The following is a 61,153-nucleotide window of genomic DNA, read 5'->3' on the forward strand; positions in this document are numbered from 1 at the left end:
CAGGTGCGGCTTATAGTCCGGAAATTACGGTACTGCAATATACCTAACCACTTTTAATCCACAGGGCCCATATCTGTTCATTTCTTGATCCATTGATTCCAAATCAAAACCTTTCCTTTTACATTTTTTTTTAATTTTTTTTTTATTATTATTGTTGAGTTCCGTTATTTTAATTCATCTAGGTTGTGTAATACATTTCAAAGAACTGCTTTGGGAGAAGAAATCTTGAGCTTTGATTTTTAACATGCTGTTCCAACATAGGAGTGTTTCAACTGAATTGCAACTCGCATGTAACACTATTTACAGTTTAAATGTTTCATTTAATATATGATGGCTTTACACTGTTTTTGCTGGGTGTTTTTCATATCGGTATTTTTCCAGATGAAAAATAAAGATATATTTTTTTTTTTCAATGAGCAGTGAACAAGCAAAAAGACAAAGGCAGATTGATCCAGGAAAACAGGCACTGATGTGTATAGACAGTCACATTTCATGTACAGTACAAAATATTGTTTAAAGTAAACCATTTTTCTTTCCTGTCGCTGCAGTTCTAAAAGAATTGGGCTCTAAAATGATGTTACAAATGCAAACTCTGAAAAGGGACTGGAAGCAAGACCTGGAAGTGATAGAAAATGACAAACTAAAGAAGATACTTCAAATCCTTGAAAAGCAAATTCACATAACCACTGTGGTTCAATGTGTTTTTCAGGTATCCTTGGACCATCTCTTACACTTCTTCCCACTGTTTGCATCTCCATACCAGTGTTTGTTTCACTCTCAAGTAAAGTTTTGTTCCCAAGCTTTTTTTTTTTTTTTTTTTTTACTTAATGGCTCTACAGCAGCATCTCTCTACAACAGGACTCTTCCAGTACTTCTCCAAAGGGGCCAGATCAGAAAACATTTAAGAGTTGAAGGGCCACAAGCTTATTACAATGTCATTTTTTTAAAATACATTTAAAGAGTTAAATTAACATTTTGCAAGCATCTATAATATCTGTGCCATAATGTGTTTACATTACCGTAACGGGCAAGTGAGTTTCTGTGTAAAAAGAAACTGCACTTTGCTCCTAATCTCATACTACAGTAGCTGCTTAAGACAGCTGAGAGTCTACGGGCCACATCTGACCCACGGGCTGCCAGTTTAGGAGCTCTGCTCTATAGCATTGTTCAGCAATACTGATTTATAGCCGCAATTTATCAGATGGAAAATATTTCCTTTTTTATTATGCTTCAGCTCTGTAATGCTTTAGAAAAAAGGGTAGGTGAGATTAATGTAAAAAGGCATCATGGGACAAAGTGAATGGTGGATTTAACAGAAGAAGCTGTAAAAATGAAACTGACATAGTAGACAAAAGTGTTGACAATAGAAATATTACACTGGGGACTGATTTGCTTGTCTGGACTAACATGATTATTTTGGAATTGTCTTGCTGGAAATAGGATTTCTAGCCACTAATGTTGGATAAAGAGGGCATTTGTGTGGGAAATGTAAACGTTGACTTGTTAAAATCTTGCTTATATATTTCTTTATTTTGCAGAGCCTTATTCTTGGCAGCCGTGTTAACTGGGCAGAAGATCCAAAGCTGAAAGACATTGTGCTAAAACTAGAGCAGAATGCAGCATCATTATAACAATGTTGTACATACAACTTTTTATTTATGTATATATATTTAGTTTCATTTTTAACACAATATACCTTGTTTCATGGTATTTTGAAGGCTTTTTTTTTTTTTTTTTTTTTTAAATCCCTCACCTTCTTGAGGTTTACATGTTTGTTCTAATACAAAAATATCTGCTGGCAGAAAAGAAAATACATGCCAACCTATTTCATGGCTGTGTGGCTTTTAACTAAAACTGGCATTCGGTAAATAATATCTAATTAAATCTGCTGTAGCCTACCTAAGAATTCTGGAATACACTTCTATACACTGTTATGTTGTAGCAGTTATCAGTAATTCTGTGTTTTTGGTTTTACTTCTGCTGATATTAGATCCCAACCTTCATTTGTATTTTTTTCCTGTGATAAGTAGGCAGTTGGGGGTTGAGGAAGAATGCGATAGTTGGGTACTGGGAGCATGAGGGAAGAAGTGGATGGATGGGGGGGGGGGGGGGTGTAGGAGGAAGCAGCCTCCCACCTTAGGGTATGGGTAGGGTGATAGGGCCCTTAGGGACTAGAGCGGGACACTGGGGGCTGGTACCTTGTCTGTTCTGCATCCTGTTCCTTGTGTGGTGCTCTCTTACGGCCTAGTGTGCAAGTGCAACACAACTCCAATCTGAGAGAGGGGTTGAAACTGGGTGTCGCACATAGAAACGGAGTTGAAACAGGTCTGGAAAGGAAATTGAGTATATCCCTCCCTTCTTCCACCTCCCCTCCCCCCTTTGAAGGAAATAATCTGACATTTCTCAATGTTTATATTTTATTTAAGCAAAGCACACAATTGTCCAGTGTTGCCTCTGTGTGATAAGGACAAGCAGCCTGTTTTAGCCAAATACTCTTCCCCAAAGTGTGCTTTTTCTTTCGTTTGTATCCAGTGTCTACAGTTACTACCTTAAACATGTATTTGGTATCTCAGAAGGTATAGTCAAGATAAGATTTGCTTCTGTGGAGCTGTATTTCCATTCTGTCTTTTTCCTCCAGCCTTCTTGACCTCTGTTGCCTTCTAGCCTCATAATGAACATATTTTTGTGCAGGAATGCAGCACACCCGGTCAAACTCAATATCTGTTATGGGGGTTCCAAAGTCCAACACCCTGCAAGGGGACAGTCGCAGGGAAAACATTGTGACCTCATCTCCATGTCCCTTATTTCCCCTTACACACACTCACACATCCTTTTTGGTAGCTGGATTTGTGAAGATGGCTGTTAATGGGTAAATTCTACTCCCTTCCCTTGTGCTGAATCTGAAATTTATTAACATAATGGAAATTAACGGCAGTGTCCAGCTGTGTATCATCCTGTGCTGACATAACTCCTGTCCTGCCTTCTGCTCGGCTACTGCTGTTTGTGTCTAATCCTTCCTCCTTAACGGATTATAGGAGGTAGTGCCTGGCTCCCATACGCCTCTCTGCCTCCTATATTGCAAGTCTGCCTAGAGCTTAAATATTGTGTTGCCTGGTTACCAGGCTTGCAAAACAGAGTCATTCATTTCCCCCCTCCTTCCGATTGTGCCGTGGAAGCAAAGGATTATGGTGGTTAGGGCCTTTCTCCAACTCAGAGGAAAGCAGGCCCAGCTTTGAGCCTTGAGTCTCAATCTTGTGTTGCTTCATTGTGTCTCCCAATCCTAGATCTTAAAGCTTGTGTTTCTTAGCAATCAGGCCACAGTTTACAAGCCTGGGAGTGCAGAGGTGTCTTAGTACAGAATGGGCTATTTTAATTACAACCATCTTGCCACTGCTATTTGGCTGCAGCAGCTGCCGCTGCCGGCCACTTCTACGATAAGATAAGTTTTAGAGCAGGGGGTTCATTTTAAGGGGTTTAGCGGTTACGGTATTGGTTAACTTTAGGGGTTTTAGTGGTATGTATTTATATAGCCCATCTATGTACATAGCGCTTCAGTCGTAATACACGTGACCATAATATAACGCATAATGGGAATAAGCACTTGAGACAAAAGTAACTAAGAAAAATTAGCCTCTGCCACAAAGAGCTTACAATCGAAGTGGTAAGTAGGAAAAACATACAGAGATGGTAGGAGGGTGTTCTGGTAAATGCATTTGGGATGTATAGTATCAGCCATATGCTTTGTTAAAGAGGTGTGCTTTAAGATGGGCCTTAAAGGTGGCTAAAGAAAGGGTGTTACTGGGATATTGAGTTGAACGGCATTCAAGAGGTTTGGGGTAGTGATTGATGTGTGTTAGGCGGGAGAGGGCTTTAGATACTGAAGGGGATGATGAGAGATCCTTGAGCAGCAAGCTGGAGTCGGGGACGGTGTATAGCGAGAAATTAGGGCTTGGATGTAAGGCACAGCAGATGAGTGGAAACAAAAGAAAACAGCGCACAACGCCAAATAGTGAAGCAAATTCAACAATATATTATAGAATTAAAAAGGGGGTAATATATCTGCGTACATGAAAAAAGTTGGTAAAAGGCATGTAGTGTGTATCACACTGTTTACCACTCGGCAGCTGTTAACTGTAGAATCGGGTGCTTGCTTCCCTCTGCTGATGCAGCTCAGTTGATTCTGGGGCAGGACGTCAGTCTTTCACTCCCAAGGGGATTTCCCTTCATGCAGCCAGGTTCAGCAGCTGGTATTGGGGCTCGGTGAAATCGCTCCTGTACCTCGGCAGGTGTATCCTCTGCACAGAGGTTGAAACGCAGCTTGCTGGGGTGCCCTCAGCGTGCCACGATGCCGCTCCGTCGCGGGACGCTGTGTAATGACGTCACTGTCTACACAGCAGTGGTGGATTCAATAGGGAAGTTTGAAGAGTCTTACAAAGTCTCTCACAAGTGTCCAAAACAGCACACAGGATGAAATAAAAACAGGACAGGCCAATACATAGACAAAGACCAATGTAAGCAGATATAAGGCAATAGAATGTTACATCCAACTAGTTTCGTAGAATTAACTACTTCCCTGAAGTTGGATGTAACATTCTATTGCCTGCTGCAGACGCCATTATCCCCAACACGGTTATGTGGCACTTATTATTTAATGTATAATTATCTCACTGTGGGAGTTGTGGTTTAATTTTTTTATCACTAAATTGATGGTATAGTCACTGCACTGTATATATTTATACATTTAAACTTTATAGGTAGTTAGGTAGTAGCGCACAGTTTTGTTTTTTGTTTTTACAGCAGATGAGTATAGCCTTAAAAGTGAGAAGAATTGTAGGTGTAAAACTGGGCTTATTAGGATGCCAGGAGAGGGATTTCAGCAGGAGAGATGCTGTTCTGGATTTAGGAGAAAGTAGTGAAGTGTCTGTAGCAGCACTGTTTAGGATAGATTGTAGGGGAGGCAGTAAGGCCGGACAGAAGGTTACAATAATTGAGATGGGAGAGAATGAGGACCTGCGTTAAGAGTTTTAGCAGAAGAGTGACAAAGTAAAGGGCGTATCGTTGCAATGTTAGGGTAAGGGATTAACTTGAGAGATTTTAGTGGTTAGAGTAGGGGGTAGCGTTACTATTAGGGGTTTTAAGAGTAAGGGCTAAGGTTAGGGACTTTGTGGCAAAGCAGCCGATGGCTTAGTGTCCCTGCAGCGAAGTAATTTGCGGCTGGCGAAATGGCTGTGACCAGATGTCCTGGGCGGTCTTAGTATATGTGCTCCACCATCAGTTGCTCCCATAACCTGTCAATGTAGATTGAGACCTTGGCATCAATTTAGAGTCTGGGCTTGCTTTGCTATGGCAACAAATAATCAACAACACCTGCAGGGTGAAAGCAGGAAAGCACTCAGGAGTTCCATTGACAGCACCATGCTGCTCTGCGTATAAAACATCAACACACTGCGCTTGGCATGCCCTCTTCCTGCCCGCATAGGTCTTAATAATTTGTGTTATGTTCTCACTCAGCCCTGCTCCCTTCAATGCTGGACAGGCTAAACCCAAAAGGGTAAAACATACAGGACACCTGCAAGCTTATTGAACCCCCAAAATAACCACAACATATATATAAGCATATAAGTCACAGAGGAGTGCTACTGAGCATGGCAATATATATATGTAAAACCAGAGACAAAACATAAAACACAGACAGCTCAGTGCACATCCAGTGAAACCTATACACGGTATAGTGCCTAAATATATATGTATAGATATCTATAGCATCTCCCACTCTCAGGGGAACTTGCTTGCTTGCAGTATGATTGTGACAAATCTAATACATAGTGCTTTTATTTATTTATAAAATATTTTACCAGGAAGTAATACATTGAGAGTTACCTCTCGTTTTCAAGTATGTCCTGGGCACAGAGTTAAGACAAATAATACATGGTTACAAATACAGTTACATAAATGAACAGGGTATACATTATATACAAGACATTGCATGCAGAGTTAAAGAAAATATATATTATGGGCGTATGAAACAGTTGCAGACCAGATTAAAATGTCAGACCGCTTTAGTTTTGAAAGAACTTAAACTGGTGGTGGATGTGAGAGCCTCTGGTAGGTTGTTCCAGTTTTGGGGTGCTCGGTAAGAGAAGGAGGTACGGCCGGATACTTTGTTGAGCCTTGGGACCATGAACAGTCTTTTGAAGTCTGATCTCACGTGATAAGTGCTGCATGTGGTAGGGGTGAGGAGCTTGTTCAGATAGCTGGTAATGTACAGGTTAATAAAAGCTTCAATCAGACTTAGAACTATGCAACTAATTTTGACAGATTTATTATAAATCATTCTTCCTGGTAATGCACAGGTTATTAAGAATTTATATTAGTGTTAGGGACCCTTGAGATGTGGTCTGCCGTGTAGTGGCTCAGGGGCTTACAACACTTTGGCCAAAATGTTAAACTAAAAGACCATTTTATTTAATAGATATCTATACATATATATTTAGGCACTGTAGCGTGTATAGGTTTCACTGGATGTGCACTGAGCTCTGTCTGTTTTATGTTCTGTCTCTGGTTTTAAATAAAACCAAAAGGGCAAACGAGTGAAATTACTCTTATTTATATATTATGATAATGTTTCCTGGCTGGTGAGGGGTTAAGTGATGCTCTGGCAGAGGAGGTATTCGGTGTCATTTTCACTCTGTTACCGTCTCCAATCCCCCCTTAATACATGTTAGTTAATCCCCCCTTAATACATGTCAGTCTGTAGCAGGGCAGAGACAAAGTAGATTACAGAACCCCTGCACTGCAGAGGGACAGCTCCCTGGCCTGAACCTCTTTACTCTGCTTAGTGCCTAATCTCTTTTGCATCATGCTGTCCACAACACTGCCTCCTGTTCCTTATGTTGCGCTCTCATTGTGGCGCCCACGCTGATGTATTCTAGTTTGGTTGCATTGCCCACCCAGTGCAGTGACATTTTGCTCCCTAGATCTGGGTTCAAATTTAACCAGGCATGCAAGTGCAAGGAGAGATCTCAGGGATGTCTGTCTCGCCTTTAGCTGCCCCCTGTGAGAGTTGACCAGGAGACCATGAGAAGATCAAAATAAGGTGTCACGGTGAAACTGAGTCGATTGTTATGTATCCTAATTCCCATTGCCAAAAAGCTCTTTGGTGTGTTTTAATTATTCAGGAGTGTGTGTTTTCATTTTACTTTAGCTTGAACATATCCTAAGTAGTAGAACTGTACATGTAGCAACTACATTATCATTCTTTTGGAGCACAGGGCATGCATCTGCAGGATCCCTCGTCTGACTGTCCTGGATGAGACTAAACCAACAGCTTTGGTTTCTAATAAACAATTATTCACATAAAAGTCCAAATAGAATTTTCTAAATAGAAACATATATATATTATTTTTTTATGATGTGGTCTACCCTCCTCTGTTACAAAGGACTGGGAGATATCACATTCTTTATGCAATAGGATTTCTTACAAAACCCTCTGACAGAAAATGATGTAACACCTTTGGCGTCTGAGGCTTGCAATACATTGCAACGCAATGCCTTCAGGCACCAAAGGGCAACATAAATGCCATACAATTAAAACACAAAGGATAACGTCCATATGTGCAAGTATTACGTCCTTAGTAGTTCAAGTGGCTAGCTACTGTTGTTATAGGTTGACAATGACCAGCTGGCAACTTTGGCGGCCAAAGGGTTAATAAATCAATATGTTCTACATTGGTAATGTTTATTTTGTTTATTTTTGTAATCTGTTGTAGATTGGCTAGTCTTATATTGCCTATGTATATAGTGGTCATGATATACATATATAAATAGTAAGCCAGCCATAACGCCAACCGCGGGTAGGTGAAACAAATTGGCCATATTTTTGGGCAGTAGTCCAATATCTCTAGACATCAGAGTTTATAAATGAATGAGTATTTTGGCATTAACTACTTATTTGCATGCTTAGTTGCATTCACTGCGTTACAAATAACAGTCACAAATCGCTGTAGTAAAAGAAACCCTTATCACTGCTAATAGCTTTAGTGAATAGATCGATAAATACAATTGGCGTTAAACATAGATTAGATAACGGCACTTTTTTAATGTATGAATCTCTAGTGAATGATTATTCACATGGCTCCAAAGATGAAGCATATAGGAATAATAATTATATACATTAACAATCCACTTTTCGTTGCTCCTTATAAAGTTTAGAAGTTACCAGCATTTCATCCACACTTTTTTAGTTGACATGCTGTTGCTTTGTAAAGAAGATTGGTTGTCACTGTATTGAAGTGCTTTCTTTTTGTATGTATGTACTGTATTTATAGCTTTTATTTATATAGTGCCATTAATGTACATAGCGCTTCACCGCAGTAGTACACGTGATATAATATAGATAACAAATAATGGGAAGAAGTGCTTCAGAGATAAAAGCGCGAGAGATTACTTTAGACACAAAAGAGGTAGAGAGAAGACATCCTTGAGCAGAACGCAAGAGTCTGGATGGTGTAGAGCGTGAAATTAGGACTGAGATGTAAGGAGGAGCAGAAGAGTGTTAAGCTTTAAAAGTGAGGAGAATTCAGTGTGTGATACAGGATTTTGATAGGAAGCTTTAAATACCAAAACACCTGCTTTGGTAGAGACGTGCCATTATCACTAGAGGTGTCCTTAGTGCCACAGTTTCACTTAAAAAATGTGCTGTCTGTAAATAGTGCCTTTTTCTTCAATGTCATCTCATATTCAAGTGATGGAAAATCCCTAGCCAGAATCCACAAGGTGGCACACCAAGACCTTAGCAATGTCACACAACACATTTTGATAACATCCTGTGTCATTCGCCAGAAAAATAGCCCAATGACCTGTCTTGGGCTCACCGCATGGTACACAGCAACAAGTTGGTCACAGCTGCCACTTTAACCCATTTATTACCACATGGACTACTGTTACATGCATTAGTAACTGGAAATTAGAATACCTTTCACTTTAGAGGAGTTAAAAGTTTATCGCCATCAACCAGTAGAAGCGTTACCATTGTGTAGGTGCAGAACCTATAAGACTTGAGAACTGTCCCTTTCAAGCGTGTTGTAGAATCCTTTTCACTTACTAGATAAGATTAAAGTAGTATTCTGTACTGATCGAGAATATACTTATTTATTTACATTGTTTAGTCCAGGGAATCTCCCAATAAACAACTGCTATCTCACCATTGGGAGACCCCCAGATCAGGAAATATTCTTTGACGTATTGACATTTTGGGAAACGTAAAATGGTCAGTAGAAAAGGAAATTGCCATTAACCAATAAGGTTATGCGCATGAGCGACCTGCAAACGCTGTTCGCAGATGCACAGTCGGCATATTGGTCACCCTAGAGAGCAGTCCCCCAAGAGCATGGGCCCACGGGCTTTGCCCGGGCTATAGCTACGCCCCTGGCACGGGCTTATTTAATTTGATCCAATTGTTTCCGGGGGACCCGATTGAACCAGGTGGTGGGCCGTGTTTGGCCTGCTGGGCCTTGTTTGGGAATCCCCGCTTTAGGTTAACCAAGAAGTGAGCTTTCACGGTGCGCTCTCACTTCTTACAAACTATTCCCACTTTTATCCTGATTCTTTATCCCCAAATCAAATTGTGAAACATTTCAGCAGTTAGTACAGGAATCCCCCACCTAAAGGGATACATTTTATAAGATATCTTTTGAAATGTCCCAATTGTAATACCTCAGCGCTTCCTCTACAAATGTGGAATTGCTTTCAGCTGAGTATGAACCCATAACTAAAGCAATATAGCACATTCCTGTAGTATATTTTATGCTATTTGCAATTAGTTTTGTTGACACATTTTCAGCGCAATACTTAAAGGTTGCAATGTTTCATAACAGCAGGGAACGTGTTATGGCTTTCACTTTCATTGCAACACCGCCACCCCATGCCAATGAATGGTACTGTACCAGTAACATGGTCATTTATTGAAACCAAGAGCCGCCCTGAGAGGCCAGTGGCTGTGACGTCACAAACCCAGCACCGCCCACGGGCCAAGCTCAAGGTCGATCTGTGACGTTTCGCGTCACGTGCTGTGCTAGCTGGGGGCTTGCGCGCCTCCGGATGTGGAAACAAGTCACGGGGTCGACATGGGAAGCAAAATGGCGGCGGCCAGCAGGGTCGTTCAGGTGAGAGAGAGTAAAAGAGGCTCCTGCTCGGATACGGCGCATGTGTGCGGGAGGAGGCTGAGGTGTGAGCCGTACATGGCCGCTACCTCTTGGGGGTCGTAGCGCCAAGCTGTGCGTGCGTGCGCCGGTCCCCTGCCTGCGCGCCGGTCCCCTGCCTGCGCGCCGGTCCCCTGCCTGCGCGCCGGTCCCCTGCCTGCGCGCCGGTCCCCTGCCTGCGCCAAGTCACCGTGGTAGAGAACAGGGGAAACGAAGGATGCATGCACAACCACAACCATGCACAACCACTCCTCTGCCTGTATTTACCCCCCCCCCTGTTCCTGTATTTACTCCCCCCCCCCCTGTTCTTGTATTTACTCCCCCCCCCCTGTTCCTGTATTTACTCCCCCCCCCCTTGTTCCTGGATTTACGCCCCCCTTCCTGTATTTACTCCCCCACACCCTTCTGTATTTACGCCCCCCCCCCCCGTTCCTGTATTTACTCCCCCCCCCTGTTCCTGGATTTACGCCCCCTTCCTGTATTTACTCCCCCACACCCTGTTTCTGCATTTACTCCCCCACACCCTGTTTCTGCATTTACTCCCCCACACCATGTTTCTGCATTTACTCCCCCACACCCTGTTTCTGCATTTACTTCCCCCACACCCTGTTTCTGCATTTACTTCCCCCGCGCCCTGTTTCTGCATTTACTTCCCCCACGCCCTGTTTCTGCATTTACTTCTCCCCCCCTTATTTCTGCATTTACTTCTCCCCCCCCTGTTTCTGCATTTACATTCTCCCCCCTTTTTCTGCATTTACATTATCCCCCCCTGTTTCTGCATTTACATTATCCCCCCCGTTTCTGCATTTACATTATCCCCCCCTCTGTTTCTGCATTTACTTTCTATCCCCCCCTCTGTTTCTGCATTTACTTTCTCTCCCCCCCTCTGTTTCTGCATTTACTTTCTCCCCCCCTCTGTTTCTGCATTTACTTTCTCTCCCCCCTCTGTTTCTGCATTTACTTTCTCCCCCCCTCTATTTCTGCATTTACTTTCTCCCCCCCCCCCCTCTGTTTCTGCATTTACTTTCTCTCCCCCCCTCTGTTTCTGCATTTACTTTCTCTCCCCCCCTCTGTTTCTGCATTTACTTTCTCTGCCCCCCTCTGTTTCTGCATTTACTTTCTTCTGCCCCCTCTGTTTCTGCATTTACTTTCTCCCCCCCTCTGTTTCTGCATTCACTTTCTCCCCCCCTCTGTTTCTGCATTCACTTTCTCCCCCCTCTGTTTCTGCATTCACTTTCTCCCCCCCCCCCCTGTTTCTGCATTCACTTTCTCCCCCCCCCCCTGTTTCTGCATTTACTTTCTCCCCCCCCCTGTTTCTGCATTTACTTCCCCCCCCCTGTTTCTGCATTTACTTTCTCCCCCCCCCCTGTTTCTGCATTTACTTTCTCCCCCCCCCCTGTTTCTGCATTTACTTTCTCCCCCCCGTTTCTGCATTTACTTTCCCCCCCCCCTGTTTCTGCATTTACTTTCTTCCCCCCCCTGTTTCTGCATTTACTTTCTTCCCCCCCCCTGTTTCTGCATTTACTTTCTTCCCCCCCCCCCTGTTTCTGCATTTACTTTCTTCCCCCCCCCTGTTTCTGCATTTACTTTCTTCCCCCCCCCCTGTTTCTGCATTTACTTTCTTCCCCCCCCCCTGTTTCTGCATTTACTTTCTTCCCCCCCCCCTGTTTCTGCATTTACTTTCTCCCCCCCCCCCTGTTTCTGCATTTACTTTCTCCCCCCCCCCCTGTTTCTGCATTTACTTTCTTCCCCCCCCCCCTGTTTCTGCATTTACTTTCTTCCCCCCCCCCCCTGTTTCTGCATTTACTTTCTTCCCCCCCTGTTTCTGCATTTACTTTCTTCCCCCCCTGTTTCTGCATTTACTTTCTCCCCCCCCCTGTTTCTGCATTTACTTTCTCTGCCCCCCCTCCCCCCCCCCCCAGTTTCTGCATTTACTTTCCCCCTGCTTGATCTGAAATTCTCCCAACTTGCTACTTGGATTTTGAGCTCTTTGGGGCAGGGTTTCCTTTTGAAAAATACCTCTCTCCCTTAAAACTTAAGAGTCTTTTGGAGCAGAGCAGCACTATTTTCAGGGGCGACAAAATGGCTTTTTAAATCTCTGCTGTCACATGGGCCAATAGGAAGCCTTAGCCGAAGCCTTAGCCCATCATGGCCCCGCCCCCGCACTTCCCTACAGACTGCCGAGTTGCGACAGTAGTCTCTGTACGTGCCGCTGGGAGGACTGGGGCTGTAGAATGATCGCATTGGATCTGTCACAACCAGCTGCATGTAGAATTTGTAGTGACAACTGCTCTCCAATGCTTGATCACAGAAATAATGGAGAAAAGGACTCAGGCTAATAAGACATAACATCCTCTGTGGGGCCAAAGGATCCCTGAAGTAGGGGCAAGCAATAAACCCCCATGACACCTCCAATTGGGATGGTCCCCCTCAAAGTGTTGAAAAGTACTTACATATTGCAGTGGTCCTTTAGATTTCAGGTAGACGTGCAGCCAAGTTGATATGGATAGCTGTAGGGAAAAGAAGAAAACTGGTGTATAGTCCAATAAAGTGGGTCCCAGGATAACAAAAATAGATTATTTATTGATGTGAAAACATCCAACAAACGGAGGAGAGCAACCTCCTAAGCGTTTCGAACAGTAGTTCTTTGTCAAGGAGTGCTCACTTGGAAAGTGGGGAGGGGCAAGCTTAAACCCTGGGAGAGAGGGGCCACTGACCTCCAAAACAGCTGAGATCAGCTGGACAAAGTTAATAAACGCACAGATGCCCAGCAAGCACTAAGGAACTCAAAAGATTACCACATAATATATATGTATATAAGTGTCAATTGAAGTGCTAGTGGGTGTGGCTAAATGTATACAGCAAAAAACAAAGAAGCCCAAAGCTACATCTAATATGACAAAAATACACAGTGAAATACCTATATATCTCTTGAAAAGGGTAATTTAGTTAAATTCATTGGCCAAAGCGTTTTTATTAACTTTAACTTCTATTAACTTTGCCCAGCTGGTCTCCGCTGTTTTAGGTCAGTGGCCCCACAAAAAGCGTCAGAGGCCTGTGTGTTTAGTGTTATCTCCAGGCACTATGCCTGAATAAATATCTTTGCATTTTTTAACCCGCCTCCAGTCTGGTTTATTTTTGCAGTGCTTACCCTTTCTTTCTCTACATATACATAGGGGGGTTTATAACAGTAATACACGTGACATAATGGAGAGAGGGTGCTATTAGGATATTGGGGGGGAAGGATATTCCAGAAGTGTGGGGCAGTGAGTGAGAGGTTTTAGGTGGAAGAGGGCTTTTGATACAAAAGCGGTTAGCAGAAGATATCCTTGAGAAGAACTCAAGAGGCGGGCAACTGTATAGTGAGAAACTAGGGCTAAGATGCAAGGAGGGACAGAAGAGTGTATAACCTTAAAACTGAGGAGAATTTTGTAAGTAATGTAGGATTTAATGGGAAGCCAGGAGATGGATTTCAGCAGAAGAGGCGCTGAGACAGATTTAGGAGAGCGTAAAGTGATTCTAGCAGCAGCGTTTAGAATAGATTGCAGGGGAGGCAGGAAGGCCGGACAGCAGGAGGTTACAATAGTTGAGACTGGAGATGAGGGCCTGTTTTTGTTTTTTCAGTAGAGCGACCGAGGAAAGGGCGTATCTTAGCAATGCTACGGAGAAATAATCAACAGGTTTTAACAACATTGTGAATCTCAGGGAGGAGTCATGTGATAGGTAGGCAGCGTGCTTGTGATAGTAGGTGTGTGATTGTGCTGCCAACTGTAATGGAGAATGGAGCCGGGGGGCCAGGCTCGGGAGGAAGTATGAGGAGCTCCGTCTTTGGTATGTTAAGTTTGAGCCGACGGTTTACATGCTTACTGATTTAGGTAGCTGTTTTTTTATATTTTCAGCACCGCCAAATATCTACAGATATTCCTTGTGTCCTCTGTCCCTGTATACAGATATATAATCTCTTATAAATGTAATTTGCCAGCTGCAAGATACCATAGATGGGCATAGGATGCTCCCCACAACATCACTAACACATGCCAGTTTCAGCTTTCTGAAATGGCTTTTTCACATTCAGTAGTTAAGATAATAGAATAAAGAGAAGAGCCCTGAAAATAATCCTCTAGGACCTGGTCATAGGTGTTAAGCGACGGAGGCCATAGTTAGACCAACATCTTAGTGAGATCTAATGGGTTTCAGTTTATGGAAAGTGGTTATACCACACACGATGGGTTATAGCACACAATCGTACACATGATGGTAACTCTGCTCCCAGGTGGCTACATGCATTAAAAATCTGCAATAAAAACTAGATTTCAACATTCTCATGTAACATAATGGTGAGCATGATGGTGACGGTTTGAAGGGTAATGCTGCACTCCCCAAGGGAAAAAATGATATAAATACCGGTGCTCCTGGTTCAGGAATCTCTGCTAGGTACTCCCAATATCATGTATGAAAGGAAAACACCTGGGCACTGCAGATTTCTGCATAGAAAATTTATTAGTCAATAGTTGACGTTTGCTTTTGAGAAAGGCCTTTGAGGCCGAAACGTCAACTATTGGCTAATAAATTTTCTATGCAGAAATCCGCAGTGCCCAGGTTTTTTCCTTTCGAGCATGATGGTGATACATTTAGTTGTCAACATAAGTATTTGGGTGTCAGGCACTCATTATGATTTTGTCAGCAAAGACTTTTCATTTTAACCTTGATAAAGGTACATTGGGTAATGTAAGAAAGTTGTGCATTAATTACAGTGGCAAAATATGCCCGTCTGGTTTGTAGTTCTCGGCTGTCAAACGATAATTAACCTGAGTGGGTCATGCACTTGGCATATTGGGCAGGTTAATGGTCCCCGTGTTATCTCTGCAATGAATCTTGGTACATTGTTAAGTGTGGCAGTTAGGCATGTTTTAGGCATGGGTTTATTTCTCCATAAAAAAAGTTTGTTTACATAAATAGCTGTTTAAAAAAAAAAATACTATTTATAAATACATTCCGTGATGTCTAGATCTTTATAAATTCTGTCTGATCTTATACCTTCACTTTGCTATTTTAGGTTGTGAAGCCGCATATGCCAGGAATGAGATTCCCTGATAGAAAAAACAGCCCTAAGCCTGATGGTGAGTCAACAATTAAAGCTGCAGTTCAAGCTGCCGTTTTAAAAAAAAAAAAAAAAATTATATTTTTTCCCATTAAATATGTGCATCAATACAATCTGCACACTGACAAGTGATTAATTAAGCTGCAGATCGATCCGTTCTTCTGTAATCAATCGCTTTGCTCAGGGTTATTTAATTCAGTTCTTGCATTCTGGACAATGTAGTCCTGGAATATGATTGACTGGGCAGTTACTAGATACAATTGGTTAACTGCTAGAGAGATGGTGGGGGTCAAGAGCCAGAGCCTATCAGAAGGGGAAGGGGCTGCACTTTAAAAATGCTAATAACACACAAAGTGGCCAAGCAAGGTCACTGAAAGTCCCTCATAATTGCACTCATTCCAATATATTTATCAAAAAGTGCCAGTAAATTAACTGGTACCAGTAGTAATGTAATAGTATGCAAACCAATAGGAAAAAATAGCCATAGAGCTAATCTAAAGCTAGACGAACAATCATGACAACTTTAATACAAAATAAAACACGGCGAAATGCATAAAATTACAACTAAAGTACACAAAAAACTTAAAGTCCCCTGATGGGCGCACAAGGAGCAGTAGGGTGATATTCAAAGGTTAATAGGACCTATATTAGTATCCTCATGAAATGTATGGAAATGGGTCCAGTTTATATTAACCTGACTGTGTGGCTACACCTTACTAATATGCAGAAAAAAAGCGCTGTACGTAGTAGGGAAGTCCCTCTTGTAAGGAGAGCTAGACACACTGAGTGTATAACTCTGCTAAAGCATAACTGTAGTATATCGTACTATGATTGTAGTTATTCCTCTGAGTGAAGACCAGCAGAGCGTCACTGTGTCTGGTATCACTGGTAAACAGGTATAGACTTATAAATAAGTGTGCAGAGGTAATGCAGCATAAACAAGAACAAGCAGGAAGAATACGACCTGGTAGATGTTGCTGCAACAACGGCTGAGTAGTTACAGCCCTGTATGCATAGCCATGTGTGTAGCTTTCCTAAGATTCTCCCAGTAGTGGGAGCTGCAAAAACGCTCCGTCGTCGCCCACGTGACCGTCAGCGTGATGACGTCACTATAACCCAGTTCTTTGGACTTTAAAAATGCTTCCTACATTAGAAACATTAAAAATGTCTTTAAAACGTGTTTTTTTTTTTTTTTTAAATGCTACAAGTATTTTCTCATAATACAGAACTGATTTATTAAAAAACAAACATGTATGAAGGAACTTCCGGTGACGTCACCCGGTATGGACGGCTGCTAGAGGAGCTCCTGAAACCCGCGGGTTATACAGCGACAAAACCCCCACTTAAACTTCAAATTTATGGACGAAAATAGTCCTATCAGATAGACAAACAGAAGGGGAATGTCAAAAACAAAAAAAACGAATAACCAGGCTGTTACCAAATTTTTCTCACCGTCTCAGCGAGGGAAAGCAAGCGCTATGAATCCCCAAGATGGCGGCGGACCGCATGGCGCTACCTCCCAACCGGGGAAAAAGACCCAGCCGAGAGAGAGCCCCCCTACAAGCCCAGAACAGGCAATAACCAGGGCATATTTGGAAGACCTGATGGCGGGAATGGCTGCCACCCTCAAAACCTCCTTCCAAACGGAATTGCGGTCTGCGGTGAGCGACATAAGGAAGGAAATCTCAGGGCTAACGGAAAAGACCACTACCCTAGAGAACAAGCTATCCGAATCCCTACAAAGACAGGGAGAAGCGGAAGAAGAGATCAGCCGCCTGGGTGAAGAGATCTCCCTCCTCAAAGAGGGTATGGAAGAACAAGAAAACCGTGACCGAAGACAAAACATCCGTGTGAGAAATGTTCCAGAGTCAATCACACAAGAACAGATTAGGCCTTACCTTCTGGAGTTCTTCAATCTGGTCTGCGGGGAGATGGAGGAAAAGGAGATGGAAATGGACAGAGCCCATCGTGCGCTAGGACCCAAGTCTGACGACCCAAAACGCAGAAGGGACATTATAATAAAAATGCATAAATATACCTCAAAAGAAAGAATTATTTCAGCATGCCGGGACATGGGAGAAATAACTTTTCAAAATGAGACACTACAAGTGTTCAACGACTTGTCAAAAGCAACAAGAGACCGCAGACGGGAGCTAAAGCCACTGACTAACCTGCTCCGGGAGAAGGGAATACAGTACAGATGGGGCTTTCCGTTCAAAATCTCGGTGAACAGAAACGGAAAGTTCCTGTCCCTGAAATACCCCGCGGACATGGCCCCATTTGCAAAGGCCTTGGGCCTAACCCCTCCTCAGGCATGGCTATCGGGCAACCTACCATCTGAAGACACCGCAGGAGACCCGCCCCGGACATCGGAGAGGATTGCGGCCCAGCACTCCAAAGACAAGTAAGTAACAGCCGCCACCGCACCCAAACAACACCCCCCTTCACGATCCCGAGAGAGAGAGGAGACCCACAACTACACTGAGGGATATCCCATCGGGCCGGAGCTGTACCTGAAGAGAAGCCGCTGACCTCCCGATCAAGACGACACTGAAGACCGCTGCCCACGTTGGAACACGTGTCATCTGTTCCCGCGATGGCACCGAGGCGAATCCCGCCAGCCGAGTCGAAATCCTGGTCTACACTCAACCCGACCGGATGGAGCGGGATCGTGGTTTCCCTGTTGCCGGTTCGCAATGAGGGTCTAGTTCCAGACCTTGTTCTGCCATGCCCCGATCCCCAGTCTTTCAGACGAGGCTGCAGGGGTGTTCGTTCCACCCCCCTCTTCAGCCGGTGGTCCCGATCTCACGGGATGTTTTTTTTTTAGCCCATGAGGGGGGAGGGGGGTGCGACTCATCAGCGGGCAATCAGCGGAACCTGAACCAGCGGAAACGCATTGACGCAAGAGACGGAGGACAACTGCAACCCTGAGGACCCAGTTCAGCCGACTTGTTTCAAAGGACACACAAACACAAGTTAAGGTTTTGTGCCCTGGAGGCCGTGAGTAGCATAATAAAAAAGGTTATACCATAGAAAGTACCCCGCGGCACCCCCCTCCACCCGTAGCAACCCCAACCCAAGCACATAGCCCCCCGCCCTTCCCCCCCCCCCCCTCCTCCCCACCCTCCCCCCTCCACTCCACCACACGTCCCCCCCCTTCCCCCCGCATCCCCCCTCTCACCCCCCCCCCACCCTGGTTTCCTTTCCCACTCCCCCCCCCCAGCCCCCACCCTCCCCCCCACTCCCAAAACCCAGGTCCACAGTACATGAGAATGATACACATAAACCCACGACCCACAACCGAAAAGTATATATAATGTGTGGAATGCCCCTATGCCTCTCCTTATACTTCCCCCTCTCTAGAACGACATTCAGAGGAAGTAAAAGTACATAGAAAAGCTATGAATACCCTCGCTGATCTCTAAACAGCACATAGCATACTGATGGGACAGAGTGATACAATAGATGTAACACACAAAAATGTGAAATGCCTGTACTGCATGAAATGTCCCGTCAACCTCCCCCCCTCCCTCCCCCCTCCCTTCCCCCCCCCCCCCTCCCTCCCCCCTCCCTTCCCCCCCCCCCCCTCGACGCTAGATAAAGTTGAAAAATATACATAATGTATGATGTGCACCTATGCCTCCCCTAATAGACCTGAGCTGACTCTCAGACAGTGTACAAGATTCCCATTACATAGAGTGGTATGAGAGTTACAACATATAAAAATGTGAAATGCCTGTACTGCCTGAAATGTTCCATTAACCTCCCCCCCCTCCCCTCCCTATCCCCTTCCCTTCCCTACCCCCTTCCCCTCACTACCCCCTCCTCCCCCCATTTTCCCCCTCTCCTTTTCCCCCCCCCTCTCTTCCCCCCCCATCCCCCCCTCTCCTTTCCCCCCCCTCCCTCCCCTCCCATTCCCCCTCCTCCTTTCCCCCCCCCCCCCTCTCTCCCCCCCTCCCTTCCCCCCCTCCCCTCTCCCCCCCCCTCCCCTCTCCCCCCCCCTCCTCTCCCCCCCACTCCCCCCCCTCCCTCCTCCCCCCCACTCCCCCCCCTCCCTCCTCCCCACGGGTGCTATACAAAAGTTGAAAAAATATATGCAAGAAGAGATATGTACCTATGACCTTCCTTGGAACAGAACCTAGAGGAAGCAAAGGTCCATAGGAAAATTGAATGTGCCTAGGCTGACTGCCAGATAGTGTATAGCATACCTATTGTACAGAGCGATACAACTGACGCAGCATATAAAAATGTGAAATGCCCACACTGTTGGAAAGGAACCGCAAACCCTCCCCCCACCCCCACATCCACCCTCCCACCCCTCCCGCCCCTCCCCTCACCCCTCCTGCCCCCCCCTCCCCCCTAGCCCCCCACCCGCCCCCCTCCCCCCCACCCGCCCCCCTCCCCCCTAGCCCCTCCCCCACCCACCCCCTCCCCCCCTGTAATATATAAAAGTTGTGAATTAAACGCAATGTGGTTTATGCACCTATGCCTTTCTTTGGAATAGAACCCAGGGGACGCAAAGATTTATAAGAAAACAAAAGGTGCCTTGACTGATTCCCAGATAATATAATGCATACTAATAGCAAAAAGTGGTATAATGGATGCAACATACAAAAATGTGAAAAGCCTATATTGTTGGAAAGGTTCTGTCAACCCCCCCCCATCCCAACCCACCCCCCCACTATCCCACCACCCCCCCCCCCCCACCCACCCACCCCTCCACCCCACCACCCCCCACCCCCCCCATCCACTACCCCTCCACCCACCACCTCCCCCCCACCAACCGCCCCAACCCCCACCCCCCCTCCACCCCCCCACCCTCCACTCCCCCAACCCCTCCCTCACCCCCTACCCCATCCCCCCCCCCCCCACCCCCTTCCCACTCAGACGAAGCAAACTGACAAAAGAAAGTTGAAACTGCTTGGGTGGAAAATCAAAATGTGCAAAGTGAGGCTGTGGTGTAATACTAAGCAACAGATGTTGTATAAAAATGCAAAATGTTTAAACTGCCTGAATCACACCCTCACCTCCCCTATCTTCCCTCACCCGTGGATTGAGAATTTACATAAAAAAGGGGTTAAGTAATTTCTATAGAGGGTTTGGACCCCTCAGACGTCCAACGGTGGACTGACCCGGAACCACCCCAGAAGGGCTCTTATAGCCCAAATGCCGGCTGTTCTTAAAGCTGGCAAAAGTTTGTTGAGACCTTTTCAAGGCCTCGTTACAATCTATTTCTATCAGCTGACCCTGTCCCAGCTGATCTTCGCCCTACCCCCGTTGACCCTCCCCCACGCCGCCCCTCCTCAGCTTAAAATAGCCATCTTAGCCAAAAAAAACTCACAACTCCCACACCTACAGAGATATAAACTAGACTCAGACTTACTGAATCAGGGCCCCTCAGATGGGAAAGATGAGGCCTTACGACACCCTCTAAAAAAGAACCCAAATGGCTAGCCAAACCACAATTAAATTCACCTCTCTCAATGTGAAGGGCCTCCAGAATAACCGTAAAAGGAGGCTAGCACTCCAAGATATGAAAAGATCAGGGGGGGACATCATATTTCTACAGGAGACCCACTTCACATCACAAGACCCCCCAAATTTATTCAAAAAAGTGTTCCCAATGTGTTTTTTCGCATCATTTACTAGCAAAAAAAGGGGCGTAGCTGTCCTGATCAGACAGGGCACCCCATTCAATCACATCAAAACAACTGCGGACCCAGAGGGTAGATTCCTAGTGGTATATGGCTCCTTAGCGGGCTCAGCGATCGCTCTTATCAATGTATATGCCCCAAACGAGAACCAGACCGAATTCCTAAAGAAAGTACTCGAGGGCATAGACCCGGGATATCTATCATCGATGATAGTGGGAGGGGACCTAAACATGGTCCTCAACCCTACCGAGGACAGATCGACCACAATGGGTCCCCCCCGCACAACCCCCTCCCAGATCACAGGGAAAAGGTTTAGGGGAATCTTGAGCGAGTTTTCACTGGTGGACATCTGGAGAACCCAACACCAGGGCCAGAGAGACTATACTTTCTACTCAGCACCTCACCAGACCTACTCTCGAATAGACCACTTTCTGGCCACAAAAAATGTGGTGGCGGCAACAACTGACTCCGACATAGGACCGATCACATGGTCTGATCATGCCCCAATTACCATAACCTTGACAACACCCTTTGAAAAGACAATAAATTACTCATGGAGGCTAAATGACTCACTACTCAACCATCCTGAGATAGAAAGAGAGATTAGATCTGCCATTCGAGACTACTTTTTTTTTAACTCAGGATCCGTCTCCTCTCCAGCAATCCTGTGGGAAGCCCATAAGGCAACCATTAGAGGGAAATTCATCTCCATCGCATCCCACAGGAAAAAAGCCCGCCAAAAACTAATAAAGGAGCTCACGGATGATATCAAAATAATAGAACAAACTCATAAAGCTAACCCCTCAAAAAAAATCTATAAAACATTGACAACAGCTAGAGCAAAACTTAGACAAATCCAGCTGGAGGATGTTGAGAAAGCCCTTAAATGGACCAACCAACAATATTATGATAAAGGGAACAAGGCAGACAGACTCCTAGCGACTAAATTAAGAGGGGTGCATAAACGGTCCCAAATCACGGCGATCAAGAGTAGGTCTGGTGAGATACAACATAGTGACAAAAAAATAGCAGCCGAATTTACAAAATTTTACACCGAACTTTATAACCTAAGATCCAAAAAGAGCCGCCCCGAATCAGCAGCATCTGAATTAATAGCACAATACTTAGATAAGTGTCAACTCCCCATACTAACGGAGGAGGAAAACACAGTCCTCAATGCTGAGATTTCAAAAGAGGAACTGGAAGAGGCGGTCAAATCATTAAAAATCACTAAGTCTCCTGGCCCAGATGGCTTCACTAATGTTTACTATAAGAGATTCTTGCCAGTATTATCCACGCATCTCCTAAGAATATTTAACGATTTTATGGAAGGAAATCAAATCCCTACGTCAATGTCCCTGGCCACCCTGGCCATAATACACAAAGAAGGCAGGGACCCGATGCAATGTGGAAGCTACCGTCCAATCTCCCTGCTTAACTGTGATCTCAAACTATATAGCAAAATACTCGCAAATAGATTGAATCCCATTTTACCAAGATTAATAGATAAAGACCAAGTGGGATTCGTAGCAGGCAGACAGGCCTCGGACAATACCCGAAAGATAATTGACATTATTGAACATGTCCATCTCACAGGGACCAAAGCATTACTCCTTAGCTTGGACGCAGAGAAGGCGTTTGATAGAATAGACTGGCTATTCATGGACCATGTTATGCGCAAATTCGGCTTCAAAGACGCATATCTAGAAGGAGTCCGTAGATTATATCAAAATCCATCTGCAACAGTAAAACTACCAGGGGGCAGTAACCAGAGATTTGAGATTACTAATGGAACTCGACAGGGATGCCCCCTATCTCCTCTCCTCTTTGCATTAACCATAGAACCCCTAGCAGCGGCAATAAGAACAAATAGAGACATCAAAGGAATAGAAATTGGACACAGGCAGCACAAAATATCACTATTCGCAGATGATGTCATTTTAACCCTGACGCAACCCCAAACATCCCTACCTAACCTCCAAAAAGAACTCCGAGATTTTGGAGATATATCAGGCTATAAAATCAATAACGATAAATCGGAAGCATTAAATCTAAGCCTGCCAGAGCCAGAGGTGAAACTCTCAAATTAAACTTTAACTATCATTGGAGCTCCTCGAGTATCAAATATCTGGGAGTAAAGATAGCGAGGAACTACCAATCCCTATATCAACAAAATTACCCGACCTTATTCCAGAAAATTAAACAAGACCTAGCGAAATGGGGAGGATATCAAATATCATGGATCGGGAGAATGATCTCGGTTAAAATGAACATACTCCCCAGATTATTATATTATTTCCAGACGCTCCCGGTCCACATCCCTGGCTCAGAATTAAAGAATATACAAAAACTAATCTTCCACTTCATTTGGCAGGGTAAGAACCCAGAACCGCTAGGACAGTTCTCATGGCATCAAGGGGAAGAGGAGGACTTGGGGTCCCAGACATCACAAAATACTACCTAGCCGCACAATTGCGACAGGTGGTAGTCTGGAATGCCAACCCAAACCAATACTGTTGGCTAGACATAGAATCATACTACGCCGGAACGCCTTCACTACCAGCTTGCCTTTGGTCCCTGAGCAGGGAAGACATGCAGAATAGTAAACTCAAATTAGGTCCAATGAGACACACATGGAAGATCTGGACGAGATGCAAATATAAATTTAAGCTCACTTCGCCCCAATCCCAACTCATACCAATTCACAAAAATCCGAAATTTCCTCCTGGTTGTGAGCCCAGACAGCTGGATCAATTCAAAGTAAAAAATATTAGAACGATCGCTGACCTCGTGAGCATTGGAGAATTCCTGAGCTATCAAAATCTACAAACCAAATATGAAATAGTAAGGTTGGACGTATTTAAGTATCTACAAATTCGGCACTTTGTTCGTACCTTATCCCCAACGTTGAAATTTCCCCCTCTCACAGTTTTTGAGCGGCTCTGTCGAGAAACAGGCCACCAGAAAGGTCTTATAACACAAATTTACGCAGTATTAGAAAGGGCTATAGAAGCCCCCACCCATGATTATATGCTGCATTGGGCAGCAGAATTGGGCATAGTTATAGACCGAGAGGACTGGGAAAGAATTTGGGAGAATGCCTCAGGAACCTCCATATGTACCACAATCAAAGAAAATATATATAAAATACTGTTCCGCTGGTATCTTACCCCAGTTAGAATAAACCAAATCTACCCCCAGGCGTCCGATCTATGCTGGAGAGGTTGCGGTCAAAAGGGGGACATGGCACACATTTGGTGGACATGTCCGGAAATTCAAAAATACTGGGGAACCACTCAAAAATTAATAGAAGAGGTCACCGGCCTCAAAATCCCTGTCGACCCGCTGACCTACCTGTTGGCCAGGCCCCTAGAAAATGTGGACCGACCAACAGGTAAATTAATCTCCTTCATCCTAACAGCGGCTAGATGTGCAGTGGCTGCCGCCTGGAAGAAAGTGTCTCCCCCCTCAAAACAAACGATAAAAAATAGGATACAAGAGGTAATGAACATGGAGAAACTATCGGCTTTTCTGAAAAGATCCACGGACTCCTTTAATAAAACATGGGACCCGTGGCTAACCCATATGGCACCCCCACGTCCCTAACCCAAAGATGAAAAGTAAAAAGAACGAGTCTAGAAACTCCAGTAGAAATACTCTGAGGACGTAATAAGCAACAAGTATCCCCCCCCCCTCCCCCCTCCCCACCTTCCCTTCCCCCCCTTTTCATACTCTTACTCTCTGTTTCCATACTCGCGCCCCCCTCACAACCCCAGGAGGGCCAGGAGGGCGATGAGCTTTCCTTTTTCTCTCTGGTTTCTTTAACCAAAAAATGGAGAAAACTTGTATTAGGCTGTATTAACATATATGACATGTACATTGTGAAATAAGTATTTGCCTAATAAAAAATTTTGGAAAAAAAAAAAAAAAAACAAACATGTATATTGCTTGAACTACTTTTTTAAGCCACCTGTGCTGAAGCAGGGTTATCCTTAAAACCTGACCTGTTGTTGCTCTTGAGGACTGAACTCTTGACTGTCAGAAGTCCACAATGCATTGTCAAGAGGTAAACAAGTGGCGTTAAAGCCAGCTTTTTATACGTACAAACATATATTTCCTAACACAGATGTTGTAAAAAGGGCTCAGTTACACGTTTTGCCGACGTTATCGTCTACATTTCTATGTAAAACGTGAGATTTTGCAGACGTTGTATGCAGATTAGAACCAAATGGCTCCTATTGTTCTACCGTTGGTGAAACCTCAGACCTTTATTTGACCCTTTGCCGTTTCATATTTCTGGTACCCTTGTTACCCTTGTGCCCACGTGCCATTTTGAGTTCCTTGGCTGTCCCATTAATTAACTACATTTTTAGAGATCTTCCTCACATTTCTGCCAAGTCGCCTACTGCCTAAGTCCGTGTCCATAGATGGACAGGCCGTGCTGAGGCGTGCGGACGCTCTGCGCTGAGCCCCTGCATCCTCAATGAGGATGCCTTGAGAGGGGGCTCACGCGAGCGTCCGCAGGCGTGCTCAGGAGTTGGAGGTTTCAGCCGAGCGCCAAGCTGTTTTTCAGCGCGCTGTCGGCTGAAACCCTCCAATCGCAGCACACCAGCGTCAACGTCACGGCGCCGTGACATTGACGTCAGTGCGTCGTGGGCGATTGGCCCAGCGACGCACTGACCCCGCCTCCAACCACCTCCCCCCGGCTACTTTCGCGCACGCTGGCTCGCCTGCCAGTCCGTGCAATCGCGCTAACTGATGCAGGCGAGCCTCAGCGTTAGCGCGCCTCCGCTCTCCCCAAACATCTATGGCCCGGGCCTAACTCTTGAGCATGGCCCCTTTTTATTATAGCGGTGCCAACTTCTTTGCACTGTTGTCTTGCCTATTTTATATATTTTTCTTCCTCTATAATCTGAGGTTGCATTTTTATTCAGACATTGGGTGAGTCTTCTTGGTAGAAGAGCACTCCGTCAGCTTGGGATACGTTACCTGTTACAACACTGCTGGATTCCAGGATCCAGCCTCATTGACCTAAATATTCCTGTGAGAAATTGGACACAGAACACACCTTTGCCACTATGTCTAAATTGTGTTAGCAAGTCGCATCTGTCCAACAGGACGATTTGTCAAGCAGACTGGAAATTTGTAGGAGCCTAGCTGATTTCGGGGCTATACCCCTTTGTCAAGCTGCTCAAGAGTTTATAAATTTGCCAGATTTCTGTTTTTGCATGGATTGTTCTTGATTATTTTTTTTTAACAATAATACATGTTCTTATGTTCTGGGTTTCAGTTCAAGAAGCTTTAAAGTCAATGATCTTCCCGTTCACTGCTCCATCAGTAACTGTACAGCAGGCTACAAGCGGCAATCCTCCAGGTACTCCGAATATCTCATCCGTCCGCAGAGTACAAGGCACACCAGACACATCTGACTTGCTGAAATCACTGCCGCAGAAATACAGACGAAAAGCAGTGCCTGGAGAGGAAATGGAATATATCCAAGTAAGCATCTTTCGTCATGTGCTTCTCTCGCACGTTGAGAGAACATGGCCGGCCTGTGCTGCGTGTAACTTTTTACTGTATGAAGTTGGGAAATTCCTAATACTTACTGGAATTTAAGCAGTTGCTAATTTTGTGATCGTTGCTTATTAATATTACATCGGAGAATGTCTATAGTTGGCAAAATGTTTTGGGCTTAACATGCATTTTGTCACATTAATGACTATTCAATAGATTACATTTGGGCCTGCTGTTTGTAGTTCACTTGTCTTAAGTGTTTTGTTTTTTGTAGTGAGGAAGCTATTTAATTCTTTATTAAGTAACCTATATATTTCCCCAAGTCTCTTTCCTCCCTCCTCTTATTCTTTGGAGGGATGACTGTTTGAATTCTAACTGATGTAGGAGGTTAGTTTTACCTTTTTGACGTGGTTCGTATCAATAAAGTTTGTGGGGTAGACTGATGGGTGTAAAAACGTACAAGTGTTGAAAATAGATATGACATTCATAATAAGGTTGAGATACATTTGTTTATGTACCAAACTGGGCGAGGAGACATAGTCTGTACCAGAGTTATTGCATAACCAAGGAGTGAAGTCTCTAGGTTTGTAACATGATTGTCCCTATGTAACATTTAACATGCAGTTTCTGGGTTGAGCATAAAGCAATTTAGCACTCCCCTGTTCTTCTGCATTCTTTCCCTTCTGTTTGCATTTGTTCTCAATAATACGTCTCTCTCTTTACTGTACATTACACACTGATTTCCCTTCCAGCCTGGCAAATCCTCATGGTTTTAAGCAAGTCTCACAGCCCTGGTCTATGCTATAGGCGGATGAAACCAGGGCAACATATCCCTGGTGTGATAGTAAGGGGGACATGAAAGAGAATAACAAGCTGTGACATAACTACTGTTTGACCTGAACAAAGTAATATAATATAGGCAAAGTAAAGAGAGTATAAAATTAGTGTAAATTCGATTTGCATTAATAGTATATTTAAAATAACTCTTGATTGAGGAGTTAGAAGACAGGCTTATTGTAACCTTGATAATGACTTGGCATGCTTTTTATGCCTAAAACAAGTACACAGGACACCTTTTTATTGGTGTGTGTCTCCAACTAACAATGTGTCCACATGTTAATTTCAATGGTACTCATGGCTGAAGTGAAGTAATGGGTACAGGACACAGCGTTTTGGGGGGGTACTGATTAATGGAAACATTTGTCCTGAAAAATGAGCTCTTGGTGTCCGAGCATGGGTTTTTTGTTTTTTTAAGCACTGTCTATTCAGCAGAAGAAGAGACGTGATAATGGTACTAAAACAAACCATTTTACCCAACACTGAAGGCTTTAGCGGTGTCTCATTTGCAAGCCCATTAAGAAAAATGAACCCGTGTCAAATGTATGGCCATTCCACTTATAAGGCCTAGCGTGTGCCCATCATTTTAGGCATAACTTTTCAATGGACAAACATGAGGGGGATTTTTATATGAAATTTGCATGTAAACTTTCAAAGACCCACTTTTTCACATGTGCAGCATTGTGTAAGAAGGGAAACCAACATATGTTTTTACACGCAGTGGTTAACACCTGAAGTGAATATAACTCACTTTGAGCCATTAAAATCTGTAAGTGCAGAAAAATTATGTATTTAACTGACTTCCTTTTTTCTTTTTTTTTGTTTTATGTTTTTCAGCGTGGAGGTCCTGAATGAGAAGAAAAAACAAACCAGATTACCAACACTATATAAAGAACTTTTTTGAATCTGTATATTATATATATAAAGAACTGTAAACTAGTAGCTATAATAAAAGATCACTTATTCCTCACACAAGTTGGAAGCTTTCAAACTCTACTTTCTAATGTTTCTATAAAAGCTATTTCTTTCTGTTAGAAGCTACTGGAGAAAAATTGTATTGTATGTCTTTATTTATATAGCGCCATTAATGTACATAGCGCTTCACAGTAGTAATACACGTGGTAATCAAATAAATAACAGATGATATAAATAACAGATCATGGGAATAAGTGCTTCAGACATAAACGTAACATTAAGGAAGAGGAGTCCCTGCTCCGAGGAGCTTACAGTCTAATTGGTAGGTAGGGAGAACGTACAGAGACAGTAGGCGGGAATTCTGGTAAGTGCGTCTGCAGTGGGCCAAGCTTTATGTAACATGTGTCCAGTGTTCTCCACAGTGCTATTCATACGCTTCTTTAAGCAAGTGTGTCTTAAGGTGGGTCTTAAAGGTGGATAGAGAGGGTGCTAGTCGGGTATTGAGGGGAAGGGCATTCCAGAGGTGCGGGGCAGAAAGTGAGAAAGGTTTAAGGCGGGAGAGGGCTTTAGATACAAAGGGGGTAGAAAGAAGACATCCTTGAGAAGAACGCAAGAGTCTGGATGGTGCATAACGAGAAATTAGGGCTGAGATGTAAGGAGGGGCAGAAGAGTGTAAAGCTTTAAAAGTGAGGAGAAGAATGTGAGGGATTTGATCGGAAGCCAGGCGAGGGATTTCATGAGGGGAGATGCTGAGACAGATCTAGGAAAGAGTAGAGTGATTCTGGTAGCAGCATTTAGGATAGATTGTAGGGGAGACAGGTGAGAGGCAGGAAGGCCGGACAGCAGGAGGTTACAGTAATCAAGACGGGAAAGAATGAGGGCCTGAGTCAGAGTTTTAGCAGTTGAGCAACAGAGGAAAGGGCGTATTTTTGTTATATTGCGGAGGAAAAAGCGACAGGTTTTGGATATGTTTTGAATGTGAGGGGCGAATGTGAGAGAGCAGTCGAGTGTGACCCCTATGCAGCGTGCTTGGGCTACTGGGTGAATGATCGTAGTTCCAACAGTAATGTGGAAGGAGGTAGTAGGGCCAGGTTTGGGGGGGGAGTATGAAGAGCTCTGTTTTAGCCATGTTGAGTTTAAGGCGGCGGAGGGCCACCCAGGATGATATAGCAGAGAGACATTCAGAAACTTTGGTTTGTACAGCAGGTGTAAGGTCGGGTGTTGAAAAGTATATTTGTGTGTCATCCGCATAGAGGTGATAATTAAACCGAAAAGATGTTATTAGGTCACCTAGAGAGAGTGTATACAGAGAAAAGAGAAGAAGTCCCAGGTCTGAGCCCTGGGGTACCCCCACAGAGAGATCAATAGATGAGGAGGAGGTGTTGGCAGAAGAGACACTGAAAGTACGATGGGAGAGGTAGGATGAGATCCAGGATAGAGCTTTTGTTCCGAATACCAAGAGTATGGAGAATGTGAAGAAGAGGGTGGTCCATGGTGTCAAATGCTGCAAAGAGGTCGAGTAATATGAGCAGAGTGTAATGACCTCTGTCTTTGGCAGCATGGAGGTCGTCAGTTATTTTAGTGAGGGCTGTTTCCGTGGAGTGAGCAGTGCGGAATCCAGATTGTAGCGGGTCTAGGAGAGAATAGGTGTTGAGAAAATGGAGCAAGCAAGAGAATACAAGACGTTCAAGGAGTTTAGAGGCAAAAGGCAGGAGGGAGACAGGTCGATAGTTAGAAAGACAGGCATGGTCAAGCTTGCTGTTTTTGAGTAATGATATGACTGTTGCATGTTTGAAGGAGGATGGAAAGGTTCCAGAGCAGAGGAAGGAGTTAGAAATGTGTGTGAGCGTAGGGATTATAGTAGGACCAAGAGGTTTTAGGAGATGGGAGGGAATGGGGTCAAGAGAGCAAGTGGTAGAGGGAGAAGAGGCGATCAACAGCGACAGATCCTCCTCTGAGACAGTGGAAAAAGAGTCAAGAAGGCAGGAGTAGAGTTAGGAAGAGGTGTAGGATGGGAGGAAGAAACGGGATGTTCTGACGTATGGATTCCACCTTTTCCTTAAAATAGTCAGCAAAGTCCTGAGCAGAGATGGAGGAAGGAGAGGCAGCTGAGGGTGGTTTGAGTAGAGCATCAAAGACAGAGAACAGTCGGCGTGGGTTAGACTTGTGCATGTTGATTAGTGAAGAAAAGTAGGCTTGTTTAGCTTGCGAGAGGGCAGAGTTGAAACAGGATAGCATAAATTTGTAGTGAAGGAAGTCTGCGAGAGTATGAGATTTCCTCCAGAGGCGTTCAGAGGAACGAGTGGAGGAACGCAGTATGCGTGTGTGGGAATTTAGCCAGGGTCTAGGGTTAGAAGGGCGAGGGTGGCAGAGAGAAAGCGGGGCATGTAGATCAAGAGAGGAGGACAAGGCAGAGTTGTAGTTCCTGACCAGGTTGTCGGGGTCTGTAGCAGAGCTGAGGGAGGAGCGTAAAGTTGACTCAAAGTCAGGTAACAGATGAAGAAAAAAGGCAGTGCACTGCCTGGAAAAACAGGACGAGGCTCACGGTAGCGGTAAAGAAAACACTTTATTCCATTAAGGGATCAGACAAAGCCCCCCACAGCAGATACCAGATAAAATCAATTAAAAAATATATATCAACTCTGCATCTTATGGTTATAATTTAAGCACATGTATGCGGCAAGCCAGGAAAAATTAATGATATCATCCAACGTTGGTAAGTAAATACACAAACATAGATTTTACAGATGTTTCTGTTGTCTCAGTGAATCCCACACCACAGGAAGGGGTTAATAATTAGCCCCTTCGAAGGCCCGTAATATATTGGGTGCGCTTGCTGCGCCGTGCGTGCGGCACTTATAGTTGGTTGTGGTTAGCCAGCCATTATATGCTAGGGCCGCGCACGCGCATCGCAGTGAGCATCGTGGAGCCGGGCGATAGCAGGGAGACTCAAAAAGTAAGTATTCGCGGCGCTACCGCTGCTTCTGTGTGTGTGTTTATACACAATGTTAATACATATTTTATTCTTATTACCAACGTGTCTATATATATATACGACTATTAAGGTTATGGTGGGTAAAAAAAGTGACTAAAACCCTCCACAGTAAAGCATAAAGCAACTGTAAATATTCCTGTATATTCATTTGCATGTCTTAGACAGGTCTGCAACCCTGTATTTCACCATTATCACCCAGCAAACAGCACTGCCACTGCAGCAAGGGATTCTGGGAAATGACATGCAAATGAGCACACAGTGCCACCTTTTATCTCATGCTCACATTACATGAGCAACCCTTGGTCAATGCATGCTGCTTTAAACACAGCTTTTAAGCAAGGACTTGGGAGATGCAGTCAGTTAACCCACTCACAGACATGTTTCAACCTTGATGGGTCTCATCAGTGTGAGGTTGGCTTACTGACATTTGCTCAAATGAGATAAGAGTAGGTAATCACCACAACTATTAAGGTTATGGTGGGTAAAAAAAGTGACTAAAACCCTCCACAGTAAAGCATAAAGCAACTGTAAATATTCCTGTATATTCATTTGCATGTCTTAGACAGGTCTGCAACCCTGTCTTTCACCATTATAAGACATGCAAATGAATATACAGGAATATTTACAGTTGCTTTATGCTTTACTGTGGAGGGTTTTAGTCACTTTTTTTACCCACCATAACCTTAATAGTTGTGGTGATTACCTACTTTGTGTGTATATATATATATATATATATATATATATATATATATATATATATATATATATATATATATATATATATATATATATATATATATATATATATATATATATATATATATATATATATTATATATATGTATATATATATATATATATATATATATATACAAACTGCGCAACTCTCAACAAATTGTTAGTGCAGTAAAGATAAAAACCACACTTGGCCAAATCAATCAATCAATCAATCAATAAACGAGAGGTATTAACCCTTAAAATCAACTGACCCTACAGACTGCTGCCACTTAGGTCCACAGCTCCACAATTGCCGCCTGGAAATTGTATAGGAAAGAATGACCTAGGTGCAAATAAACAGGGAAAGAGGAAAAAAAAGAAACATCATAGGGCAGTATATCTATGCAATTCAGATGATTAATTGGTAAGATATGCACTTACACTTAGTACAGTAAATAACAGCCTTTAATCCACTCAGGGATTCAGGAACTCTGCTTTCAGAACTTGTATATTTCTGCCTGTGATTTTTATTTCTTCAGGATCGTTGATTATAAGGTATCCCAACAGCAATCGCAGTGTATCTGTATTACAGATTGTACCTGGCAGATAGATCTCGTAAAGAGAATAGGGAATAAAAGGAAAAACAGGGATAGTGTAAAACCTTTTAATAAAATGTAACAAAAATAGGTATCCAACTCACATTCCGTGAGCTGAATATAAGCAGTTGAGAGTAGTAGCGAGTCTCTCACACTCTGTGATCGGAGAACGCCTGTTACCAGCACAGTTCACTCGGGCGGTTACTTCCGCATCAAGTGGCCCGGCTCTCGCGAGATTTTGTCTCTGATGTTGAAGATACACTCCTTTGGCTCCGTGGTGGGGAATCCGTCTCTCGGCGTGTCTCTCACTGCTCCTAACCGCCCGAGTGAACTGTGCTGGTAACCGGCGTTCTCCGATCACCGAGTGTGAGAGACTCGCTACTACTCTCAACTGCTTATATTCGGCTCACAGAATGTGAGTTGGATACCTATTTTTGTTATTTTAGTTACATTTTATTAAAAGGTTTGACACTATCCCTGTTTTTCCTTTTATTCCCTACCTATTCTCTTTACGAGATCTATCTGCCAGGTACAATCTGTAATACAGATACACTGCGATTGCTGTTGGGATACTGTATAATCAACGATCCTGAAGAAATAAAGATCACAGGCAGAAATATACAAGTTCTGAAAGCAGAGTTCCTGAATTCCTGAGTGGATTAAAGGCTGTTACTTGCTATATTAAGTGTAAGTGCATATCTTACCAATTAATCATCTGAATTGCATAGATATACTGCCCTATGATGTTTCTTTTTTTTTCCCTTTCCCTGTTTATTTGTGCCTAGGTCATTCTTTTATATATATATATATATATATATATATATATATATATATATATATATATATATATATATATATATATATATATATATATATATATATATATTGATATATATATATATATTGATGTCCCAGTTGTAATAAACTTGCATGAATGCACATAGGAGAGAAAGTGTACCAGCAAAAACTAGATCTATTATAACTCTACAGTGACTAAGATGTTAAACACCTAACAGGTAACTTCTAGTAAAACTATGTATGGCCTTCCATGTAATTCCCACTGAGTATTGATGATACTATCTCCGACATAAATGATTGCAGAAATCAAACTATCCACTGTTTTAAATACTGTGGTGCTCACTGTAGCATATAATCACACACATGTTGGTCATAATTAGCAGTACACTCCTCTCCATGCAGGCGTACTACTTGCCAAACCGTTGGGTTAAAATCTCAGCGTTACCCACATGAAATGTGCAGCAGGCAGTCCCAGGTATGCAAAAAGGTTTTTCCCCCCCAACAGTGGGAGGGGAAGACTGCCAGCTGTTACCCGCCTCCGCGTGCAGTTCCACCGATCGTAGGGGATTACATTGTTACATAGTTACATAGTAGATGAGGTTGAAAAAAGACGTAGGTCCATCAAGTTCAACCTATGCTAAATTTAGACAACAGATACTTTATCCTATATCTATACTTACTGATCCAGAAGAAGGCAAACAAAAAACCCCATTAAGGGGGGAAATTAATTCTTTCCTGACTCCAAGAATTGGCAATCGGATTACTTACTGGATCAACATCCTTCCCATGTATACTTAATTTGGTATATCCCTGTATGTCTTTCCCATCTAAAAAGATGTCCAACTTTTTTTGAACAAATCTATTGTATCTGCCATCACAGTCTCCATGGGTAATGAATTCCACATTTTAACTGCCCTTACTGTAAAGAACCCTTTCCTTTGTTGCTGGTGAAATTTCCTTTCCCCCAACCTTAAGGGATGGCCCCGAGTCCTTAGTACTGCCCGTGGGATGAACAGTTCTTTTGAAAGCTCCTTGTATTGTCCATGTATATATTTGAATATAGTTATCATATCCCCTCTTAGACGCCTCTTTTCTAATGTAAATAAATCTAATTATCTAGCCTCTCCTCATAAGTTAGAATGTCCACCCCCTTTATTAATTTGGTGGCTCTTCTCTGCACTCTCTCTAGTTCCATAATGTCTTTTCTTAGGATTGGTGCCCAAAATTGTACTCCATATTCAAGGTGAGGTCTTACTAATGCTTTGTAAAGGGGCATAATTATGTTTACTTCCCTTCCATCCATTGCCTGTTTGATGCAAGATAAGATCTTGTTTGCCTTTGCAGCTACTGCATGACATTGGGCACTATTGCTAAGCCTGCTGTCTACACGCACTCCTAAATCCTTCTCCATCAATGATTCCCCCAATATATCTCCATTTAATTTGTAAGTCGCCTTTTTATTCTTGCATCCCAAATGCATAACCTTACATTTATCTGTATTAAACCTCATCTGCCATTTACCTGCCCACGTTTCCAGTCTCTCCAAGTCCTTCTGAAGAGAAATTACATCCTGCTCTGATTCTATTACCTTACACAATTTAGTATCATCAGCAAAGATGGAGACTTTGCTCTTGATCCCAACCTCAGGGTCATTAATAAACAAGTTAAAAAGCAGGGGTCCCAGTACCGATCCCTGAGGTACTCCACTCACGACTTTAGCCCAACCTGAAAAAGTTCAATTTATGACATCCCTCTGTTGTCTGTCCTTTAACCAGTTTTCAATCCAGGTGCATATGTTATTACTGAGTCCAATTTTCTTTATTTTGTACACCAACTTCTTTTGTGAAACCAACCAAAAGCCTTTGCAAAATCTAAGTAGACTACATCAACTGCATTACCCTGGTCTAAATTCCTACTTACCTCCTCAAAGAAACAAATAAGGTTAGTTTGGCATGATCTATCCTTTATAAATCCATGCTGACTATTACTAATAATTTTGTTTTCCATTAGGTATTCCTGAATATTATCCCGTATTAAACCTTCAAGTAGTTTCCCTTCTATTGAAGTCAGGCTTACAGGTCTGTAATTTCCCGGTTGTGATCTAGCTCCCTTTTAAATATAGATATTACCATTCAGCAACATACAAAGTACAGCAAACAGACCCGGGGATACACGGTTCCTTTCACCAAATCCGTAGGGAAGAGAAGCTGTCAGCTGCTATCCACCTCCGCGGGCGGCTCCATCAACCACAGGGTACACAGGATATGCGTGTAGATTACAGACCACCACGGCAGACGCAGGATCCACAAAAGCTTGCCAACCGATCAAGAATGCAGAGAAGAAGACGCCAAACACGGCGTTTCGCTAGGTGCTTCGTCAGGGGCAGTTGTGAGCTCTCCAAAGAGACAGCTGATTTTCTGTCCTACAACTTAGTGGATCTATAAATTTATAGAGCCAATAAAATTGTACGACACTGTTTTCACCTGAGCAGGAATTGGTCTTGCAGCCACTGTCGGTGTTTGGCATACTCTCGAATGCATTGAGCCTTGATGTTTTGTCCATTAACGTAGAGTACGGACAGAGAAATGACCATAAACCAGATTTTCTTTTTCCCCCTAAACCTTTGCTGGGAACATTGTGCGCTTGAGCTTCCCTTCCATTACATTTGCGAGGTGCATCACTTCACCTCACCTCTCATACCCAAATCATTCTATCGTTGTGCTACTTATTTGCCAGAATTTCTGCTGTCTCTGTACTTTAGAACTGAAAATACCTGCAGCTTTGCAGGCGCACAAATAGATGAAGGTAACACCAATGTTAGGGTGAGTCCCCAGTCTGCACTGTAGCACGCGTGACCGGCGGGGGGGCGGCACGTGCACAGCGCTGCACCGCGTTCTTTGGTCCAGAGAGGGAAAGTTTGCGACGGGAGGGGACGTGGCCATGACCTCACGTGGCTGGTTCGCCCTCATTGGCTGAACCACCGGCGGGGGCGTGGCCACGCCTCCGTCGCAAGCTCTAAACTCAATTTCACTATATTTAAAAAATCTGGCAGTACGGCGCGGCTGCACCTTCAGCGGGAGGGTGCGTACTGGGCCCAGCCCCTTTGAGGGGCGGTACTTATACGCACAGCGCACGTAGACGTCACTGGGACGGCAGCCTTACACTTTGCATTCCACACAGATTTGGGCTGTTGTGGAACCGAGATTACACACATTTCTGCAGGGAATTCATATGTAAATCAGTAGTCAAAGCAGTACTAGGGAGTGCGGAGTACCAATATGTTTTGTCTTTACAAACTTATGGTTCCAATTTCTCGTCTAAAAAGTGCATTTATTTGAGTTTTCATTCACAACATTGAAAATGAAAAGCAGATGCTGCCCAGACCATGATATAATCTTATCAACCTTGTGCAGAAACTGTTCCTGGATTTGTGCTTCTGCTGCCCTCTGACACTATGGTGTGATGGATAAAAACCTGATCGTGATATTGGTGCAAACAAAAAGGCACCAAATCTATTGAAGGCAAAAAAAAAATCAATCTTGTTTCGTTTTTTTTTTTTTGTTTGATTAGTTTTTTCACCTTCACAACTGGAAGAGCCCGTTTGCCCCTGTCCCTGTCCCTGGATACATCTGATCACCCTATCTCCTTTAAATGTGCACTTCCACTCAGGTCCTCATTGAAATGATCATATGTTTAAAAAAAAACAAAAACAAAAAAAAAACACCCGTGAGACTAGGTAACTTATTGCTGTTTTAATAAAAAAAAATTTTTTTCAAAAGACGAAAGTACATTACATCACGTGGTAAAGTTTATCAGCACTTCAAACCATTCCTGTTTTTTTATCCCCCCCCCCCAAACGGCTTCAACCGCCGAGTCTTCGCCTATGACGTCACAATGCATCCCACGTGACCAAATGCCTAGCAACAGCCGCCATCCGTCTACCCAGTGCACGTGGACATGTAGCGGGGAAGCTCTCTGCCCTCTTTAAAACTGTTGGTATCCATGGAGATAACTTGACTTCCTGCCCACCTCGCGGCTAGTTATTTGATTGGCTCAGCGGGGAATCTCTGTGGTAACTGGCAGCCCGTTACCAGGGTAACTGTTGAGCGGGGCTACGTCAACTTCGCGCTCCTATCGCGCGCTGGCAGCTTTTGTCTCCTGACCCCCGGAAGTAGAAGGCGGTGGGAGTGTCGCAGTGTTAAATGCCGGCGCCGCGGTGACAGGCAGCTGCCGGCAGGATGTTCGCTGTGGCGGCGGCTACGGAGGTGCGCTCCCGGGCCAAGCAATACGAGAAGCTGGAGTTCCTGGGAGAGGGCCAGGCAAGTGGCGACCCGCAGCGTGCTCTGTAACACTCATTGGGATCCACTGTCATGGCTGCCACCGTACTCGTGAGCACATGGAGGGGAGGGTGGGAGTAAAGCCCTTCACTGCCAGACGTGATGCATGGCACAGGGGCCCCCCTTGTACCAGCGAGAAAGTATAAATAACATTTACAGTGCTATGTGGGGAGTAACGTGGGCGCTATAGTACAGCGCTTACACCCTGCTTAGTGGTAGACGTTAGTACAGCATGGCAATGTTACACATCCTCTTGGCAGCGAAGGAGTTTATAGTGACAGCGACGCAACGTCGCGTCAAAATAAATGCATTGCCGCCATCGTGTGCGCCTATAGTAAGCGTGACTGAGTGACGGCTTGGTCGCGATCGCTGGAAGTCATCTCAATTTGATTTTTCCAGCGACCGCAGCCTGACGTCGTGTCGCCGGCCCTATAAGGCCACTGTCCCAGTGCCTTCTACGCGTGCGCTGTGTACAAGCACCTCCCCCAATCAGTCCGGTCCCAGTAATCACCTCGTCGTGGAAGGTGCAGCCGCGCTCTACTGCAAGTTTTTGCAAATACAAAAACATTGTATTTGCAACTTGTGACGGAGGCGTGGCCACACCCCCGCCGGCGGTTCAGCCAATGAGGGTGAACCAGCCAAGTGAGGTCATGGCCATGCCCCTGCAAAACTCCCACCACGCCCCCTCCCGTCGCAATCTCTCCCAAGATCGTGGTGAAGCGCAGTGCACGTGCCACCCCCTCCCCCTGCCAGGCGCACGTGTTACAGTGCAAACTGAGACCGCAGCCTAAGCGTAGCCTTACTCATCCTCTTGGCAGTGAAGGAGTTATGGCGAGGTAGCGCCATACACAGTTTACGCTGGGATTTTGATCCCCATTGGCCTGGGGAGGGGGGGGGACTTCTGTTGGTGATCTGGTGGTAGCTCAGTGCCAATAAACTCAACAAGGCAGCTGTCTTCCCACCGGGGTTGGAGCTCAGGCAAAGGGAAGACCCTGTGTAAAACGAAAAATGTGAGGCGCTTCTAATAGAGGTGCAATAAATAGTGAATAATATTATAGAAATAATATTTAAAGTGCTCATAAATAAGAAAAAATAATAAAATAAAATAGTGAACTTCGCTGCTCAACCCTCTGTGGAGAAGATCCAGTTCCTCCTGTCATGGAAGCTTGTGGGGAGCGCAGATATCACCATATGTGGGGAAAATATATATATAGTGTAGTATGCTTAAACAGATTCAGCAATCTATATAAAGAATCACGATTGGGGACTCACAATCTCCCAGTGAAAGTTCAGCAGTGGATACAATAATGTAGACTCAGCAGTATGAAAGGAGGACTTGCTTGACATGAAGTCCCAGGTATCAGCAGAACAAACCCTCAATAGAAAAAATGACACTCTTAGTGCAACATTGCATGTACACTATAAATCGAACTCCTGACGAAGCTGCTAAGCCAGTGAAACGCGTAGAGTGAACAAGCAGCAGTCCAGAAGTGTACCCTGAACCCCCCCTGAACCCGTGTGGATCTATTCTGCGATCGATCGCAAAACCGGAAGTGAGTCATATTCATGTTTTGCTTCTGGAGTTCTACTGACTGAATTTTGTTTCGTAGTTTGCCACCGTTTACAAAGCCAGAGACAAGAACACTGATAAGATTGTGGCCATTAAAAAGGTTTGTGTTTATATTAGTTGCATAAACTGCATGAATGTTATATAAAGAGGCGATCGTTTGCTTGTTTTTTAAAAACATTTTTTAAAAATTATTTTAGGATTGAAGCCGGGGGTCTCCGGCACTAAACTGTGTTACTCTCGGCTCTTTGTCCCCCTGCTACCCAAGATACTTGCCTCCGTAGGGGGTATTAACAGTTTTGATCAAAAGCGATCAGAAAGGTTCCCCCTCTATTGAGCACTCAATCCTGGAAAGTCTAAAGTGGACTGAAAATCGCCCTGTAGTCATTACTACAAAAAACTGGTAAGTTGCCCAGTATCACCGCGGAAATCAAAAATAATACAATTTTATTAATTCTACATTGAAAATGTTAAAAACACATATATATATGTTAAAATCCCCGTTCTGTGTGGCTAATGAGTAAGTAGTCCTTTTATAGAGCAATAGTAATTGTATGCCTCTATATTCTCATGTGACATCCAATAATCATCTACTAATGTAGTATGGCTACGTGCATATAGGTATTGATAATATATACAACGCCTATCTAATTAGGCTAGTGTGATGTTGTGGCGTGTGATCTGAAAATATGCTATTGCATAAGTGGTTATTCACATAAACCTAAGTGGCAGAGTACATATCAGAATAACAGGTCAAGATCTCTCATGTTATACCTCTATCAGAGAGTACTTCAATGCAATGCTGTTGCAAATTCAATTGTTGGATTGAAGCTAGATTATCACTCCATTATATCATACAGGTGTTTGAATTGCAGCTATGAGTTAAATGCAAAATGAGGTATTTCTTATCTTTGCAGCTAACAGCGATATAATAGACTGCTACAATGATAACCAATTGCTTCTTGCATATGTAGGGAGTACCCCAGTACCACCGCATGTACAGTAATGTGACCACAATAGCCGATAAGGCCAACCATAAGCCACTATCCTAGAGACACAACCAAAATTACATGGAGGAATCCCTCACAAATAGAGATATATGTTGGTACAAATCAGTAACCAACAGTGCCACAATATACAAGCCTGCTCGTAGCCGAACCCGATAGGATGTCGCCACTTGGAGTGACGCCCTACGTTCCCGACGCAACGTTTCACGTGTTCACCACGTTTCTTCAGGGGAGGAGGGAAAACGTGGTGAACACGTGAAACGTTGCGTCGGGAACGTAGGGCGTCACTTTTGTGATGTCACTCCAAGTGGCGACATCCTATCGGGTTCGGCTACGAGCAGGCTTGTATATTGTGGCACTGTTGGTTACTGATTTGTACCAACATATATCTCTATTTGTGAGGGATTCCTCCATGTAATTTTGGTTGTCTCTCTAGGATAGTGGCTTATGGTTGGCCTTATCGGCTATTGTGGTCACATTACTGTACATGCGGTGGTACTGGGGTACTCCCTACATATGCAAGAAGCAATTGGTTATCATTGTAGCAGTCTATTATATCGCTGTTAGCTGCAAAGATAAGAAATACCTCATTTTGCATTTAACTCATAGCTGCAATTCAAACACCTGTATGATATAATGGAGTGATAATCTAGCTTCAATCCAACAATTGAATTTGCAACAGCATTGCATTGAAGTACTCTCTGATAGAGGTATAACATGAGAGATCTTGACCTGTTATTCTGATATGTACTCTGCCACTTAGGTTTATGTGAATAACCACTTATGCAATAGCATATTTTCAGATCACACGCCACAACATCACACTAGCCTAATTAGATAGGCGTTGTATATATTATCAATACCTATATGCACGTAGCCATACTACATTAGTAGATGATTATTGGATGTCACATGAGAATATAGAGGCATACAATTACTATTGCTCTATAAAAGGACTACTTACTCATTAGCCACACAGCACGGGGATTTTAACAATGTATATGTGTTTTTAACATTTTCTATGTAGAATTAATAAAATTGTATTTTTGATTTCCGCGGTGATACTGGGCAACTTACCAGTTTTTTGTAGTAATGACTACAGGGCGATTTTCAGTCCACTTTAGACTTTCCAGGATTGAGTGCTCAATAGAGGGGGAACCTTGCTGATCGCTTTTGATCAAAACTGTTAATACTATAACCATATCCTCCAGAGCACCTCTCACTTTACACAATTCTCTTGTTATACATGGTGATGCGGTCCCACTAATCTATGCTCCGTAGGGGGTGCCAGTATCTCTGCAGGTAGTAGCTCTGGGGCTTGTTAGGGCCAACACAATGGCGGCTTAAATATCCCACGTCTTGTGGGCCAATAGGAAGTCGTGACGTCATCCCTTGTGGTTTCCTATTGTCCCACGTGACGAGAGTCACTTAAACATGGAGATACTGGCAGCCCCCGGCGGAGATAAGTATCTTGGGAAGCAGGGGGTTTCCGGAGCTGAAATTAACACAGTTCAGCTCTGAAGATCTCCTGCTTTAAATCCTATAATAAAATAAGTAAACAAAACAAAAAATGCAACATGTAGTGCTGGTTTTTTTATTTATTGGAGTGGGTAAATGAATGCATCACTTCATGTGCTATTTTACCAGTGCAGCTGTGAAGTGGCACTATAACAAAGCAATGTAACACAGTGAATCAGCTAAACAGATGCAAATAATACACAAATAATAGGTTTTTAATGTCTCACTCTTCCTGGGCGAAGAGAGCTGCTTGAAAAATTGTGTATATGCTGAAATATGTTAATAATCGACTTTCAAGTGATCACCCATTTCACAGCAGTACTCTTATGGTTTCCTGTCAATATATAATACAATATCAAATTTCAAACAAGAATAAACAGGTGATTTACAAATGATATGGGGATAAATTATGGGAATCCTTGATGGTGAAGGCTGTAGGAGTGCTTGTAGACATCAGGGTTAGCCATAGTCCCCAAAGTCATGCAGTAGCTGCATAGGCAAAACAAGATCTTATCTTGTATTAAACGGGTAATGGATGGAAGGGAAGTAAACATAATTATGCTCCTTTTTATAAAGCATTAGTTAGACCTCACCTTGAATATGGAGTACAATTTTTTTGGGCACCATTCCTTAGAAAAGACATTAAGGAACGAGAGTGCAGAGAAGAGCCGTCAAATTAATAAAGGGGATGGGTAACCTGATTTGGGGAGAGGCTAGCGAAATTAGATTTGTTTTCATTAGAAAAGAGGCGTCTGAGGGGATATGATAACTATATTCGGAGACAGTACAAGGAGCTTTCAAAATAATTATTCATCCCAAGGGCAGTACAAAGGACACAGGGTCATCCCTTAAGGTTGGAGGAAAGGAGATTTCATTAGCAACAAAGGAAAGGGTTCTTTATATGAAGGGCAGGTAAAATGTGGAAATCATTACCAATTGAGACTGTGATGGCAGATACAATAGATTATATATCTTTAAAAGGTTGGACTTCTTTTTTTAGAAAGGTATACCTAATAAGTAAACATGGGAAGGATGTTGATCCAGGGAGTAATCTGATTGGCAATTCGTGGAGTCAGGAAGGAATTTATTTTTCCCCTTATGAGAGATCATTAGATGATATTTCACTGGGGTTTTTAGTTTGCCTTCCTCTGGATAAATATACTGTAAGTACGGATACAGGATAAAAAGTATCTGTCTAAATGTAGCATAAATTGAACTAGATGGACATATGTCTTTTTTATTTTATTTTTCAACCAAATCTACTATGTAAATGTAATCTAATGACCTGTTTTTCTTATTATAGATAAAACTGGGTCACAGAGCAGAAGCCAAGGATGGTAAGTCATATTCTGTACTGTTACAAAATGTCATGTTTGCTTTTTGTATTTTTTCTTTTGTTGCATTAAGCTTGTTTGCTACATGGAAGAATTGCAAAATAAAAAGTAACACAAATGTAATTCTGCTGTAGATGCAGGTAAAGAAAAGGGAAGTGAAAAGTGTATATTTTAACAAAACAAAGGGGACTTTATAATGGGATGTGGACATGACCTATTGACACTGACCACTTTGCGTATGACTCACATGATGTGGTTGACTTGTTTAGTATTTCAGGTCACACAAGCAACTAAAAGCCCCATATACATGTAGTAGACGTTGGGGTGTTTGTTACAAACATAGCTAGGGGAATTTTTCCATGAATGTGATCTCCCAGACGTTCTTTACAACCACTAGGAGAAGGTTTTACGCTAGGTATTATTCAGCTGTCTCAAATATAAACAAAATGATTTCCACACAGGTTTTTAAATGTATAGAATAGCCAGTAGTGCGCACTTTTTTTTTTTTTTTGGTTTTTAATTTTTCATGCTTTCTATAAATGATAAGTTAACTCATGCAGTGATCTATTAACATCCACCACCAGCTTAAGTTCTTTCAAATCTAAGGCTGTCTCACACTTTAATCTGGTCTGTAACTGTTTCATACGCTCATAATATATATTTTCTTTAACTGTGCATGCAATGTCTTGTATATAATGTATACCTTGTTCATTTATGTAACTGTATTTGTAACCATGTATTATTTTGTTTTACTCTGTGCCCAGGACATACTTGAAAACGAGAGGTAACTCTCAATGTATTACTTCCTGGTAAAATATTTTTATAAAAAAAAAAAAAAAAAAAAAATTACCAATTCAGTCTGACTGTTCTTGGAGTTGCACTAATCAAAGGCGAAATCTCCCAGCCATGGTGTTTCTGTCCTGAAGAGATAGACGGCTGCCACCGGGATCACTAACTTGCACTTAATCTATACACTGAGAAGTCAATCCAGTTTTAAAACCAGTTTATTACTTTGCAAGTATTGATGCTGTAACATTGACATTAAATATTCTTTCTGTTATGTACAGGCATAAACAGAACTGCATTAAGAGAAATCAAACTGTTACAAGAGCTAAGCCATCCAAATATTATCGGTGTAAGTATGAACTGCATCAGATCGTCACACAGCAGGAGAGCTAAAATAAGGGGTTGTAATAGATTCAAGTCACCAAGTACAAAGATTGGAAGGGACTCTCAACTAGATATATTTTGGAAATGCTTTTGTTCAATAATTGACCGCACAAACGAGCAGTAAAATCTGTTTGGTCAAAATTACAAGACATCTGTACAACTAGCAGCATATATAACAGTAATGCATGCTGGGTTTTGTTATTTGTTATGCATACCACATGAACAGCTGTCAGATGACCGTGATAAGATGTAAGAAATAGGCCCCTCCCTATATGGTGTAATGGTGCAGATGACGTGATATTGCATAAAAAGCCCAATTCAATGAAACTGCATTCCATTGAATTCTAATTATATGCATTATTACACCTTGCAGCATAAGGGCCATAGGCTCATGGTTTAAGAATGGCCGGCCAATAAGTGTGTGTGTTCCCAGTACAAACGAATTTGTGATTTTAATCCGTGCCCAGCTGGAGTTGGATTTTAAATAAATTGGTTTCCATCGGCCCCTATAAGACTCCCTGCAGTTATTGTTGTCCTGCAGGGTTTATCTTTCTGGTACAGGAGGGTGCCTTTGGGCTTCCCTATTATCGGGCAAAGGTGAAGCTTTGCATGAAGTCCCCTACAGCCACATTACATTAGGCCAGTGGCTATATAGATTTCTTGATGGCTACATGTTACATACTGTATGTAGGCTTTGCTCTAGCTCTGTAGCATTACTTCAGTACTGCAGTATTTTCTGCTGTGCCCCCTGAAAAGGAAACTGCTTTGTGATATCCCCATTCATTTGTAGGAGAGATGTACAGTGAAAGTGGGAATTTTTCGTATCCTTATTCTTTTCTTCTAAACCTTCCCTTGCATTGCAACTGCCCCCTCCCTTTTTTTTGTATGTTATTGTGCTGTGTTTTTTAATTTGTGTAAAGTTTCTTTATTTGGTGCAGAGCAGGGAGCCTTTTATAGGAGCTGATGGAACCTGATTGGTTGACTGTCCTACTGCCATGCACATATAACATATATTATCTTTGCATCAATGCATTATCTGTGCATGCATGGTCTTCTATATATTTTTCATTTAACATAACTCTGTACCCAGGACATACTTGAAAACGAGAAGTAACTCTCAATATTACTTCCTGGTAAAACATTTATTTAAAAATAAATGGAGGGATTAGAAGAAAAGGAATACGAGTTATAATATAATTCCCCTTATCTGTAGGGTGCATTAATCTAACTTTGCCTGAAATTGTGTCGTTTGTAAAAAGTTTTTATTTATTTTTTGTAGAACCCTATTTTGGGAATTTCCTTTTATTAACATCAAATAGTGACTCTAAAGCAGCAGTGTCGGCTACTCATCTTTTTTTTTAAAATTTTTCGTTGGTTATGATTTTTCGTTTTTTTTTTTTTTTGTTTTTTTTCAATTGTAATCTTTCCTGAACTGTGGGTTTTTCTGGAGCTCAGCGATGGTTCCCCAATGTTCGTGCACCCCACCCCCTGGTTCCAGAGATATTAGTAGTTTTTTCTGTGCTGGTTTTGACACAAACTATGAATCTGGCTGCAGATTAGACATGTGCCAGGATCATTTACCACTCTGGAAACGGGGATTCCCTAGATGTCAAAGAACCTCAAATGAGCTCCTGGGAACCCCCACTACATTATTTATTTTTAAAGTATACTTGGAATTGCTGCTTTTTAGATGTTTAAGAAATTATAAGCTGCTAATTATATATATATATTTATTTTGTAGCTCCTGGATGCTTTTGGTCACAAGTCAAACATAAGTCTAGTGTTTGATTTCATGGAAACAGATCTTGAGGTGAGATTGCTCTTTGAACAGAGCTGCAAGGGAAGTTTACTTGGGAGCAATACCATGTAGCCGGCCCAAAAAATAACATTGGCTTCCTTAAACAAATCTAACCATGCTAAGAGCAAAAACATTTTTCGTTTTTTTTAATTTTTATTATAAATAACAAATTGCATCTTGGGGAACTGGAGGGCATTTCATTGGTTTCTTTACCTACTGTATATCCCACTCAATGAGCCAATAAACAGGAGTAGAGGTGGAGAAGGGGACTTTTTGTGTATAAACTTGTTAAATGCAGTGTCAAATTTTTGTTTATGAATGAGCATCCTGTGTATACTAATGTCCTTGTAATTCGTGCACTTTGTTCCTAGTTCTCACGTGTGTTATATTTCTCTGTCTGTGTACTGTTGCAACACACTTTTCTCTTTTGAATAAACATGCAGAGATATTATATACTGTGCATTTTCCTTTTGTAGTTCCTGTAACTTCCTTTGTTTGCAGGTTATAATAAAGGATACCAGCTTGGTTTTAACCCCTGCTCATATTAAGTCGTACATGCTGATGACTCTGCAGGGGTTGGAATATTTACATAATCTCTGGATCCTGCACAGAGTAAGTAAAGACACAAGTGCCTCCCTCTTCCCCCCCCCCCCCCTCTTACTACGTTTACTTGTGTAACACCCTTCCACGCCCCCCCCCCCCTTTACGGGAGATTTGCCATGTTGTGTGTACTCTGGTGCTGAGTAGCTCACTTGTTGTAAGCCAGGAAGCCTGAGTCTTTGCGGTGTTATTGGGAATGGCAACGGGACATATCGACAGGCAGCTGGTATTCCCCACATGAACCCCCGGTTTCAGTAAGGACACAGAAATTGAACCGTTCACCTTTTTATTTGGCGGGCCAGGACCCGATTCCATCTCTTGCAAGAGAGGTGGTACTTACACGACCATCACATAATATCTTAATACCCCAAGGCCTTGGGGCTAGTCGCCACCCCTTACCCCTTGATGGGGTAAGGCAGAACCCGCCTCACTCACTGGGGAGAAGGCTACATCCTGGAATTGTTCTCCTCTAAATTTGGGTTAAGAGCCTCTTATATACCTGGGGAGGGGTTGGTGACCCTGCCCCAAACTGGGCAGGTGCTGGAGGAGGTCCCGGTGTCACACCATACCACGTGTGGCCCCTTACACTCCTCCCCTACACCCCCCCCCCCCCCCCCCCGCCCCATTTCCCAGTCTGCACCTGGCTATGGCGGCAAGCTTGCTATTGTGCCAACGGACTCACATCCTGACACTGCACTTACCAGGGCTTACATGCCAGGGCCGGGAAAAGCATAGCCAAGAGCACTAGGCTACACGTGCTTAAAATATGTAGTTTGTGTGTAACTGTAGCTGAGAGGTCTACCTTGGGGGGACCTTAAAGGACCAAGCCAACCCTGCAAATGTTATTTGTATAGTATTGAAGCAGGGGGTCTCTGGAACTGAACCCATTAATTTCAGCTCTGTGGACCCCCTATTTCTGGAGATACCTGCCTCTGAAGTAGGTATTAGTAGCTGTGCAAGCAGGGCATTAAAGTTTAACGCTCCAGCATCACATGGGCCAATAGGAAGCTGTGCCGATTACGTCATGGCTTATTGACCCGTAGTGCCAGAGCTTTAAACAGCGGACATATTGTGAACCCTGGTAGCCGAGGAGAGCTGCTACCGGCTCCTAGTTCGGCGGTAAGTATCTCTCTGGAAGCAGGGATTCCCCTGAGCTGAAATTAACAGAGTTCAGCTCTGGAGACACCCCACTTTAATCCTATATAAAACAAATATGCAAGCTTCGATTGTCTCTTTAATGTAAGACACAGGAGACATGGTAAGTTTGTATTGCACCAAATTTGTAACACTTTACCACGACTCTTGTGCAGATTATTGTCCTAAATAGGACAGCTTGACACATTCTACCGGCATTCGTCTGAAGAGATAGACTTATCAATCTAGCTTTTTACGTGGGCTGTAAAATTGTGGGTTTATAACCATTTAGATTGCCAGCACTTCTGCATATTGTCTCATCATGAGGTTAGTGGTGGGGTTTCTTTTTCTTTTTTTTTTTCTTTGTGGTCTCAAGACGGGTATCCGTACTTGCAGAGGAGATATGTAAATACACTTTAAGTGCCATTTATTGTTTTTATTTGTTTTAATACTATACATTCTTGAATCTCCAAGTTACCTGGTTATGAGGGGTGATTAGGATTCTGTCTGTTTGGGTGTATTCCTGGAGCAGTTTTCCTTTGTATTAGGTGGCTTTGCTTAATATTCAGTATAGCATAATCTGTTGCCACACATGAATATTTAATTCAGCAGAATTAGTTGCAGCACACTTAGTGTGTCAGTGTCTGGTTTGCATGAAAGATGCCAATAAATGGTGCAATTGTTGGGATTCTATTTTAAAGACCTACGTTGTGGTTTTTGCTTTTTAAAGCAATTCCGTTTTGCTTTAGCATTATGGAGTCTTGATTTTATCTATAGACGAAAATAAGTTTCACATTTTTACAGGTATTGATTTTGAGAAATTGAAACAGGGGAGGGAAGATTTTTGATAAATATTTAAATACTGAACCACGTTAATTTCAGCTCCGGGAACCCTCTGCTCCCTGAGATCTTTACCCCCGTATGGGGTGCCGGTCCCAGCTCTGCAGGTTTCAATGTCCTGGTCATGTGGGCCAATAGGATGCTGCAAGTGATGGCGTCACGGCTTCCTATTGTGATATGGGACATCTAAGCTGCCATTTTGGAAGCCCAGCCAGAGCTGCTACCGGCATTCCCTACGGAGGTAAGTATCTTGGGAAGGAGAGGTCCCTGGACCTGAAATGAACCCATTCAGCTCCGGAGACCCCCATTCTAAAGATGTTTCTTTAAAAAAAAAAAATCAAATTGGGAAAAAACGGCGTTTAAATGAATGTCTCCCCAGATCCTGGAGCATTCTAAAGGATACCGTGGCCATATTAAGAAAATTATGATTCTCCCCCCCCCCCCTTTCAAAGCAGGAGATGCTCAGAGATAGATGTACATTGTGAGTGAAGCTAATATAGGCTTCTAGTGGGAATTGCTGCTTCAAATGAAATGTAGAGAGCCCAGAAACTGCATCGATTTGTCTGACCTGATTCTCTTCTCTCCATAGGATCTGAAACCAAATAACCTGTTGCTTGATGAGAATGGGGTCCTTAAATTGGCTGACTTTGGTCTGGCAAAATCATTCGGGAGTCCGAACAGAGTTTATACACACCAAGTGGTAACAAGGTATTCTCTTTCAATCCAATCCTGTTTAGAACCAGGAAGTTATTGGTATAAAACCACACGAGGCATTTTTATTATGCACATGCAAAATGTATATGTATGCAACACACGTAGCACACAACATACATGTTGCCCACATAAAAATAAAACTATTAACCAGTAATTTTATATTTAATATGCAAATCCTTCCATTCCAAAACGAAGTATCCATCTTTTTTTGCCACCTGGTGTTGACGAGTGTGTAATTAAGTAGCTTGTTTATTTTGCGATACATGCTTTATTTATATAGTGCAAAGTGAACATTCTGCTTACCAGAGTTCTGGAATAAATTCCTGTCTCTCTAAATCCTGCTTCCATAGGTGGTATCGTTGCCCAGAGTTACTGTTCGGTGCTAGAATGTACGGTGTAGGAGTGGACATGTGGGCCGTTGGCTGTATTTTGTCAGAGTTACTTCTAAGGGTAAGTGATGCAAATTGTATATTAGGGCCCTTACCTTTTTAATGTGCCTTCACAAAGCAAAAGGCAGGTGTTGCATGTGGGGAAAAAATAAATTGTCGGTGTTATAAAGGATCAAAGTTGATGATCATATGATCATATGCTCATTTGTAGATCCACCCACAAGAGATAGACATATGTGGAGTTACTACACTTTCAGTCCAATAAATGTAGCCACATTATTGTGGCAGGCACTCGCATAGTCCTAGTTATGTGACCACAGTAAGCTGTGTACTGCAATGTAGAGTTTATACTGACCATGACTGAAGATGTACAATCAGTCTCACACTGAAGAGATCCAAAATGGCTGTCTGTGAGTAGGTTTCCTGGCTCTGCACTTCTTTAACCCAGGCTATGCTGAAAAGTTGTGTAATATGGCAGGCATATGCTTATATAGGGTCAATGAAGAAAAAGGTGACGGTGTGCTCATTTGCATGTCATTTCCCAGAATCCCTGGCTGCAGTGGAAGTATTATATGCTAGCCGGTAGTGGGGGGGGGGGGGAAGCATTATTGCAGAGCTGTCAGATGTGAATGTATTCACAAGTAATATTTTTATTTACTTTACATCTTCAGTCCAAACTTGTTCTTAGTCTCCCTCTAGTAGATTTGTATTTATTTTTTCCCCCTCGTGTGGGCAAAGAAGCGTTAATGTGTTCCATGAACTTCCGGCCACACAGCAGGTGAAGTATCAACATGTCCATTATGTAAAAACATGTCACTTCAACCTATTAAAACAGGTACCGTTTTTGCCTGGTGACTCTGATCTGGACCAACTAACAAAAATATTTGAAACTTTGGGAACTGCAACAGAAGAACAGTGGCCGGTGAGTATCTAGCAAAAAACATTCAGGCAATTCGTTCAACCATCTTCTGACTGGTGCATTATAGAAATTGGGATTTCATCCCAATATAAAAAGCATTGGATCTCATTGCAGTCGCACATTATCACACTTATCGCATTTAAACAATTTGATAGTGGCTAAGGCCAAAGTGAAAATGTAGTTCAGCGCATTGTAATATGGGCTATCCAAGTCTCACTACAACGGGCCAGTGGGAAGCTGCAGTGTCATTAGACGTGATACTGTGGCTCCATATTGAACAAATGGGGCAGCAGTCTTTTTATTTTTTTTAAATTTTATTATTATTATAAAAACCTTTATTAGAGAACTTACTCTTGTAAAAGTTATAAATCTCTATTTTTACATGGTGAAGTATGCTTGACGATGCATTTTATTTTGTTACAATAGTTTCACATTTTGTAAGTTCCCCTTTTCCTTATTTTTATTAACACAACAACAATTTTTTTGGTAAAAGAAAAAAGAACAACCTTATTGTATATTGTCAACCAATATGTAACTCGCCCAGGTTACACATCTGTCCTCGGACACCGTCGGCCTGTGTTGTGGGGCCTATCGATAGTCTTGTCTGGTCTTTTGCTTTCATTTTAATGACCCATAAGAAAAAATGAAACGGTGTGAGTACCTGGAACTAAGAGCAGTGTCTGCTCTGGGGGACCCCCTGGTTTCAATTTGGCCACAGAGCCTCCAGCGGTAGCAATCGTGACTGCTCTCGAGAGGTCACACGATTGCTTTCTGCTTCTTCATTTAGTTTGCGACCAACGCCCCTTGGTAAACTAGCAAAATCCCATGACCTACATCCTAAGAGTCCTTGGGGTGCCAATAATCGTGGTATACGCTGTATGTCTAGAGGGCACTGAAGGGGTTAAAGGAGTAACTGTTCTACTGTAGCTTCCTTTGTTAGATCCCTTCAACAACCGCTGAATAATACGGCAATAATGGAGCTGATGGAAAGCCAACGGCTTATCCAAACAATTCACTGCATACCTTTCACAGGGTCTGGTTACTAGGCCGCCAAAGCAGAAACACTGCTCAAACAATTGTTTAATTCTGTAAGTGTCATCTTTTTCTGCTGAGATCATTAAACAGGCACAAATCGCATGCCCGAGTAAACATTTTATACCAAATTATACAGTTGCTATTCATATTGGTTTCTCGTTATTTTTTTTAAAAATAAAATGTAAAAAATTGCAAGCACCATTATTGTAGAACAAGTACCTTGTAAAACTGAGTCGTGCTTTCTCTTAAAGAGTGAGGTATAAAAGGGGGAGGCGGAGAAGATATGAAGCCCATAGGGGTTCATAGATCAAAAACTATGTTTATAGATTAATATTTTTGGTATATAGATATAAGGTACGCTTTTCTTCTTTTGCTGCACTTACTCATAGAGTGTGGATTCTGGGTTTGAACTTTTGTAGAGCTCACTTACGTTATAGGACGCTTTTATTTGTGTGGCTTTGGCATTTTTACAGAAGAATTCTCTTCTCTTCCTTATGCAGGGTATGTCCAGCCTGCCAGACTATGTAACATTTAAGATCTTCCCAGGAACCCCGCTCCATCTTATTTTTACTGCAGCAGGTGATGATCTGCTTGATCTTCTGCAAGATTTATTTACCTTTAACCCATGTACACGATGCACAGCTTCCCAGGTAAAGTCGTGCTCCCAGCCTCTGAAAAGGAACCTCATATTGAATGCATGCAAGTGAGCAGCCAACCATCCCTCCACAGGGACTCTGCCAGCTGCAGCCTGCTGCAGTTTACAGTTGTAAAACCTGGCTTGGTATAAAGACAATGGTACCATCCATTGACCATGATTTTATTTTGTATTACCTATTGGTTTGTATATAAGGAGGCGTAAAAGATTAAAACAACTATACACTTGTATTTCCGGATAGGAAAGTATATTGCACAATACAGCTGAACTGTTATAACGCGGTGCTCGGGGGCCACAGAATGAGACCGCGTTATAACCGAGGATTAAAAAGAAATAAATAAAAAAATTGGTCGCCGCGATCAGGGATTCCGCATCCGCCGTAGGGGGAGAGCGGGGATAACTAGGCCAGCTCTCCCTGAAGCCGGTTTCGCAGCGGCAGCCCCACGCAGCACTTACCCAGTATCTGCTGCAGCAACTGATCTGTGTGCTGTGCAAGAGAAGCTGGTGAGTCTGCGAGAGGGGGGGTGGGGGGGGTGGAAGGATCTCACGGAGACAGGAGAATCCGGACAGGAGCCAGCCCTCTGCTCTCCTCCCCCCCAGCAGAGGTACAGGGAGGGAGGGAGAGGTGTCTGTGTGTCTCTCTGTGTAAGTGATTTTCACTGAATGCCAGCTTTTTTTTTTTCTTGTGCAAGATGACTTCCATAATTGAGCTCCTTACATTGACTCCCTGGGGCCTGTCATTCTTGTAATTGATGTTTTCAAGTCAAGGTTTAGGTTTGGGGCACATTAGGTCTCAATAAAAACTAAAGTGAGTGATTTGACTCAGCTATGCCCTTTATCCACGACTTCCAATAAGCTTAAACTCATTACTGCTCAAAATTACACAGAGGCAGTGGAGAATTCCCAGCTAAAATGTGCTGCTAAATGAAACCATTTTATTGCAAACTTTAAATGATGTCTGATCAGACAATGTTTATTTAACTCATTTTAGCCCCTACTTTAAAATGTTTAGAAAGTTGCACTTATAGCAGTACAGATCCCCACTTGCACTTAAAACCCTGGAAAAATCACTGTACACTTGATGTCAGATTTTCCACGGTTGCCAGCTATTTTTCTTAACGCATGTGAAAATGCATTTGTGTACATACTTACATTGTGCAAAAAAGGATTTGCTATCGCTCTCCTATTATATTGATTAATTTGTGCTTGTCAATCGGGTGCATACGGGAATATGAATTGGCAGAGAAAAAGGGTGGTTGACAAGGCAACCAGAAAGAAACCTATGTGCACTCTCTGACCAATTGAGGCCTAGGAAATATTCAATCCTTGGATGAACCCCTATATAGCCACTCACTAATATGGTTGGCTAAAATCTTTTATTAAACATACTAGCTGATATACCCGGCGTTGCCCGTGATGTAATGTTCTGCCTCCCCCATCCTCCCTCAACTCCCTTCACCCCTCTTCACAACTGTTCAGGCTTCCCCCTCCTTCTCTCCTGACTCCCTCCCCCCCCCTCTCTCCAGACTCCCTCTCCCCCCCTCTCTCCCGACTCCCTCCCACCCCTCTCTCCTGACTGAATATTCATAGAGAGTGCACATAGGTTTCTTTCTGGTTGCCTTGTCAACCACCCTTTTTCTCTACATATTTACATTGTAATTCTGAGAGCAGTTGCTCCATTAGTTATCAATGCAAACTGGCAGTAAAGACAATCGGGCTCCTTGTGTGCGTCCGTCCGGACATTTCTCTCTGCAAATCCTGGAAGTTTGCCCTAAAATAATTTTTTTATAACCGTGAGCCACGCTCACACCGTGTTATAACCGGATCTGCGTTGTAGCGGATCGTGCTAGAACGGGGTTGAGCTGTACAAGTACAGATGACTTCTGACTATGATACGAAAGAAAAACCAAGATGTTTTTCACCAGTCGGACATCTTTGACAAGATCTATTTGTTTCTAATCTATTTATTTTTCCCCCCTAAGTTAACAATAGAATTTCCTTTCTAATCACAAAGTGTTAAACCCTTTAAAATCATAATTGTCTTATTTCTAATACTAAATGTAAATATTTGTTTGCGGTGTCACTCAAAACTAATTGGAGCCTAGTGTCTCCGTTTCCTGTTTCCCATCAGATTTCAATTCTGTTGTACGGGCTTTTGAAACTTGACAGGTTTTTACGGACACAAGTTTTGTTTTACTTTTTGTTGGAAATGGCATTTATTTTAAAAGTGGGCCAGGGCATTTATAAGAAGATTTCTAGAGTGCTGTTGCTTAATAATAAAAAAAAGCCTTAAAATACTTTATCTACAAAACATGTACGTCTTTTTTTTTTGACATGTTTTTGCAAATATCCCTTCCTGTGCTTTTGAAACTGTTTCTTACACAATTAACGAAACTGGTCATTTGAGTTGATCTGTCTAGTATCGTACATTCCTGGCATGTTTCCTGTGTTGCCTGATGTTTTGTTACATATATCGACAATGATAATTTTCTGGCTGACTCAGAACTGTAAGGCCTCGGCCAGGGTGGCACTGGGCGGACGCGCTCACGCTGGCCGCTCTGTAACACATTGAGGCAATGTGTCTGGCCAGCGTGAGCAAGCGCCTGCGCATGCTCTGCGCTTGGATGCCTGCAGAGCAAGCAAATTTGATTTTTCTGCTCGCAAGCACGTCACGTGAGCGGTTCGCCCAATGAGGGCAAACCAGCTCTGTCGTGGCTGCGCCCCCAGACGAGCGCGCACCTAGCCGGCCACAAATTGCCCTGGCTACAGCCCAAGAGTAAAAAAAAAAAAAAAAAACATTAGAAAGCTACTACATAGGTGCTTAGATTTTAGTATCCAAAAGCTCCACTACTTTTGTGACTGTAGGGTTTACAGGGAGAGCTGCTTAAAATGTTAGACAAAACATTAAAAGTATGAATTGAATTAAATATACTTTATACGGCATTGTACAACCCCCCCCCCCCCCCCCCCCCCAATTTGTAGGACCGGCTTGTCATTTCAACGTTGAACTCTCTGCCAGCTCTTTAAGAATTGCTCTGCCCTGACTTATTCAGTGTCTTCACAAGTTTGTCTGCAAACATCCATCATTAACGTACAGAAAGAATACAGAAAAATGGCAGGGTGGGAAGCCCAATACAGCTGTATTCGGGGTAAAAGAATTTAAGAAATGTTTTAACTTAAATCCCCCCCCCCCCTTTCTCTGTTGCCCTCTTACACCAGTGCACACTAGGGAAGGGGGGAGGGGGTGGGAGAGAGAAAGATCTAAAAAGTTGGATTCAGTTTGGTGTCCAGCACCTGAAGCACCTTCTGCAATAACAGGCCTCCTGCCAATTTTGCTGCTCTGCAAATGTCTAATGAAGATGTTCACTCTGCCCAAAATGCCTCGATCATGTTGGTTGAATGTGCTTTACTGTGCTGCAAGGGTTCCCCAAATGTCTGGGGTTTTTTTTAATTGGTCACTGCCACCACATTGTTGGAATTAACCTTTTTATTGGCTTCCTGAATAGCTATTGCTCGCATGCAAGCAGAGCGCAATTGCCTCTAGTTCAAACACCAACTTCCATGTATGCATATCCATATCCTGCCATGCCATCGATAATGCGCATGAAGAAATGCATATACAAGTCAAAAGTTAGCAGTGACTTGAGACTCTGCTAGGAAGATCATCTGGATAGCAAATAAAGTTATAAGATGATGTGCTCTAAGCTTCAATCCCAATTAGTGGCCAAAAAAAACCCCATCTGTGTATGACATTGACACATTAGGATGTGCAATCGGAATGCTAATTTATGACCTCATAACACACGTTCCTTATTCCATTTACCCAGCTCGTACGGGTTCATGAGCTTGTGTGTTTTTGGAGACCATATACTGGGAGGAGGGGAGATTCTCTACTGCCCTAGATATTCCCTGAACCAATGGGACTTTCCTCCCTATAGGAGAACTCCCGATGACACACTGACCTCCAATGGTGGAGAGTCCTAAAACAACAATGCTGCAGAGCTCCACTTGCTATGTCCTGTATAACAGGTAGGACCAAAAAAACTGAACAATTCAGGATGGAGATAATCTTAACGAGCTGAGACATGTTAAAGTTGAAATTACATGCCGTTCCAAAAGGGTGGCGGGACCCATGGTGTGCATTACTCGGCGAGCGCGACAAAGAAACAGATTTCCTTCCCCCCCCACACCTCTGTACAAACACAGGGACAAGTTCAGGAATAAACCTTAAACATTTGTGAGCTTGTGTATTTAAAAATTGGCTACTTTTAATTTCCTACAGGGGGTGCCAGTGATGCATTAGAATATTACCAGCCCCTCTTTCGGCAAAGGATTTAAATGGTAGAAAACTAAGCAGTTTCTTTCAGGCACAATGCTAAACAAAGCCCGGAGCCTTGGTGCACTTAAAGGCCCAATCAAATAAATGGGCTTTAAAGAGGCAATCCCCCACTTAAACAAATCCGATAAGTATTTTTAAAATCTCTCCCTTATATCTCCATAGTAACTAAATGATTTGGAGACTTGCTATAATGCTTTCTTAATTTCTTATAATACTATGTTGTAAATTGTTCCAGACGTTTTACCTTTTGTTGTTTTTATTTGGCTAATAATGGTACTGGCAGCATACTTAATTACCAAATAACATTGGAAATAATGTGACCCCGCAAAAATAGCTTACTTTTTTTTTTTTTTTTACAAGCCGTAAATAAGTAAAATGATCCTTCTATAGACGGTATTGAGTCTTTTTTTAAAGAAGACCATGAAGAAATGTTTTTTGCCAGTTGGTGTGATGGCCCCTTTAAGTTGTGCAACGAAGTAAATATGAGCCGTGGGTTAATTCTTGCTTCATACATTTGCACCTCGTCTCTCCCCCCCCCCATCACCCGCTCACTCTCTATAGCCCATACTGAAAATAAGCTCAATATGATGCCTGGTTTTAAAGCAGATTCTCAGCCAAATTTGTCTTCATTTTTAATTTTGTTTAGTTATTTTAATTTAACAACCAAACCTGAAGGGTTCACGTGCCCATCTCTACTGGTCACCCCTCCAGGCAGCCCAGAGCGGCTTTCCATGCCGTATTTAAAGAGCTTCATCAAAAACGGTCCTATCTGGAGTCTCTCCAATGAGGTTCTTCGAAGCCCAGTGGTGGTAGCTTGGCAGATGTTAAATCCGTTTTGTGCTAATTTTTTTATGAATAAAACACTGCGGTCGGCTGCAAGGGGTCTCCGTCACCATCTGGCTTATCGAGCGGCCACAAGTGTGGATTTGTTCTTTTTTTAACCTGTTTAAAAATTAGTGAGCAAGCAAAAGACAGCGGTAGCAAATGGGCTGTACAGTATGTCGAAGAAACCTTAAACAAATGTGCAGGATAACGTCTTTACTAACAGATCTCTACCAGCAGCACGTTGCGCCCAGAGATCACTTCTATGAACAAAAACAGAAGTAATCAAATAATCCCCTTTTCGGTTTCACTCCAGGCACTCCGCAAGAAGTATTTTAGCAGCCGACCAGCACCAACTCCAGGACACTTGTTGCCAAGGCCCAATTGTTCTGTAGAAGTACTAAAGGAGCAGCAAAACCTTTCCTTGGGCATCAAGAGAAAGCGTACAGAAGGAATGGAGCAAAGTAAGTCATTATGTCTGACTGTGACTTGGGATATGTTTGCTGGCATTTTATTATTTTTTTCTTTGCATTTCATTCAGCTCCAATTTTGTTTTTCCCTTGTGTTGACATACTTTCTAATACATGGAGAGAAAGGAGTTTAGAATAATGAATATTTTAAGACCTTTTATACAAAAGTGAACGCCATTTCATGGATGGTTTTTGCACATGTATAAATTTGTACCTGCGTGGGAAATGCTGCATTTTTAAAATTGCTTTTAACGACCAACTAGAAGATCAATTGCTGTGTTGTACATTTAAACCAAATGTATATTGTTCGTTCTGGACTTTATCCTCTTGGGTAAATCGGTCAGAAATGAACTGCAGCAATTTGGGAAAGACCCAAGTCTTAAACATGCAGTGATAAAGCTGTAACCTTAATGACTGTTTGTTTGTTTTTATAAAAATGATTTTGCTGAGGTAATGTCCTGCTTTAATGGCCGGGAATGTGTGTAGATCTTAGAAAACTGGTTGGTGTTTTTGTTCTTCAGAATTTTAATTTGAAATTATTAATCCACAAATAAAAGTACCACTTGTGAGCACATTCATGTCTCAGACAGGTCTGCACACTTGCCTTTCCCCATTATCTCTTGGCATACAGCGCTTCCACTGCAGCCAGGGATTCTGGGTAATGACATGCAAATGAGCACACTGTTACTTTTTGCTTCATGTCCATTTTAACATGGATCCTTATACGCTTATGCCTGCCGTACTCCCTGGCTGCAGTGGAAGCACTGGATGCTAAGAGATAATGGGGAAAGGCAGGGTTGCAGACCTGTCAAACGTGAATGTGCTCACAAATGGTATTTTTTGCCAATCATTTCAAAATCGTGAAATTTAAATGAGTGCAGTGAACATTGGTTGTTGCACTTGCATAGTAGGTTTCATACTTTTTTTTTATTATTATTCTTTCCTTTCAGAAGACATTGCAAAAAAGCTGAATTTTTGACCGCAGGCACAAGCCATTTGTACCCTAATAATTATTGCTGCTATTACTGGACTGGATAACTGCAGAAGTTAAACCTGGTGATACATCACTAAAGTGAAAAATCTTGTAATATATTGTATGATACATAGGCAAACCTTGAATTTGTTTGTCAGCTGTAACAACCACCAACTTGAAAACTATTATTTTCTTTTATATGTAAATTAAAACTGTTAAAAAAAAAAAACAACCTATCTATTGTGAATACTAAACTTTGATACAATTGTTTAAGTCCTGAAATAGGTGGAAAGGTCTTTTTAAAAGAATCAAGTGCATACATTTTATCCCACGGAGGTGCATTTGACAGTGTAGCGGATGTATTTAAAAATGGATTGGGTTTAAAGGAATTTGTATACATAATCCAATTTACTACAGGTTGCAAAGCCATAGGAACTAAGATTAATTGGTTTAACAAACAATGAAACATTGAGATGTTTTGTGTGATCTTAGATGTGTGAAGATTTTAGAATGTCTACACAACATGATTAAGAACATGCAAAGTAATAGAGAGAGGTACATGCACACAATAATATGGTGCTGGGGGGGGGGGTACTTACTGATGCAGCGACCGTTATTCGAACACTTCACGCGTCATGTACATCGGAATCCCGATTTGAAACCGCGGGATGAATTCCAGCCTTCCTGCACTAAGATGCGAGCGCGGCGAGTGCAGAAAAACTAATTTTAGTGTTCTGGCTTTTAAAAACATGAAATTGACACAGTAGCACAGTACTGTACACATTACAATTCATCCATTTTTTTGCAAACGAAGAAACAATCCATGAAATTCAAATAAAACATCCACGATAAGCGCGGGTGCTTGGGGCGATTGGCCGCGTTCATGCTCTGTGGGGAACAGCAGAGAACTCAAAATCGGCGCCGTGATGTGTTCGAATAACGGCCGCTACATCAGTATCTGACGTTGCACTGGGTCCAGGGAGGTCCAGACATCCCAGGGTACTGTATGTCAGTGAAGAGAAGGGAAGCAGGCACACGGACTTGTGCAAAGAATATAATGTGCCACAAAGAAATCCAACGTTTCAGCAGTACACAGCTGCTTTTATCAAGGAGAGGGTTCAAGGTTTTAAGAACATGCAAAGACCTGACTCCACACACTATGATTGAATGAGTTGCAAATAAAAATGAATGCTTGACTGGTTTCTAAAAAAAACGATTTTTAAAATTTATTTTGCCTTGCCACTCAAAATAAGCATTTAATGAAGTAAGCCACATTACTATTCATTCCATGGGAAGAAATCGCAGGTATGTACAATGAAAAGATGGGTATCACTGCAGAAAAACAACTTGTTAATTGGATCCATTCAGAAATAAAATGTGGAACTATTTTATAACACTGTAGCACATGTATGGAAGATCTGTACTTTTGTTGCTAAAGTAGCAAATACATTTAAGGTGATGGATGAATTCTAGTTGTACATAATGATAGAAATATCATTGCCACTCATCGTAAAAATGATGTGAAAACCGCAGTAATTTACGCTTACAAGTTAGCACATCAACAGGTACATTTGTTATAATTTTCCCTGTAGTGTTTGTACTTTTGGTCCGACAGTCTTATTCCAATTCAGTTTTATTGGTTTATTGTAACCATAATGCAGCAACTATTGCCTTTAATTTGAAGTGTGGGGTTGCATGAAACTGACACACTATATTTAGACACTACGGTCCTCCGCTTTAGTTACTTTTTTTTTTTCCCTCGACTTTCTGATCCAGTAAAAACAATATATAATCTGTCAGTTTTATTCGAGAGGCTAATCAAAAGCTGCATTATTATTGGGATCACTCATTTTCTATTTGGTAACCTCTGATTTATGTATGTATGCCAAAGTGTAATAGTAATGTTAAAAAGTTGGGGGTGGGGGTGTCACTGAGCTAAAAATAGCATGATATGGTATAGCGCCTAGGAAATGCTCAAGTTCCGCTCCATAGGAAAACACCGGCGCAATCCCCTCCGGAATGCAATTAAGTGCTAATTGAAGGGCAGAAATGACTTTACTTGTTCTATGATTAGTCACATTGACTAAAGTTATAAAGCACGTACTAACTACGTCAGGTAACAAACCATGAAATGTAACTTGCATTGGAAATCAGACCTGATTATTCAATTAATGTCTTTTCATAGGCCGCATCCATGTCCATGTAT

At 42.7% G+C, this 61,153-nt stretch overlaps 3 protein-coding genes across 7 annotated transcripts in view; all 3 read left to right on the forward strand.

Annotated features, from left to right (window-relative positions):
• The window catches only part of CENPH (centromere protein H), an 18,237-nt gene extending 10,506 nt beyond the window's left edge, over nt 1-7,731 (forward strand). The window contains exons 8-9 of the mRNA XM_075590597.1: nt 549-709; nt 1,539-7,731. Of these exons, the coding sequence (XP_075446712.1) occupies nt 549-709; nt 1,539-1,631 (254 nt within the window). The 3' untranslated portion in view covers nt 1,632-7,731. The remainder of the gene's footprint in view (nt 1-548; nt 710-1,538) is intronic.
• Nucleotides 7,732-10,007: 2,276 nt separating this feature from the next.
• KGD4 (alpha-ketoglutarate dehydrogenase subunit 4) lies at nt 10,008-28,280 on the forward strand. 3 transcript variants are annotated; one of them, XM_075590620.1, is made up of 5 exons: nt 10,021-10,163; nt 13,824-13,922; nt 15,256-15,319; nt 26,245-26,453; nt 28,143-28,280. In XM_075590620.1, the coding sequence occupies exons 3-5, from the start codon at nt 15,271-15,273 to the stop codon at nt 28,158-28,160; spliced, it is 276 nt and encodes a 91-aa protein (XP_075446735.1). In that variant the 5' UTR covers nt 10,021-10,163; nt 13,824-13,922; nt 15,256-15,270; the 3' UTR covers nt 28,161-28,280. The 3 variants fall into 3 exon arrangements, with proteins under 3 accessions (XP_075446727.1, XP_075446735.1, XP_075446744.1); XM_075590612.1 differs by lacking the exon at nt 13,824-13,922 and having other exon boundaries at nt 10,008-10,163; XM_075590629.1 differs by lacking the exons at nt 10,021-10,163; nt 13,824-13,922 and adding an exon at nt 14,006-14,030.
• Nucleotides 28,281-37,445: 9,165 nt separating this feature from the next.
• On the forward strand, nt 37,446-59,159 carry CDK7 (cyclin dependent kinase 7). 3 transcript variants are annotated; one of them, XM_075590653.1, is made up of 12 exons: nt 37,446-37,645; nt 39,274-39,333; nt 43,059-43,092; nt 44,157-44,224; nt 46,001-46,069; nt 46,559-46,669; nt 49,221-49,339; nt 49,696-49,795; nt 50,570-50,656; nt 52,189-52,338; nt 57,821-57,968; nt 58,928-59,159. In XM_075590653.1, exons 1-12 carry the CDS (start codon nt 37,565-37,567, stop codon nt 58,951-58,953), a joined length of 1,053 nt encoding a protein of 350 aa, XP_075446768.1. In that variant the 5' UTR covers nt 37,446-37,564; the 3' UTR covers nt 58,954-59,159. The 3 variants fall into 3 exon arrangements, with proteins under 3 accessions (XP_075446768.1, XP_075446758.1, XP_075446778.1); XM_075590643.1 differs by having other exon boundaries at nt 37,452-37,645; nt 58,925-59,159; XM_075590663.1 differs by lacking the exon at nt 39,274-39,333 and having other exon boundaries at nt 37,456-37,645; nt 58,925-59,159.
• The last annotated feature ends 1,994 nt before the right edge of the window (nt 59,160-61,153 follow it).

Source organism: Ascaphus truei, chromosome 1, assembly GCF_040206685.1.
Source record: "Ascaphus truei isolate aAscTru1 chromosome 1, aAscTru1.hap1, whole genome shotgun sequence".
In the NCBI taxonomy this organism is placed as follows: domain Eukaryota; kingdom Metazoa; phylum Chordata; class Amphibia; order Anura; family Ascaphidae; genus Ascaphus; species Ascaphus truei.

Coding starts and splice junctions, on each gene's coding strand:
- KGD4 (XM_075590612.1), top strand. CDS start 10,125: ATGGGAAGCAAAATGGCGGCGGCCAGCAGGGTCGTTCAG. Junction 10,164..15,255: donor CGGCCAGCAGGGTCGTTCAG/GTGAGAGAGAGT, acceptor TTGCTATTTTAG/GTTGTGAAGCCGCATATGCC. Junction 15,320..26,244: donor AAACAGCCCTAAGCCTGATG/GTGAGTCAACAA, acceptor TCTGGGTTTCAG/TTCAAGAAGCTTTAAAGTCA.
- CDK7 (XM_075590643.1), top strand. CDS start 37,565: ATGTTCGCTGTGGCGGCGGCTACGGAGGTGCGCTCCCGGGCCAAGCAA. Junction 44,225..46,000: donor GCCATCCAAATATTATCGGT/GTAAGTATGAAC, acceptor TTTATTTTGTAG/CTCCTGGATGCTTTTGGTCA. Junction 46,670..49,220: donor ATCTCTGGATCCTGCACAGA/GTAAGTAAAGAC, acceptor TTCTCTCCATAG/GATCTGAAACCAAATAACCT.